The 56445-nt window shown below is 29.8% G+C and overlaps 3 protein-coding genes across 4 annotated transcripts; 2 read left to right on the top strand and 1 right to left on the bottom strand.

Moving 5' to 3' along the window:
* Positions 1–7002: 7002 nt before the first annotated feature.
* LOC111277661 (transcription repressor MYB6-like) lies at positions 7003–8341 on the top strand. Its single transcript, XM_022864056.2, has 3 exons — positions 7003–7250; positions 7341–7470; positions 7571–8341. Exons 1-3 carry the CDS (start codon positions 7118–7120, stop codon positions 8199–8201), a joined length of 894 nt encoding a protein of 297 aa, XP_022719791.2. The 5' UTR covers positions 7003–7117; the 3' UTR covers positions 8202–8341.
* Positions 8342–29683: 21342 nt separating this feature from the next.
* DNK (P-loop containing nucleoside triphosphate hydrolases superfamily protein) lies at positions 29684–34101 on the top strand. Its single transcript, XM_022862524.2, has 5 exons — positions 29684–30377; positions 31336–31797; positions 32149–32526; positions 32605–32672; positions 33591–34101. The coding sequence occupies exons 1-5, from the start codon at positions 29829–29831 to the stop codon at positions 33808–33810; spliced, it is 1677 nt and encodes a 558-aa protein (XP_022718259.2). The 5' UTR covers positions 29684–29828; the 3' UTR covers positions 33811–34101.
* Positions 34102–35643: 1542 nt separating this feature from the next.
* FANCM (DEAD/DEAH box RNA helicase family protein) lies at positions 35644–48339 on the bottom strand. Of its 2 annotated transcripts, XM_089763494.1 has the most exons (24): positions 48112–48339; positions 47735–48014; positions 46900–47043; positions 45660–45742; positions 45422–45536; positions 45169–45260; positions 45003–45057; positions 44802–44923; positions 44608–44721; positions 43801–43994; positions 43134–43264; positions 41512–41572; positions 41365–41435; positions 40817–40866; positions 40574–40739; positions 40243–40370; positions 39817–40152; positions 39667–39733; positions 38337–38918; positions 37775–38248; positions 37510–37561; positions 37098–37241; positions 35971–36585; positions 35644–35866 (listed from the first exon to the last, which is right to left on the bottom strand). In XM_089763494.1, exons 1-23 carry the CDS (start codon positions 48163–48165, stop codon positions 35979–35981), a joined length of 4122 nt encoding a protein of 1373 aa, XP_089619620.1. In that variant the 5' UTR covers positions 48166–48339; the 3' UTR covers positions 35644–35866; positions 35971–35978. The 2 variants fall into 2 exon arrangements, with proteins under 2 accessions (XP_089619620.1, XP_022718258.2); XM_022862523.2 differs by having other exon boundaries at positions 35644–36585.
* Positions 48340–56445: the final 8106 nt, after the last annotated feature.

The raw sequence follows: 56445 nt of genomic DNA, 5'->3' as shown, positions 1-56445 counted from the left end.
TTTTGTTGAGGTAAGCTCTCTTAGTTTAATTTTGACTTTTTTTTTATATATATATTACAATATACAAAATTACAAAAAGACATATATTCTTATATTTTTACTGGTGTTGTTTGCAAACCTTTTATTTTTTCGTGAATTTTTCACTCAATCAGGTAGTATATATTTTTTTAAATGCTTATTTATTCAACATTCTCCATTCTTATAAAATAAAAATAATACTATGATTAATTGATATAATAGAGTTGTATACCAATTTGATTTATTTCATTTTTTTTGATAAAAAAAGTCGTAAAACTCTTTCTTTCTCTGTAAATGTTTTATTTTTCAAAATTTTGTTATTAAATAAAATTTCCTTTGTTATTTTTTTTTTTGTAGAAGTATTATTCTTTCTGAAATTTTAAAGTTCTATCAAGTTAAATTTCTTCTTTTGTTTTAATTTTTATAGTTGACGACATATTCAGTAGAGGTGCAAAAAGTCCTATTATCATCAAAAAATAGCAAAAAGTCCTGCTATCATCGAATTCTAGAGTATATAGCTGAACAATTGTTTCAAATGAAAAATGAGGTTATATCATATTCAAATAATATTCTAAATTTGTATGAATATCAATGTTATTTAATTAAATTTATATAAAACTCATTCACAGAAAGATGGAGATGCCAAAGTGGAAAAAATATTAAAAGAGTTGATAGGCCGTTCATAAATTTTTGAAGTAAAAATCAATGATTACAACTTTTTTTTTTTTTATAAAAGTTCAATATTGACTGTTACAAATGTTCATGAGATACTTTATGCAAAGGAGAGTCGATATGTGCTTGAAAAAAATACAAAAGGTAAGTAGTTTAATACATTTCATTAAAACTTTTTGTCAATAATTTTCTTAAATAGTTGTTTATAATTTAATACTATTATTTAAAATTGAAAACTATTTCATTTTAGTTTTTATAAGAACATAATTCTGTATTAAACGTTAACTTCAAAACAATTGAAATGGACAAAGATTTGGAAAGCCATATAGATACTGAAAATTATGATATTATCAAAACTCCTAAAAAAAATGTTCACGTGAGTAAGTTATTACGTATGTTACTTAAACATTTAAAATCATTATTTCTCTTAGATAAATTAAACTTATATTAAAATTACATAAATTTACAGGTGTACAAAAATGATAAAAGAATCCAAAAATTATGCAAATTGAATAAAATTCATTTGAAGTGATAAGACTTTTAGTTTCTATTTTATTATTTTGTTGGCATAATTAGTAATATTTTTTACAATATCTTTCGAATGTTTTTTCTTCCTCCAATATTATTTATCATATATTTTAAAGCTTATTAATTTGTTAATTAAATTTTTTATTTATATTATGATTTGATATTTTAATTATATTATTTATATTATATATATTTTAAACATGTTAATAATTTAATAATAGTAATTTATATTTTTATTTAAATTTAAATAAAATAAAAATAATTTGTGCATCACATGGATAACAAGCTAGTATATATTATATTACAAAATATATGGATACCTGATAAGATATGTCACGTGGATATTTATGTGGATAACCTATATTTTTGACATGTAAGGTAATAGTTTAATTTAAAATTTTAACCAAATAATCACATTCAATAATTATTTCATTTTTAAAAATATTTGAAAGTTTAAAAATTAAATTTATTTTAATATTTCAAGAGTTTTATTTTAATTTAAATCAAATAAAATTTACCCCAAGCTCACTTTTTTCAAGTACATTTAGAATAATAATTTTGTTATTTCTTTTTTAAAATGAACTATTAAACCATCTATACATTTCTTTTTAATTTAAAAAAAAAATTTAGATTTATCTCTAACAATCTAGATATATGATATCTTTTTAAATATATATAATTTAAATATATCTGTTTTAAATTTAAAAAATTTAAATATAAATTTATTTTTATAAATTTCTCAATAAATTTTAAAAGACCAAATATCATTTATTTCACTATTTGATGAATGCCATCTTTCACCTTGATGAAATATTTTTGTGTTTGTAGACACTCAATTTGGTTTAGGCCCCGATCAATTGGGCCTGGTCCAAATGAGTAGGCCCATTTTTATTTTTTATTTTTTATTTTGTATTTTATTATTTTTGTTTTTATTTTATATTTTATATTTTTTTTCCTTTGTATCTTATGTATTTATTGTTTATTTATTTATTTATTTTGTTATGTTAATATATATATTTATTACTTAGCTATTTATATATTATTATATATATGTATTTATTATTATTTATCTATCTATATATATTATAATTTATCTATTATTTATTTTTATTTATTTGTTAATATTTTTATTTATTTGATTATTTTCTTTTTAATTATTTATTAATATTTTATTTTATTTTATTTTTCGTTTCGGTTGAGATTGGAATGAATTTGAAGAATCCTACCGTGAATTTGAGATTCAATCAGAGTCCATATTGGATTTAATGATTGAATCCCAATCCAACGAGGAGTTGGGATTGATCAGAAACTCTTCTGATCAATTCTTATAAATAGATCCACGAATCAAAGGATCAACATACAGAAAAAGATAGACACTGGTTGAGAGAGAGTGAACAGAGAAGAAATATAAGCTAAAAAAGGGTTTTGGTGCGTTAGAATAGCTCTAGGAATCAATAGGGATTTTTTAAAATTTTTGACGAATTTTTTTCTGGAAATTTTTAGAAATTTTCAGATTTCGGTTGAATTTTTTGACGAGATTTGAATTTTTCGTTGACTTTTTCGGCTAAGTTTGAATTTTTTGATCAACTTTCCAGTTTTCGACGACTATTTTTAGAAACCGATCAGTTTTCTGACGAACTTTCGACGAAAAACTCAGATTCCGACGAAAATTTTTAAATTTCGACGAGAATTCAACCAGAGTTCTTCATCCGTTTAGAGAGAAAAAAAAGGAAAGAAAGGGAAGAGAGAGAGAGAGGGAATGCTCGATCTGCTGAAAAACAAAGAAATTAACCTTTTATACCTGCTGAAAATGACGTCGTTTTAGCTTTACTGTGCCCAGAGGATTCACGTGTTTTAAAATCGGGTGACCCGACCCGAGCATCAACCCGCGTTCAACCCGAGTGCGAACCTTTTCCCGAGCCGAGCCGAGCTGTTCCTAGGTTTTTTTTTTATTATTTTATTATTATTATTGTTATTATTATTATTATTTATTGATTAGATTAGAATTGTTTAATACTTTTTATTTTATTTTTTTCTATTTTTATTTTATTTATTTATTTGTTTTCTTTAAATAAAATTCCAAAAAAAAAATTTTTTGAGGAAAAGTTGAAAGTATCAATTTTTCTCAAAATTAAAATTTTTAAAAAATATTTTGAGAAAAAGTTAAAAGTATCAATTTTTCCTAGACAAAAGCAATCATTTTTTTTATTTTCTTGAATTTTCTTTAATGTTGAATAATCCGACAATTGAGCTTCTGAAAGTGAAACAGTAGTTTTCTTGCATACTCTTGAGCTGAGAGAATTTTTTTAATTTTTTGTTAAAAGTATTAGAGTCAATTGAGAATAATTTTTAATAATTAATTACTTGATAAATTTTTAAAGCTTATTGGATAACACAAAATTAAGCTGGTACCATCTTTTGATGGGCATTGTGAGGGTATTATAACCTTCCTCACACGTAACCGAACTCTCAAACCCTGTTCTGGTTAGTAGACCCGGAGCTATTCTTTTAGGGACCTTTAAACTTAGGTGTTCCCTGAAAGGATAGATTTCTTAGGTGACCAATCGCACCTAGATAAAAAAGATCGGTAGCGACTCTTTAAGTCAATGTCTAGCGATAGATCCCTGAATCTAGACGTTATAACAGTGTTGAATTTCTCTTATTACTAATTTAGTCCATCAATTGCATATACCAATGATATTAGTCGTATTTGTATCAAATAAAACATCATCTTCATCTCATTCATTCATTATCAATTGCATATATTCTTTTTTAATTTTGGAAAACTATTACTTTGATTCTTAGCAGCTGGTTAATGGTTGAAAGGGATGTTAATTACAAAACACCCAATCCAGAGCTTTGAGGGTTTTTGTCAACAATTGATATTCTCTCTAAAAAATACCAATGTGACAAAAGTTCTTTTACCAGTTTCGTTTTACTTGATCAGTAATTATAGTTTTGTCTTTAATTTGTGAGATTTTTGTTCTACAATGGCTTCTTCTAGAACTTGCTTTCAAGAATAATATGTCTTTTATTAAGTTAAGCAAATTAGAACTTTAAAATTGAGCATCCCATCAAATAGAACAACATTTTTATCAAGTAAAAATCAATAAAAATTATAATGACAATATTTAAATACTGCATTTTGTTTAACTAGATTATTTTATGAAGTATGAATTGATATATGTTCGCTTTGATGTTAAAACTTAAGGCACCTTTGATATTTATAATGTAACAACAAAATAATCCTACATGAGGTTTCTTTATTTGTTTTATATTGTTAATTATTGTATCCATAGAATGCAGAAATGAAAAAAATTAAGTTGGGGTACTTCATTGTGGTACAAGTAAAAAATTAAACTATGGAAATGATATAATACCACTTGCTTTTATTTATTGAAAATATTAATCTTTATAAGATGATAAGTATATTTACTTTGCTACTAAACTTTATCATTTTATATTAATAACATAACATTGAGATGGAGATGAAAAATTTTTATCCCTATAAGACTTTTGAGGATAGTTATCTACAGTATCTACAACTTTTTTACTTTTTGAATCACATTGTTCAAATAATAAAAAAATTTATTTTCTTTAGTTTTGTAATATAAGAATTTTTTTCATTAAATACGGATATTTAAATATAAATGATATAATAATTAAAATGAAAATGAAATTATATATTTTTAATTATGAATGATAATTTAATTCATTTGTATTTCATTATATTTTTAAGTATTATCCAATTTATATCCTTAAGCCTAGGAATGTGTTTATTTTTCAAGACTTTCTATCATTTTGTAAATTTAAATACATTATTTTCAAGCCTAAATTTGATAATTACACAAAATTTGAAAATAGTTTATGAAGAGATTGATCATCCATTTTCAGTTAAAAAATTTTAAAAATAAAAATTTTAATATTTTTGAATAATACTTTTATATTTTGTTCATGTTTTTATTTAAAAAATAATATCATTTTATAATTATAAATAAATAAATAAATAAATCCATACATCGCATGGATCACAAACTAATTTAATAATAATTCTTATTACTTCAAAGTATTTAGGTTTTAAAAAAATTAAATCGAATTCCTCATTAAGGTTTTTTATTTTTAATATTAATTTTGAGTCTATCTCTTTAAAATTTAAAATATAATTTTATAAAAGATATAATTCAAATTGTTTGTGTTGTTTTAATATTTTATTTTAATAATAAAATCGATCCTAATAAGAAAAACAACCGAACATTATAATTAAAAATCAATTTTCAAATTTTTCATAGCCTACTTAGCAAATACTAGAAATTAAATTTTAGAGCAATAATAAAATAATCAAGCTAGGACACCTCAAAATTAGGTAGTACCTACTTTTTTTTTTTTCTCTTTACAATCATATTTGGTATAAATATTTTTAGGGTTTGCTGTCATATAAATAATATGTTCCGTAACTGATACAAAAGTAGATTCTTTGCGTAAACAAAATTATGAAATTATTAAGCAAATCATTAATTCACAAAAAAATTTTATTCTAACAAGATTTACTAAAAAAAATTATTGTAACAAAAGATATAATTCTATAAAAATCAAGCAATTTACTCGATCTTTATACAAAAAAAAATACTTGATTTAAAAACATCGATTAAAATATCTTGATTTATGTCTTAACTACAAATTATTTGTATTTGATAATTTCTTTTGAAGTGATTTATCACTTAATTAAAATATTTTTTTTTGGAGAAACAAGGATTTTACTTCTAGAAGTATAATAAGCTATCTCTTATGATAACTACGTTAGTAGGTAAAAGTCTAAAGAATTCAAAGCTTTAAACGTAATACTACTAAAAGGAAGAGCTTTATTTCATATATGTCGAAGTCAAAATTGGATTTTTTTATAATCCAATAATTTTCTCTTACATACAAAATCTAGAGTTTATTATAAAATGAAAATCAGTTCCAACTATTGAATGCTGTGCTGACTGCCTCACGTTTGAATTGAATTCAATGCTAAAATTTTCCCTATTGATATCCTTCTTATGGTTTATTCTATTATTCAAAATTGTAATTTCGAGAACTAAGAAATAAGTATATTAGATAAATTTATATATTAAAATTATTAATTATTTTATTTTATAAAATTTCATATAATAATTATAATTAAATAAACGAACCATATGAACATATTGCAGGTAAAAATAGCCAACAGAAGAGTTTGGGACGGGGGAAAACGTTGAGAGCCCACGGAAAGCAGCGTGTGGGAAAATGTAAAACATGACCAGCTTTTGGTGTGTAGAAAGAAACAGCTTGGAATTGGAAGCATTTGGATTTTGAAATCAGTCGTCCACATAAAAGAAAAAACTGCCTTATTAAAACATATGAATCTGATGTAAAAGTACGGCTACCTACCAAAGCTAGCCCTATTTCCAACCACTTGTCTCTCTAACTAACGTGGTCAAATCCCTAACCTTAACTTGACTGTTTGTGTTTGGGATTAAATTTAAATATTAAATATATTATATTCGAATTTAGAAGTTAAAAATTAAATTATAGATTTTTTAAATTTTTATAAAATAATAATAATTATTATTTTATATTTAAATTTATTTAAATATATTAAAAATTATTTTAAAATAATATCAAAAAATAAATTTTTAAAATTTGATAAATCCAACCAAACTATATTAAAAAAATTTGACTCAAATCCAATTAATTCCAAAATAAATTTTAAAAATTTATAATAATACTATATATTAACTAAAATAATCAAACCGAACCGTCCACCCCACCTCCTCATATACAGAGTCTACCGGCTCCTCCCCCCATTCTCTCCCCATATAAATCCTCTCCTTCCACTCCTTTCAACAACAACATCATCTTCCCATCAGTTTTCAAATCCATGGGCCGATCACCCTGCTGTGAAAAAGCACACACCAACAAAGGTGCCTGGACCAAAGAGGAAGACAAGCGCCTCATTGATTACATCCGTGTTCATGGTGAAGGTTGCTGGCGTTCCCTCCCCAAAGCTGCTGGTAAAACAACTTCACTTTCTAATTCTAACTGCTAATTCAATTATTTCCTTCTTCTTAACAGGTATTTGGTTTCTTGGTTTATTTATACAGGGCTGCTTAGATGTGGCAAGAGTTGCAGATTGAGATGGATAAACTACTTGAGGCCTGATCTTAAGAGAGGAAATTTCACTGAAGAGGAGGATGAACTTATCATCAAGCTTCACAGTTTACTTGGAAACAAGTGGGTTTAAAAGATTTTTCCAGGGAAATAAACTTTTGCATCTTTATTCCAATTTCATCATGTCTGACAGGTTTCATGTTCTTGAATTATCTATTGGCAGATGGTCTTTAATTGCTGGAAAATTACCAGGAAGAACAGATAATGAGATCAAGAACTACTGGAACACACACATAAAAAAAAAGCTTATAAGTAGAGGAATCGATCCACAAACTCATCGTCCTTTGAATGAAACTGCCAATACAAACAACACCGCTAAAGCCGCAGACCCTACTGAATTGGATATCAGAAACGCACCCAGAGTTTCAAAATCCAATTTTATGACAACCCCATCTCTGAATTTCAAACACGATGAATTTCAAGATAAGGCCAGGACTGAGTCTCTTGAAGAAGGAAACTGTGCCAGCAGTGGCATGACTACAGAAGAAGAACAACAACAGTTACACCAACACAAGGAGAAGCATCCGAGTAATGGGCAAGAGTTAAATTTGGAGCTTTCAATTGGGATTAGTTCAGCTGGCAAGAACTCGAACTCAACTCGGGTTTCCAGCTGTGCCAACTCCGCCGAGTCCAAACCAAAGCTAGATAACAACAATTTCCAGTTTCTTGGACAAGCTATGATGGCCAATGCAGTCTGTTTGTGTTGGCAATTAGGTTTTCAAAGAAGCGAAATTTGCAGGAATTGTCAAAATACAAATGGGTTCTATAGATATTGTAGACCTTTGGATTCATAGGGGCCAATTTTATTCTTTTTTTTTTTCTTCTGTAATCAAAGCTAATTACAAAACAATATGTTTGCAATCATCACATGTACATGGAAAAAAACACCATTAATTACTGCTCTCTGCAAAAATTATTCAATGCTTTTGGATTCTTTTGATTTGTTTTATTGGTTCAGCGAACATAACCACACCTCCATGTCTGTTGAAAGAAATCATTTTAATGAACCCTTGGCTCATAATTTTATCTGTTGGATCAATGAACAGACAATGAACTAGATTTTAGATTACATTTTAACCCTTTCCTAATATTCCAAAAAGCCAAAGTTTTACAATTACACTTTTGTGGTTAATTGGCATTGATAAATAAACAAAAAGGAGACAAGTTGATTCATCAATGGAAATATATATATATATATATATTTGTTTTTGAAATTGTTTGGATTAAATTTTCATCATTAAAATTAATTAAAGTCCGACACTATATTAATAGATCTCAGGATCATTAACTTTTTGTATTCCTAAACTTAAGTGGTTTTGCACTTGAATTTTATCCATATTTTTTTACTTCATCATAGATAATTCCTAATACCTATACAGCTTATACTTGGGATTAAAGCAGCTTCTCTTATGAAGACTTTGTTAATAAATAAGGCTGTATGGAAAGATAAAAGAAATCAATTATGTGTTGTGTACCGCAATCAATTGGTCAATTATATGTTATACCATATATTAAGTTATTGTTATTTTTTTTTACGTAAGTGATAGTAGTTTAAAAATATGAAAAAAATTACAAATATTAGAATTAAAAATTTAAATTTATTAGATATTATTTTTTTACATATAATTATATAAATCAATTGAATAAAATTTTGAATTTTAAATATTTATTTATTTGAACAAACGTGGCTTACCGAATTTTGAAACATTTACTATCTTTCTTCCATTGATATAACAGTAGCCAAAGACTTGTTTATTAAAAAAAAAATTTAGAATGCAGTGAATTAGACATGTAGGGTATTAATCATTATATAATAAAAAGGTAATGATGTCATGTCAACATGCAAGCTTTGGTATGAAATGTGAGGCTTAAGGGATATCCATGTGATGGTCAAATTGTTTAAGTTAGTATTATATAATAATAATGGAGTAATTGGTTTCTTTAGGCTGTCTAGTTTAAAAGCCGAGTTTGATGACAATGTTGTCATCAAAGACAGTGACCACTCAATGAAACAAAGTCCATGATTTTAAGGTTGGCTGGACATTGACATTGCACTCTGCACAAAATGCATGCGTTGGGAACAACAATTTCTTTGAAAAGATCACTGTTTCAACCTTTAAGCTGCTGCCTGGATGGCTAATTTCTTTATTCGGCGGAAACCTTCGCAGTTTTTTTTTTTTTTAAATGTAAACATTTTGAGTTACATAATAATTAATATATTTTTAATTTTATAAATTTCTTTCCATCTATAGTTGGATTTGAGCTTGAAAACTTCAACGTGAAATTACTTGGAATTGGTTGTGTGGTTAAGATGATGTACTAATCTAAAAGATAGACTTACACGTTAGGATTTCATTGAAATAAGGGGTTATCGCCTCCAACTACCTCATGGGGTATATTTGAGTAGCATCGCAATAAGGACAGATTCAAAATTTATGTTTTGTGAGAGTAAATTTATTATATTAATGATTAATGTATTGGTATAATAATTATAATTTATATTGTAAATTATTATTTTATTCATTTTTTATTTTTAATAAATTTATATATTTTTTAATATTATAAAAATTTTAAGTTTTTTTTTTTTTTTATAATTAATGGGTTTAAAACAAAAAATAAAAAATTTGAATCTATTTCTAATAATTTTACTTTATTTTTTTTAATATTTTAATGAAATAAAATAAAAAAATTATTAAGATTTTGAATAATTTTATAATGATTAAAATTAATTTTCGGGATTCCTCTAGTGATAGTTGCTCTCGATACTCCCACCCTGGATCCGTCCCTTATTCGAACGATACAATTGATGGCCAAAAACCCTCACCGCTCATCTAGTCTACAATTAAAGGAGAAGTGTTCGGTGAAGGATAGAATCTCATAACAGTCGACTGTTTGCTTAGGACAATTAAGAAGATTTTTAGGTATGGCAGTCAAATGATTTTGATAGGAAAATCTGATTTTTATATTCTCATTATAATTATTGTACTTATATTAAAAAAAATATATTTTTATCGTTAATTTTAATTTTGTTGTTATGTATAATATTTAATTTCATAATTATCGTTATTATATTAGATTCAATCTCGTCCCCTATTTTAATTGACATATTTGAATTCCTTATCTTTAAAATTCTTCAAATCTAAAAAAAAAAAAAAAATTGGCTTTTTCTTTTTTATAGAAATGAAAGTTCTTCACCTAAAAGAATTGTTTCCTAACATGCTGCTAGAAAGTGAAGATGATATTAGGAGATAGAAAAAAGGCGGTCAACCTAATGAGCAGATTGATGCAACCAAAATTTCGGTGGGTTAGATTGGATACGATTGGTATGTATCACACGTTAAATGAGCATTTTTTTTAATTCAATCCCAATTATAAAAGGTAGGCATCTCCGTGTGTACATTAAAGGGGATGGTGTCCAATGGATATTGAAGAACATATTCAGCTGAATCAGCTTTCATCAAAACCATCAACTTTAGGTTAAAGTTGGTAAATTATTCCAATTCAAAAAAGTTGAATTTAAATCCATCTCAACTTAATTTGATAAAACTTATTAATAATTTAATTTCAAAACAATTTAAATTTAACAGAAATCAAATTCCGGAAACACTAATATGATATAATAGAAACTAAAAATTGATTTAATTATAAATTTGAATTATTTAAAATTGAAATGACTTAAAATTAAAATAATCCTAACTCAAACTCACTTAAAATTTTTTTATTCAAAATAACTCTATTTAAATCCGATTCGATCAATCACTAAATTCATCATATTTCTCTGTTGCTGCCCTTAGACCATGGCCATACTTTACCCTTTTTTTTTTTTATAAAAACAAATGTCTTAAATATATATATATATATATATATTCTCATATTATTTTTAACATTCCATGTTTCATTAAGCTCTTTGCAATAAAGTGATTCAGGCTAATTACCCCATTGATACTTGAGCAATACATGTGAATCTTTTTGAAGAAACATGAATTACCAACTCAATGATTATTTTTATTCAATCTTTTTGAAGAAAAAAACACAAAATATTATGTAAGAAAAAGTTAAAAGAGAGAGAAGAAGAAGAATAAGAAAAAGAAGCTGACAGTGAATAAATCATTCGATTTAATCGTATGTTCAACGCCCACAATCTTATACTAAGAATTCAAAAATCAGGGTTCTTTGGTGAACCTGGTTTAATTATAAGTTGTGGGCCAAAGAAATATGTACATATATATATATATTATAGGAAAAAGTAACGTGACAAGAAGAATATATTCAGAAAATTTATTTAAAATTTCTTGTCATACGATTAAACTCAAATAAACATGTGAGACTGAGGCCTATCACCTATTGGGCTGATAGTCAAGATTATTGGGTACTTTATGTGTATTTATAAAGATGAGTTGTATTTGAATAGAATATAAATTAATTAATTAATTTTTTTATATTTATGATTTAATAAAATTTGAAATATTATTTATAATTTTTTATTAAATTTAATAAATAAATAAAAATTAAATTTATTTATAAATTTTTTGTCAAATGTTTTATTTGTTTATATCTTCAAGTATAAATGAATCAAATATAAATAAAATTTATTATATTTATAATTTATTATTTTAATTATAATGAATTTTAAAATATTATTCCTGATATATAAAACTTAATAAATGAATATAAATAAATAAAACTTAAATTTATTAACGAAATGTTCGTTTATAACTCTAAAATTAAGAGAGTTAATAATTTATTTATTTATTTATAGAAAGTCAATGAAGCTGCGATAGCCGTAAGTTTGGCCTTTGATTTGTTTATATATAAGCATCTTTCTTTGATTGGAGGAGAGAGAAAGGAGAGGAAGAGAAAATGGAGGTGGAGAGATGAGAGAGAACATGTGACATGTTTGGGAGGTAGGTAACCGAATCTTCTATATAATAGAAAAAGGAGAGAAGTAGAGAAGAGAACAGTTTGGTTAGTTAAAGGTTGGTGGGGCAAGGGAAAATAAGAAAGTGCAAATACAGTCGGCAGAAGATGGAGTCGTGTGCAAATACAGTCGGCAGAAGATGGAGTCGTGTGCAAATAAAGTGAGGTATGGGAATGGGATTCCAGCTTTAATGGGAATAGGAATAGGAATGGAATTGGGTATCAGGGGATTTTATAAAACCACCCAAACATCATCTCCTTTTCAAGAAAACTATATATTTCCAATCCATTATCACTTTTATAATTGAGTTGAGTCAAGTGTTGAGTTTTATTTAAAATTTATTATTTAAAATTTAATTCAAATTCAATTGAATTTTAAATTTTAATTTAATTTGAAATAAAAATTAAATTATTTAAATTCGTTATAAATTCATTTTTCAAATTAAAAAATAAGTTCAATTTTTATGATCAATTTTGAGTTTAATTATTTGTATTCGAATTTGAGTTCAAATTTAAATTCGACTTTAAATTCATATATATATATATATAAAAGTAAAATAATAATTTTTAATTAAATAATAAATTATATATTAAAATATAAAAATTTAATCAAATTCACTAAAATTATATATTAAAATATTCAAACTCAACTCATTTAATAAATAAAACTAATCAAACTTAACTCAATAATAATCAAATTAAATTTAAATTTTATATAAATTAAATCCAAATAATATACGAACATTGGTATATTATTTACACCCATAACCATCATCTCTTAAATGTTGCTAACCAAGCTTTTGGTTCTGTCGGGATGTAGACTCAAGCTCGTGTTGCTGCTCCTTTCTCACTTTAATTTATTTAACTTTTAAAACAGACCAAATAATTTTTTATGCACGATTATAGCATTAAATAATTTTTTTTAAAAAAACAAGTTTTCACGTTCTCGATCAAGTTCATGCACATCCCGTTACATGTTATTTAGTATTCATTTCGTTTGTTTTTATTTTGTTTTTACATGTTTATAGTTTTTATTATTTTGATATATTAATTATATATTAATTATAATCATTGATAACATTATTTAATTTCGTATTTCAATTTTTTTCTATTTTTGCTTTTGTAAATAAGAAATAAATAATAATACAAGAAGAATTATCTCATTTACCGTCGTCGGAGCTTAAAAATTTCATCAAAAAATTAGATGATTATCCCAAACCCTATTAGAGTATAATTAAAAAATTCAATCAATTTATATAAAAATAATAAAATATGTGATAATATTCTTAAACTATTTGTGGAGTTTTTCCCCAACTATGTATAAAAATGAATTCAAACTAAAATTGGGGTTTATAGTAAAAAACATGATGCCATCACATAAAGAAGTAAATATAAAATTTTACTAGTCCTACAAAATAATTGTAAAATTTTTATATTTAATTTGATAAAATAATTTTTGTTTTTATTGGACAAAATATTTACTCCTAGCTTTTTTTTTTTTTTCAGTTGCTTTCTCTTCCCTTAAGCTGCACCTTCATTCCCTCAAAAAATTTTACTTCTGCAAAATGCTGGGCTCATTTTCTACTCCTCTTACAACAACTTTAACACCTCATTGATTTGCATCTAATTACACATTGATTCTATCCCAAAATCCCTTCTTTGAAGCAAATAAAAGAAACCCAAAACCTCATCTTTGAAGCAAAAGAGCAAGCAGTTGTAAAATTCGATAATCCTATGGTCAATCGAGGAAATTTCTACTAAAAAACAAATCATTATATAAATCAATTTACACTCATTACTAATGGTTGTCTTGATGATAAAAGTTTTTTAAAAATATTTCTTAAATTTAAGAAAATCAAAGAAATTCGATTTAGGCTATTTTTTTTTAAATGATTTCTTAACAATACAAAATAACCTTTTTTAAAACAAATTCAGTCTATAGCATGATATGGCTTGCAATTTGAGTCGGTTGTCATGATTAGAGGTGTAAATGATACATTAGTACTCGTAAGTTATTGAGGTTCGATTCGAAAAAAACTCAAATTTGATTCGATTATTATCGAGTCGAGCTCGAGCTCGAGTAGCTCGACTTATTGATTGAATCGAATTCGAATATTCTTATATCCGACTCAAGTAGCTCGCGAACTTAATCGAACTTTTATATTTAAATATATTTTTATTATTTTAATTCATAAAATATTTCGAGTCCGAGTTCGAATTCGAGCATGAATAATCAAATTTTTGTCGAGTATACGAATCAAGCTTATTTTTACTTATTAATCGAGCTTAATCGAGCGAGCTCGAGTAACTTGAATTCGATTACGAATCGAGCTCGAACTTGAAAAATAAAACTCGATCGATTTCGAACCGAATATCGAGCCTCAAATTATGAGTCGAGCTCGAGTTCGAACTCGAACTTCTCACTATTCAGCTCGACTCGACTCGATTACAGCCCTAGCCATGACAACCGTTCCAGAATTAATGCAACTAATTAAACCAAGTTATTGAAATAGAAATCAAGAGCAATATGATTAATATGAAATGACATGAGGAACAATAATGAAGTAAATCAAAAGATGGATGGCAACAAGTGAGTTTCCAGGTGCTGCTGCAACACTAATTTTGGAGACTAATACAACTATGGCACTATTATCAAAGGAACAACTTTGCAGTATTCTGCCCATATTTCTTTGTACTTTTCAGCACAGTGAGCTTCATCTCTTCTTTCTCTTGATACCAAAAAACCCGCAGAAATGATGGGTAGAAGTATGGAATTGATGAACTGCAAAAAGTATGAATTTTTAATTCCCCTAGGGCCACATGAAATTGTTTATATATATTTGTATTGGAAAAATTACCTTATGCCGTAAGTCCAACTGAAGGAATTCACAATCAATCAACGTTATCCTGCAAAAACTATATCTTATATATTGATAATTGCAATTTTCTTGATGCTTAATCTCATTCCAATTATCTACTTATCTTGGTAAAGGGGGTTTGCAAGGCATTATAATTACCTGGGGGATTATGTTTTTTATTTTTTATTTTTAAATATACCCCAAAGGATTATAATTAAATATATCCTAAAGCAATTTTGAAAAACAAATTTTGATAAATAATTATGTAATCTATCGATAAAATATTAAAATTTTAATTTTAATAGTCGTAATTTAATCTTTAACAGCTTCAAATACCAAAAAGAAAAAGAAAACAAAATCTGCATTTTATAATATGATTCTCTACTCTTCTTAATTCAGTGTGCTATAAAATCGAATGGCGGAGTCTGTTGTCTAGGGGATAGCAACTCTAAGTTGTTGCAGTACTAACAAAAACAGGAAACTGCCAGTGATCTGCTCAGTTATTATTGCTTCCTCTGAAAGCAAAACATCAAATGCTTAATTTCAACAGCTAAATCTAATTAACTGCAGCACTCATGCAATGTAGACCAATAAAAATACCATTTAACTAGCTATATATATATATATTATGGACTGTACAGAAGCTGACTCAACACGTATTATTTGCTTTGATTGTTTTTCCAATTTACTCAGAAAATTAATGCTCTTCGGAGTAAAATAGAAATCATGATATGTACTGATATATAAGAGTGCTTTGAGAGCATGTTTGAGAAATTAAGTAAAGATAAACAAGGGTTTAAACTCAAATTTACCCAATTTAGTTTTTTAAGCAATTTTTATGCTTTTATGATTTCAGATTCAATGGTTGTGACTATAAAAAAAATTAATAGCTGTGCTTAAACCATATTAAGATTCCATGATAGTTCTCACAGAACCAAGTTAATTGATAATATAGTCTTCTTGGTCCATGTTTATTAGCAACTAATTTCAATATATAATAACTAATTAGTTGCAGCAAAACTAATTGTTATCAAATTTAGAGGTTTAATTTAATTAATTTATGTAATTATTTTTAAAAAATAATATTTAATAAATTTAAATTCAAATTTCGATACTTGTAACTCTTTTTCTTAGTTCTTAAATTGTGATCGGGCTCCTTTGTAAAAAATGGCTAGTAGCAAATAAAAAATAGTTCCATACCAACTCAAGAATGGCTATCAATATCATTGAAATCAGTAATAACCATTACATATAATAAATGTGAAAATACAAGAAGTTAAGAAAGGTTCAGCTATAGATCAGGGAATTGGCACTTACAAGGAAGTCAACTGCTCCTCATGATAAAATAAGTCCATAAAATGTATCTGGAACAATTAAGATGATGGAAAAGGGCAGCTTAGCATTGACATAAATACATGTAATTTCAAGATCAATGATCAGATAAGGTAAAAAGATCGAACATATAAATGCATATATAGGTAGTGGGACTCAACCAGAATCACCAACAGAGCAAACCCATTATCATTACCAGACAGAATAATTGGCAAAGGATCATTGATAGAGACTCAAGGTCCCAATTTGGGCACTTTTTGCTAGATTTGATAAGTTGACTAGCTTACATCCCATCATTTCAGCTCTGAGACAGAAGAATCTACAATAATGATCAAATCATGTATTAGAATCTTATATGTTCATCATAGCATAGAAATGCAGATATTGTGTTTTATATATGAAGCAGAAATCATGAACTGGCCAGAAAATTAATTTGGAGAGTACTAAATTACTTACTTGAGATTAATACCCAAAAAATGAGGATTTAGTTGTACTCTCAAATACCTATAACATAACAAAAAGGCACAATTATGAAGATAAATAGAACAATGAAGGAGAAAGAAGAAAAGGAAAAGCATAGCTATTTACTTGGTGAAAGTAGATTTGATAATTCATATATTTATATTTATTTATTTTATATTTAATACATGTAACATATAAAATTTATGGTATCACAATTTGTATCAAACATATTAAATGTAAAATATATTCATTTTTTTGGTCAAATTTATATATAATTTTTACTGAAATTTTAAATCATATTATTTTTGTATCATATCGTCTTGTCTTAACAGATCTAAATGAAAATAATAAACAAGACATAAACTTTGAATCCCCATTTCAAAGGAAGTGCATTTGTGTTTGTCATGAAAATGAAATTCAACTGTCAAACACTCTGTTTGCTTATGTTGGGGGGAAAAATGCATTTACATGAACGGGACAAGAGCACTAGTCAAGTATTAACTTTCCTGTGACACGAGGCTTTAGCGAGGAAGCTTGACTGCGAGACTTGCTCCCCAACATAGAGTGCTGAAGCTACCTGAAATAGAGGAAACAACAACACTAGTTTCAGGAGAAGAAATCATAGTAATTCTACTATACCATTACCAAGAAAAAATAAAAAATCATAGTCACACTCATGCTGCAGCAAATCAAGATCTCACTGTCATAGCCACGCTCTTGCCAAGTAAATTGCAAAAAGAAGTTCAAAAATAAGGATGGGGAGCAATTGTGCTTCTGACTCTTTATATATTTATCTTTTCTTTTTCTTTTTTTTTTTTATATAGTAGGCTGCAGTTTAGAAATAAAAAAAAATATTATAAGTATTAAAATTCAAACTCCAACTTATTGAATATAATTTTTTAAAAGTGATTATATGAATTAAGTGAATTAAATTTCGAGTTCATATTTATCTTTTTTTTTTTAATTTTTACAATGTCTTAACACATTCCAATATGATATTATTATTCAATCCAAATATATATTCATATTTAACACTCAATCATGAGTTCAAATCATATATATATATATATATTATATTACAACATACATAGTTATCAGATAATATTTACTGAGGTAAACTCTTATGTAAACAACTTCTTTTTTTGACACGTAAGATTAATTTTTAAAACTTCTCATTATGATAACACATAAGATATTTATTAATTTAAAATTATTTATAAAACATATATTTCAAAATTTATTAAATTATATGAATTTTTTAAAATTGTACATAATCTCATCCTAATTTAAAATTAATTTTAAAATAATTTATTTTTAAAACAATGATAAAATAATAAAAGCAAACCATATCCATATCCACAGTGAAAACTCGAGGAATAGCCCACCAGCCACTGCTCAAATCCTTTATATACATTTAATCCTCAATGTAAAATTGCTTGCGAACATCCCTGCCTTAATAATGTGTTATTTTATAATTCAACTGTTACATTAAATTTTTTTTTCTACTTACCTAGCCAAAATGAGTAGGTAGAAAAAATGGAGAAAAACAGTGAATATTAGCAAATGGTTACTTCATTATACTGCTCAGCATTTCTCTTTAAATTCATTTAATCATTGGAAAAGCCAGTTGAGTAACCAACTATTTTCTAATGCTCAATATTATAGCTCAAAAGTAGAGCTCTTTACAACTAAGATAGGATTAGATAAACATTTACAAATAGGAAAAAATGATTTAGTGCGCTAATGAGAAGGGGATCAAATGAATGATGCCTCTGACCATAAAACAACTCTAGCTTCATCCAAGTTAATCTATGCATTAGTTTCATCCACACCTGGTGAAGGGACTTTTGTTTATGTGGAGTCTATTTCCATATTGGAAACATCAGTACTTTCAGCCTTAGGCTACTGAGAAGCTTCAGCATCATCAGCTTCTAGTTGCGGTGAAGGAGTTTTTCTTTCCAATTTGACATATCCGACCTGCAAACTCATATTGCAAACAAGTGTGGTTAAACGGTTAATTGGTGTAGCAAAATGAGATTGAATTTTTTTAGTTCTTAATCTACTTTTGTTGAACATCTATTCTCTTAATCGATTCACTCAATCATGTAAAATGTTTTATCTTTCAACTCTTTATTTATTCAGTATTTAGAGTATAAATTCAGTACAAAAATCTCAAATATTTTTATTTACTTATTTTATTACATAATCAGATATAGTCATGTACAGGCCAGTACAAGAATCATTAAAGAATAGCTATAAATTTTGGCTCATTGGTTTTCAAATAAGTTGATACCTTTATTCCGAATTTCCAAGGTACTTTTGTCTTTTAACTTCTAGGTTTTTCTTAAACTTTTTAAATTTTTAGCTTCTGGGCAAGAAATGGTTGTGGAGACTTTCTTTTAAGTACCCATCTCTTGGACGTTTTGCTATCAAGAACATGTGCCAAACTGCGGCTATTGGTGTCATCAAGATTGTTGAAAAGAAAAACCAATCTAGTGCCAAGGTCACCAAGTCTGCTGCTAAGAAAGATGGAAAGAAAATGAGATAGCATTTGGGAGAGATTTATAACAGCTAGGATAGTTGTATTGATTTTGGTAATATTTTTATTTAGTATTTATATGACAACTTGGTGACTCTAGAGATTTAAGTTTATATGATTATTTAAGTTTATTATCTTTGACTTATTAATTTGATGAGACTAAAATATGAATTAGCACCCCGAATAGTTAATATTCATCAAAACAAATATATCCAGTAATTAACTTGAATTGAAAAATATATGGATAAAAGAACTTCAATAAGCAAGTCCATATATGATAGTCTCACATTACCTTTCTATGAATTACAATTTTCCTATGTGTAGGGGTGTGCAGTCGGTCAATTTGGTTAATTCGGTCTGAAAAATCAATAACCGAATTAATCGATTTTTATTTTATCAGTAACCGAACTGACCAACTAAATTTTAACTAATCGATTTAACCGAACTGATTAAACATCAGTTCGGTTCGATTAGTTCGATTAAATAACCGAATTTTTCATCATTTTTTCTCTTATTTTGAATAATTATTTAGTTACAAATTCAATATAATAAAACTCAAATTGACATACCATTCAAACTAAATCACTAAAGAATTTAATAATTTCTATAATATTTTACAAGAAAAAAGACAAATAAATACTCATTTAAACTTATTTAATCAAAATAAATTAAACAATAAGTTTTAAAAAGTATTACTCTAACATATATCAAATAACCAACAAAGCCATCAATACATAATAATTGTCATTTCAACACATAAACAAGTTTTCAAGGATCAATAAGCCAACTTAAAAAAGCAAATCAAGCAAATATGCATCTCATAACTTTGGTGTAAAACATAAAAGACATTTTAAGTTGGCAAATTGAGCTAACAACTCATACAAAACATAAAACAAGCTAAGAACACTCCGAGTTGACAAATTGATATAAAAGTTCATAAAAAAACATAAAACAAGCTAATTAAAGGACATTCCAAATTCTAACAGCATTCTTCATACATGAACCCCATAACTTTGGTGCACATCTTTCATTTTTTCCTAAAATGTTAAAGAGATTAAAACCTTAATTAGTTGTCAATGAATACAATAAATATTTTTTAAATGTAAATATTCATAGAAATTAATAATGAAATTACCTCAAAAGGTGTCCATGCACCTTTTTTTTAATCAATTACTGGATCTAAGGTAATTTTTGACAAATCTAAAAATATATAAACAAAAAATAACAAAAGTAAGCTTTAAACAAATAAAAAAATAAAAAATAATAATCCTTAAAAAATAAATGATAGTATAAATAAATATTACCTAAATCCATTTTGTCAAGCTGTATCAAATCATCTTCAGGTTGAAATGAATCAAGATTAGAAGATCTACGTAACAAATCTTGAGCACAAATAAGGGCTTGCACAATTTTAGGAGTTAAAGAGCTCCTATATGCATCAAGCACAAGACCACCAGTGCTAAAAGTAGATTCGGAAGCAACTGTGGATATAGAAATTGCTAACACATCACGAGCTAGATGGGAAAGGATAGGAAACCTATGACTATTAAGTTTCCACCAAATTAAAACATCAAAGTCATCACTATCATCATCATCAGGCTCCTCACTCAAATATTTAGCCAATTCTGATTTATGTTCATCTTTGCCATGTTCAATCCTATACCTCTTGTACTTGGACTTAAAGCTTTCCTTTTTTTTTTGTCGTTCCATTTTCACTTTCATCATCGGTGGGCTGTGACATTTGGCTCACTTGACTACTTTCACCAACTTGCTCAGACTGAGGTTCTAACATTTTTTTGTATTCATTAAATAAGTCTTCTATTGCTTGTTGTATTTTTTTAATTATCAATGAAGCTTCATAAGAAGAATACATTTTTATGAAGCAATATTCAACAAAAGGAAACTTTTTTGAAGGATCAAGAAGAGAAACAATATAAACCAACATATTCGTCTTCTCTATATTTCCCTAATACTTATCATATTTATCCTTCATTCTCTTTGCCATTGCATTCAACTCAACATCAGGATTTAATTGCCATTCTCGCAAAGTGGAATAAACATCACATATATCATCAAGAAAAGTATTAGATGTGACGTAAGAAGTACCTGAAACTTTCACAGTGAGATCATAAAATTGTTGCAAGAAAAGGTAAAACTTCCTAACAATTGCCTAATCATTTTGATCGGGTACCCCATCTCCCATCAAAAGCTCACTTCTATAATAAGGATCAACATCATCAAATGCATCAAATGCCCTTTCAAACTTTTGAGCTGCATCCAACATCAAATAAGTAGAATTCCATCTAGTGCTAACATCTAAACATAATAAACTTTTACTTTGAATATGTTCATTCACAATACACTCTTTAAACTTAGTTAGCCTGAAAGGTGATTGTCTTACATATCTTATTGCCCCTCTAATACGAGCAATTGTTTCATTCATTTCCTTCAATCCATCACAAACAATAAGATTAATAATATGTGCAATGCATCTCAAATAAAGATATTTACATCATAAAATACTAGTTCTAGCATTGTTAAATTTTTTCCTCAAATATGCAATTGCAACATCATTAGAACTAGCATTATCAACTGTAACAGTAAAAATCTTATCAATCCCCCAATCACGCAAATATTTTTCAACAGTCTTACCAATAGCTTCACTTTTGTGAGTAAAAATGGGACAAAAATTTAATATCTTTTTGTTTAGTTTCCAATATTTGTCTATAAAGTGAACCGTAAGACACATATAATTGACCATTTGTAATGAGGTCCATGTATCAGTGGTAAGAGATACTCTTGTAAAAGATGATTTCATGAATTGCTTCAAATGAGTCTTTTCATCAATATAAAGCTGATAGCAATCCTTAGCAACTGTCCATCGTGATGGTACACGAAATCTAAGACATGCAACTGACATGCAATGTCTAAATCCTTTCGACTCCACAAATCTAAATGATAACTCATTTAGAATGATCATTTTAGCTACAGTTTTTCTAACAGCATCTTGATTAAATTTTCAAGTGCCTAAAGATTCCACTTCTCTTGACGGTAACACCAATTCTGTTTGAGTACCATCATCCCCACTAACACGAGGAAGCTTTTTACAAGAATTCATGTGATTCTTTAAAGCGGTGGTTCCATTCTTTCTAGGATCAGCAAAAAATTCTCTGTCACAATAATTACACCTAGCTTTACGATTACCTTCCTCATTAACAAATTTAGTAAAGTGGTCCCATAACCCTGACCATGACTTAGATGCTCGTCTCATCACTTTGGAATTTACAGTTTCACTTTTTGTTACCTTATCATATGCAGGAAGTTGAGAGGCCAATTGTGTTTGATTAGTTGTAGAATCCAAAATCATATTATTCACTTCATTTGACATCTTCAAAGAAAAAAAAAAGCAAGTGATCAAATTATATCCAAACAATAAAAAATAAATAATTAAATTATATTAAAATAATAAATAAAAATAAAATTATATTCAAATAATGAAAAAATAATAAAGTAATATTCACATAATTATTGAACACATTGGATATTCAAATAATGAAATAGTTTGTTAATCAAACTATATATTAGTTGCTTATTTTATCAACAAACAATGTAAGTGTCTAGCATAGTTTAGGCTAATTTATTTTAACTTTTAATTTAAGTATCTAGCATAATTTAGATTAATTAGTTGCTAGATCTAGTAAGAAAGTTAAAACTTAAAAGTGCTAGATCTCTGACAATAGATTTCTTTAAAATCTTTATTCCCGAATAGTTGTGTTTTAAGCTTATTTCTCTATGTATACATCTAGTATTTACACACTCTACTTCAAGGTGTAAATCACTTAAACTATTTCTATCTTTCACTTGTGAGTTGTGGGACCATCATCGAATCGTCTTAGTCCATATCATTACCATGTTGCCATACCATCAGTCATCCCTAAATTACCAAAAGAAATAACAAAATCTGCATTTATTAAAGCTGCATCTCATTTCATAACCAAATGATCTCATCAATCCTTTGATTTCATTTCTTCTCATTCATTCCAAGTGTGTTCTTCACACTTTCCACAGCACCCTGAGCCATGCCCTTCATTTGTTTTCCAATCTGTAACAGTACGAATTCCTATTTCATTAGTTTCCTAACCAAAGCTCAAAATAATGTAAATTTTATCAATTGTCTGTTTAATGTACCCTAAAATGAGGTATTATTATTATTGAAAAGTAAAAGAATTGATGAAAGGGAATGACAGGTAAAGAAGAAACCTGCTGAAGGAAACCAGCAGTCTACTACTGTCCTTGCTGAGTAGACTCTTGAGCTGATTGAGTAGCATTTGTTGCCTGGTCTCTAGCTGTATTTACAGTATCCTTATAACTACAAAGCTTGAATTCTGCTTGAGGAATAGACTTAACTGAATCAGCAGATAAAATTCATCAATCTGAGAAAAGTGCGCTTCACCACACATTAATTGGTTTCCCCAGCCAACCTCCATGCTAGAAAATAACATTTCCTTTTACTTTTTCTTGTGTCCACATCGTCTTAGTCCGAATAGTTGTTGCTTTCTTTTGGTAATTTAGTGAAGCAAGTCGAAATTGGCAAAAACTGTTATTGAAAATCTTGCTCCCTTCATTTTTATAAGTTAAAGTGCTTTTCTCGACTAAAATGAGTATTTTCACAGCTTGCTACAGATACTGTAAATCCAGTGTGGGGCGTGGAAGGTTTTGACTTTTGATCCTTTTGTTCTAGAACCTAGTCAATCAACTGGAGGAGTAAACAAGCCATTGAAAGTCTTAGACCTATTCCTTCCACGCTAGAGATAGGGTCCATGTCCATTTATCGAATCACTCTAAACAACAAAAGGAACTAAAAAATACCAACAAAAAAAACATTATCGTGGGTACACCCTAGGTTTAAGGTTTAGCCGTTTGGGTTATGCTTTAGCTTAAAGCATATAGGAAGAATACAGCTTTAAACATCACGCTAAAAGGAAAAATAAAGGTTATTAAGATTAAGAACTTATGATGGCGTCTTGGGCAGATTGATCTCTACAACTGTCTGATCTTGTGTAGCAAATTAGAGGGAGAAAGAGATTATGAGGCAAGTAGCCAAGCAAGAGAGTAAGAGGGAGGTAAAGATGCAAGAGATTGAAGGAGAGCAAACTGCAAAGGGTAGAGACACGGTAAGCTACAACAGAGGAGGAGCAAAGAGCAGAAAGGGAAAAACGGCGTGGGTGGATGAGTTAAAAAGGTAAGTTAAATTTAGGTTTTTTTAAGAGAATTTACATATTTACCCTTAGTTATTATAAGATCGGTTAATTCGATTATCAATTTTAAAAATCGATAACCGATCGATTTAACTAATTTAATCGATCTTAAAATCGATTATAATCGAAAATCGATTAAACCGAACCGAAATGACCGTATTTCATAATTTCAGTCGGTTAAATCGGTTAGAATCGATATATGCTCACCCCTACCTATGTGTAAGCAAAAGATCAATAAGATGACTTTTTTTTATCAAACTCAAAAACAAATTCAACCATTTGAATGATCAAATATGTACTTGAACCAATCCTCCCAACAACCAAGAATAAGCAACTTGAAATAAAATCATATGCAAGTCTCTGTACAGCCACCAATTTATAAAAGAATTATGTGATGTAATTCGAATAGGTTTTCTTTTTAGTATCGAAAATCTACTATCATCTTAATTGCATTTGAAACTTATTTTAAAGCAAAATTAAGGCAATTCAACATTTCTACTTCTTTTGAGTTTGTAAATTTTGAAAGTGAAATAACCAACCTTATAGAATTATCTAGTGTTTGAGCTAATGCTAAGGCCAAAGCCAATTTTACTCTTATTAATTAACAATTTTCATTTTCTATAAAACATATAGAGGTAGTAGGAAGAATTCAAACTAGCACCAATCTAATATATATATATATATATATATATATATATATATATATGTTATAACATATAAAGTTAACACAGTAAAAATTAATGTGGATGTTTTGGTAGATGATTTCTTTTTTTGACACATAAGCAAAATTTTAAATTTCTCTATAATGATACCTAAGATATTTCTTAATTTTAGACCATTTATAAAAAATATATATTTAAATTTTATTTAATTATCTAAAATTTTCAAAATTTAAATGAATGACCACTTTTTATATATTATTTAATCATCCAAATATATATAAATCTATATGGATAATTTTTAAATTAGTAACAAAATCTAATTTAGATATATTATTTTTTTAGGATTTTCTAATAATCTAAATATATATATATCTTTTTAAATTTACAAATTTCATAGATATATTATCTCTAAAATTGATTTACAAAATAATTACATTTAATAAATTATTTAAATCCAAAATGAAAATCTATGAAAAATTGAAAATTTGTACAAAATTTGAATTCAAAAATATCAAATTTAGAATTTATCTTTCTTTTTAAATTTAGCAAAATTTTAAGAATATATTTATTTATTTATATGCATCATAAATTTTAAATACATATCTCCACTAAAATTGATTAGATTTATCTTTTATTATTTTGAATTTAAAAGACAAGTTTTATTTTTTAATTTCCTTACCATTAAATTATTTTAAAAATTCAATCACAGTCACAATTATCCATTATTTTATTGTTACTATTTCCAACTCTACATATGAAATAACAATGAAAGCCGTCAATAAAAATTTTTTATTGTTTCACACAGTAATAGTCACCCATCATTTTTTTTTATAGAAAAATAGTAATTTGTAACTATATTGTTTATATGTCTATGAAATACTTAGTTGATTTGTGTTTTGTTTTGGATGATTCACAGGAAGAAATAGAGATTCAATTGTCTAAGATAAGAGTGAAGGACTAAGGACTTCTTTTTTATATTTAGTTACTTTTATATCAATGTCATTTGTTCTACAAATTGAGTAGTAATTTGATAATTAATAGTAACCAAACAATAAAGTATCAAATTATATATAACATAAATGACCCATTAATTATTACTTTGTATAAAAATTTGTAATTTTCTATACTTCCTCCTCGTCAAAGTCATAACACTAATTTTACTTATAAAAAAATTGAGATAAATTGAAATTCAATTTAATTTTTATCTTTTTTTTTTCTCGATATTATTTATCGTATTTTAAATTTTATCAAATTTTTAAATAAAAATTATTTTTATTATGATTTAATATCTTAATTATATTTATATTATATATATTTTCAACATGTAAATAATTAAATAATATTAATTTATATTTTTATTAATATTTAAATAAAATAAAAATAATCTGTGTATCGCACGAGTTACAAATTAGTTTAATTAATATCGCTAGAAAATAATCAAGCTTCACATGGAGAGAAAACCAAGTACACCACTTGGATTTTTTTTTTTTCAGAAGTTCATGTAAATAACAGAAAATAGATAGTAACTTGCAAGAAAACTGAATATAAAAGTTGCTGATAGCAGCTCAAGTCCTCCCTCTGATATCAGCTGCAAACATTTTCATCAAAATTTCCAATTGAAATTTCCTATTTGATTCCTAACTTTTTAGTTGCTCTACATAGTTATCCAATATTTTCATATCATTACACTTTAATCCTTATTAAAAAGTTAAATGGTAAATGAAAGAAATATATTTTCACCAATGAATCTTTTGACAATTGGACAATTTTGTATATTTTAGCCAAGTTAATTAATATTAAGTCCATCATTAACAATTTAAAGAGATCTTAGACACAAAACGAAACATTATTGAAAAACTTAATTAGTACATATTATTTAAGACCATTGGTTTAATTGATATTTTTGTTATTTGTTTTTTTTTTTATTATATTTTTGCAAAAGGAAAAAAAATACTAAAAATATTAACCAAAGGAACTTACTTTGGGAACTAAAAATAAATGTTTATTAAAAAGTATGAGACATTAAAGCATAGTTTATTTTATAATTTATTTAAATACGTGATGAAAGAACTTTTATAATACCATACATACGTTTTTGTTCACTAAACCTTTATAGTTTTATTTATAAACAGTAATTAGACACGGTGAAAATTATTTTTACCACGCAATAAAATAAAAGTAACACTTATAACAGAAATACAAACCATGGGTGATATTTAGATCCAACTTAGAGCGAAGCCCAAGAAGCCCAATTATTGAAACAAGTGTTAACAATTCGAACATTAAATAGAAATAAAGAAAAAAAATTATATAAACGAATTATAGTATCAAAAAGTTGTACACCTTATATTTAGATTTTTATATTATATCTATTCTCTATTTATATTCAATAAATATTTTAAATATATTTATATTTTTACGGTATTTAATAGTTATAAGTAATCCCATACCCATAATTTTTTAAAATAAATAAAAATAAAACAAAACTTTAGCTTTTTTTATTTTTATCTTTTATATTTATATACATTTTTTATGAATAAATATTAATATATTTCAAATAAAAATATATTAATTTTAATTAATTTAAAATTTATTTACTAAATATATAATTATATATACACGTAAAATAAAAGTGCAAGTATAAGATGAATATTATATTACCTATATTTATTTTTCGTATCAAATAAAAAATTTAAAGTTATACTCATACGTATCTTCACAATATAATATTCATAATTTATTTTTATTTGGGTAAAAAGTGAATTTCTCATTAAATAAGAGTAAAATTTTATTTTTAAGGTTAGATATCTAATTGATTTATTTTCATGAAATTAAATTGAATTAAAATTTTATTTATAAATGAAAAAGTTAAGTATTTAATTTAATAAAGACTGTTTGATATTTATTGAAAATTGAATGTTAAAATATAAATATATATTCTTATAATAGGAAAATATTGAATTTTGCTAATTTATCATTTTAAATTTATACCTTTAATTTTATTGCAGATAATGAAATAGTATTTTTAAAGGATAATAATTCGAAATATTTTAAAAGAAGATTTATTGAATGTTTTTTGCATTAAGTGATAAGTAATTTTTATTTATTTATCTTATTCAATATTTTTATTAAAAAAGTTAATTTTAAAATATATTATCAAATGCATTAAAAAATTTTATTTTCAACGCATTAAATTTTTTGGATGCGTTATCAAATAAGACCTAACTGAGATTCAAATTTAGATGAATCTTTCATATTTAAGATCATTTGCCAACTCTATTAACTGCATAAAAAGTAAAAAATAGCGGAGACATGCATCATTTTAAAAAATTATAAAAATAAAATAACATGAAATAGGTGATAGACAAGGCCAAATCAAAATATTACAATTATGAAGAGAGAAAAAAAATATGAAAAATAATTAAGGGCATATGACGTGTCACAATCAAAGTCAAGAAAATTTAAGTGATGATGACGTGTCCAGCTGGAAACAATTCTCTTAAAATCTGTCTTTTCGTCAAACAATGCTACATACTCTCCTCTGCCCAACCGCTTTTTAGCGGCACATTCTCCCAAACCCAAAAGAACAAAAACGCCCTTAAATCCTTTAATTTAAAAATAATTTTTTCTGTAAAATAAATAAATCTTATCTGTCAATGGAGGTTAACGCAAGTAATTAAAATTTAAAATTTGGATATAAAGTATTTTAGATTTAAACTTTTATAATCTTTTACTAATAAATGATTTGTTAGTCAAAAATTTTTTTAAAAAATTTTTAAATTTTTTTGAGTTAAAGATTTATCTTAATTTTAAAAATAAAATAATTTTCTCTATTCTTAAACTTTCTTTGACAAAAAAGAAATCTCATCTACTAATATTAGTAAAAATGAAATTAAAAGATTATTATCATATAAATATGATAATTTTAAGTTTTATATAAAATTTTAAAATTTATAAAAGTTATATATAAATTTAAAAAATAAAAATAATTTTTATTTAATATTTTAGGTGAATTATAATATAATAATATTTATATTTTATACATATTTAATATAAAATAAATAAAATGCAAATACTTTTATATTATCATATATATTTAAAAATTTGTTTATAAAATTTAAAATTTTCATTAAAATATATGAAAGACAAAGTCTAAAAAATCCAAAAATTAAAAATTAAAAAAAGAAAACCCTAACAATAATGAAGCGAAAAACCCTGCTTAAAAATGTGTTTACAGCTTGCAGAAGCAACAACTGCCAAAGCAAAACCCTTTTTTTTCTTCTTCTTCTTCCCGCCTCTTCTCCTCTTCAGCGCCCCTTTCTCTTCGTTTTGCTCTTCAATTCGACGAAACCCAAACACCAAACAAAGAAAAACTGTGAAATGCGTTTGAAGGATGCAGAAACTGATAAGAAGAAGAAGAAGCCCTTCTGGCTGTCCCCTTAATCCCTCTCTTCGTTTTCTTTCTCTTTCTCTCTCTCTTCCTTTCTCCTTTCCTACAAGTACCCCTTTTACTATGCCCACTGCCACTGTCACTGGCTCAGCTTGCGGCTCAGCCGTCGTCGCTCTCACCACCAAAAACCCTTCCTTTTCCCGCCGCTTTTACACCACTGCTACTTGCTCTCTTTACCGACCCAGTTTAAATCCAAGCACCTGTCTGCGGGCTTGGCCTGGGAGGGTTGGGGTTCGGCCGGCTTGGTGCCATTCGGCTGGGCCGGAGGAGCAGTTCGGTCCGATTCAAGAGTCCAAGAGTTTGGGTGAAAATGAAGGCAATGAAGAGGAAGAGAAGCCGATAAGGTTGAATAGAAGGCAAAAGGGGTCAGGGGTTTTAGTTGGGAGTCCGGATTTGTTGACGATTCCAGGTGTGGGACCTAGAAATTTGAGGAAGCTTGTCGAGAATGGGATTCAAGGTGTTGCTGAACTCAAGCAATTGTACAAGGATAAGGTTTTCTTTTCTTATACAAATTTTGTGTTTTGTTTCTCAAGCTGGTATGTCGAAGATTGAGATAAATATAGGCTTTTATTGCGTTAAAAAGTCCTTTTGGTTAAAGTATTTAGCTTTTTAGAGGCATGAAAATAAGAGTTTGTTGGTTATATTCCACCATCTCTGAAATGGGATTTGCTTTTTTTTGTTATTATTATTATTTTTAATTTCATTTGCTGGTTTACAGTATTGCAGGTAATGGGTGGTCTTTTTATTCCTCCTTAAAGTATTTCAGAAAATGGATGTATTTTTACAGCTCTTATGTATTGAATATCTTATCATCTACTTTACTGTGTGGATTCATGTCTCCGTTACACATATCTGACTCTTTATAGCTTCCAAGATTTTTCTTCCCAGAATGTGTAGTTATTGGATAAAACTTGAAGATGCCGCTGATGGAATTTGTTGTTTGTTAATGTGCTTGCAATAGGAAGAGCAATTATAAATTGGTTTTTGATATGACTATTTTCTTTTCTGAAAGTAATTTCCAAGCATGCCTCTCTACTAAGAAATGAAGTTTGCATTCTCATTTTCCAGGACCAAAATGTGCCTAAGGTTAAACAACCGTGTTTAAAGGGTTCAACTCCCTTCCTTTACTTTCCAATACACTTTTAATTACAATTCACCGGTATAACATCCACAATTAATGAGTGGGATCTGCTTGTGTGAATGGTGATGATGGGTGTATTAGAAAGTCATGGACAAAAAGAAAAGTAAAGGAGGGAAGCCCAATCTGTATCCAAAATGGTCCAAATGGTTGTTATGGTTGAGTCCCTGAACGTGAAGACTAGAGTTTTGAGTAGATTGGTTGAAAAAGTCATGTGCAAACTTATGTTTTCATATGCATTGAGGAAACTGCAGTTTTATCTGTGATGCTTCGATGAGATTGTTTGCTGAATTGGCTTTACTTCTTTTGCAGTTTTTTGGAAAGGCTAGTCAGAAGATGGTTGAGTATTTGCAAAGTTCTGTTGGGATTATCCACAGAAATCATGCTGAGAGTATAACAACTTTTATTAAGGAGAGCGTGGATGAAGAACTGAAGGATTCAAACTCTGATGTAAAACCAGCTGTAAAGAAACGGTTAACATTCTGTGTTGAAGGGAATATCAGTGTTGGAAAGACAACATTCCTTCAGAGAATAGCTAATGAAACACTGGAGCTACAAGATCTTGTTGAAATTGTTCCAGAACCCATTGATAAGTGGCAGGATATTGGACCTGACCATTTCAATATCTTAGATGCATTTTATGCTGAACCACAGAGGTATGCCTATACCTTTCAAAATTATGTCTTTGTTACAAGGGTTATGCAGGAGAGAGAGTCATCTGGTGGAATTAAGCCGCTTAGGTTGATGGAAAGGAGCGTTTTCAGTGACAGGATGGTAAGCACTGAATAGCTGTTTCTTGTTATTACTTTTATTTTTTTTTCTGTAGGTTATGATGATAATAGAGTTTCACTTTGTGGTTGTCATGTTCTGCATATCCAGAAGTTTTCATTAATATAGGTTTTTATCCTTTCAGGATTTTAAAATAGGTTTGACCCAAAATGAAAAAAAAAAAAAAAAAGGATTTTAGAAGTTCCTATGGATTTTTCAGTTTGACAATGACTAAAGTCATTGGATTTTAATCCTTGCAGTTCTTTTCTTCTTTTGGTTCATTCCAATCAAGATGAAGAAAGCTCTGACCTAAGAGTTTCAAGGCTGATAACTTTATCTCATTTTTACTTAATTAAGGTGTTTGTACGAGCTGTTCATGAAGCAAATTGGATGAATGAGATGGAGATCAGCATTTATGACTCATGGTTTGATCCAGTTGTATCATGTTTGCCGGGGCTTATTCCTGATGGTTTTATCTATCTAAGGGCAAGTCCTGATACATGCCATAAGAGGATGATGCTGCGAAAGAGAGCTGAAGAGGGTGGGGTGAGCCTAGATTATCTCCGTGACTTGCATGAAAAGCATGAGAGTTGGCTTTTCCCTTTCGATAGTGGAAATCATGGAGTACTGTCTGTTAGTAAGTTACCCCTCCAAATGGATAGCTCTCTGCATCCTGATATCAGAGATCGAGTGTTCTATTTAGAGGGTAATCATATGCATTCTAGTATTCAAAAGGTATGATGTTTTCGTTTGTGTGGAATTAGATTGCTTCCCTCCTTCCCACTGTATCTTAGGTTCTTTTCTTATGAACAGGTTCCTGCTTTGGTACTTGACTGTGAACCCAACATTGATTTCAGCAGAGATATTGAAGCAAAGAGACAGTAAGATAACAATACTTTCAGTTTTCATCATATTGTTTAACAGATAACAGTTAACTGAATATTTACATGCAATTTGAAATGCTGTGTTGATAGGTGTATAAATTCTTTTACTGGTTTGGGGGGTGGGGGTATTTTTGAGGAAGAATAATGGGGGAGAAGGGATTTGTACCTTAGCCTCGACCCTCTTAAAGAGAGGTAACAATCACTAGGACCTAGCCTGGGTCAAATGTCGAATCAGCTTTGCTCATCCAAAAAATGAATTAAAAAAAAAAAGACCTTCAATGGCGAATGGCTGGTTTCTATTTTGTTTCATCTCCTGACCCTGAAGCTATTAGTTTAAATCAAGAATGATCCTTAATTTGCATTTTATTCATTTTTTTAATGGAAAGGTGGGAATCTGATAAACTAGTGAGACCAATTTTCAGTTTATGCTAGACAATATAAACCTCTTTTGCTTATATCTTATTGAGAGCACCTACGCCTCCTATTGTCTATCAAATCAATACAAGGACAATGGACTTGAAAATGTGTCCTAAAATATCAAACTAGAAGCACTCAAGCGGTAACAATGTGTAAAGGATTGGCTTCATGATTTGTAGAGTTTCTTCTTACACTTTCATCATGCAAAGAGAGAAATTTTCATGTGCATCATTGTCTTCACTTCTGATACCTCTCTAGTTAATGCTACCATGATTTTATTTGTAAATGCTCCATGCCCTTCTTGGTTTGAGCCTGCTTGTCTTTTCAAAAATAAATAGATACTTATCATTTCTTCATTTATATTTTGTTGTTGGATTTTGTAGTATTTGTTATGTATCTGTTCATATAATGTCTCTATGTCCATGTCTTTAGCTTGAAAAGCTATTATATCCCATGCTCCTTTAGATTTAACTTGGTCCTGAACTGGCTTTGATGAAGGTATGCACACCAAGTTGCAGAGTTCTTTGAATTTGTGAAGAAAAAGAAAGAATTTTCATCCACTAAAGCTGGTGAAGAAGGCCAAGTGGGCAGTCAACCTCAGATTTTACTGCCCCATACCGGTGGATTATGGGTAGCAGATGGAAAACATTTCCCAGATTCCGCTCTCAAATCACTAGAATTCCGGCGAGCCATGTCATACATGTCAGGCTTAGGCTAGTCAGTTGTTGCTGGCCCCTTTTTCTTCATCCTAATCACGGTTTCGCGTCTAGATTTAACTGTTATTGTTGGTTGTGAGTCTTGTGGTTCTGGGTGCCATGCCTCGTGTAAAAATGTCTTTTAACCATTAACCTTTAGGAATTTAGAGATTGTTGTTATGCTTGTTGGATGGCTTTGGTTGGGTAAATCTTACTTTCTATTGCTCTTTCTAGGAAGTAGCTTTGTTTAAATGCGTTCGGTGTAATGGTTTTCAATGGAATGATGCTTTAAGAATTCAGATCCTTGATGATAACCGAGTAAACCGATTTGCTGAAATACAAAGAAAAGCTAAATCTAATAAGTAATGCTTTGTTTATAGGATAATTATTTAAAAACATTTCCAATTTCCTTTTTTATAGTTTCAAACAATCCCAACTTTTGAAATAAGAGTAAATATTACTCTTCCAACAAAATTTATCTTGACCTGTTATTGTTTCAAACGAGCTTGATTTATAATTTTTAAGCGAAGTTTGAAAATTTTTTTACTAAAAGTAATTAAAGCAAAAGCAAAATAAAAAAATTCAAAATAATAGATTAAAAGATTTTGTTATTTGAATATTGAGTTTAACTTAATTGGTTTACATATTAATTTTTAAATAAAGATATTAATTTTACTTATATTAAGTAGAAAATTTGATTTTTCACTCAATTGGATATGAGGATGGTTATTAAATGTTAGAATATGAATTAATATGATTTTAAATTTTTTATTTAAATATAAAGAATGAAACAAGAATAGGGACAGGTAATATAGCATTTGTCCCATGCTCATACTTTATATATATATATATATATAATAAATTTTTTATTAAATAATATAATTTTTTATTTTATATTAATTAGAATTAATATATTTTATTTTTAAAAAATATATTAATATATATTTATAAAAAAAACTTTTATAAATGTAAGATAAAAAAAGCTAAAAAAATATAATTTTTTTATTATTTTTTTAAACTATAGGTATTGAAATTACTCGTATTTATTAAATACTCATAAAGATAAAATGAAGATAAATTTAAAATACCAATTGAAATACAAGATGAATATAATATAAAAATTCAAAGATAGGATGGAAAATATTTTATCCATCTTATACCCTACCTATTGACATCCTACCTTTAAAAAATGACATTTAATAAAATATCATATTTAACTCTTAGCATTGTAACTTATTTCTCTATCTATTTTCCGGTTGCACCCTTTTTTGTATATAAAAAAATGGTTGTCACTTACATTTAGTATGTAAATTTTTGAAAACTTTTGATAAATTTTTAAATAGGTATTTTTATTAAAAAATTTAACTAAATTTTTAACATTGAATAAGTACTAAATAAATTTAAATTATAAATAAAACTTTTAATATTTATACATATTGATCTTCTCATTAAATTATATCAATTTATTAATTTAATTTATCATTATTATTTTTAATAAATCATTTTTAATAAAAAATTTAAGACTTTCAACCAAGTAACCTCATTTAAATCTTATCAATTATATCAATTTATCAATTTAATTTATCATTATTATTTTTAATAAAAAATTTAAGACTTTCAACCAAGTAACTTCATTTAAATCTTATCACGATGGATAATAATTTGTGTTTTTTTTTAATTTGAAAAAAAAAAATTCAAACATTGTCTTTGAGCAAAGAGATATGCATGAATTATTAAAGCAAATGCTCGTAATGTTAGTAGGATATTGAGTAGAGTTGTAAAGGGTATGTTATGGGCATAACAGGCATGGTTGAAAACAAGTGAAACAATGGAGACTGAGTTTGGAAAGTGTCAAATACTGGCAAAGAAGAAATGCTCAGCCATGAAATTTACATTATAAAATCGTTACTCTTGGTTAGACATTCTTATACATAAATACATCCCTTTCTCCTTTGAACACAAAAACTATACAAACTGTGCAATAGATTACATTAGAGATATCAATTTTATCCGTACCCAATAGAAAACCCCTATATTTTATCCGAATGGGATAGGGATTACACCACACCTTCCAATATCCTGATCCAAAAATAATAAAATAATAATAATAATCATGCAAAATAAATCATTTCCATGTACTAATATTTCCAGGAGCAATTTCACGGAGTAGTTAATTATTTTACCTCAATTACTATATCCCTAGATCAAACGATGGAGAATCCTTAGGGCCACCATTTTGCGGGTTTGATTGAGCAATTGTCTCTTGCTTCTCCAATGATGTTTCCGATGACTTGTTTTTGAGAAGCAAGGTAGCTTGTGCCTCCACAGCATCAAGATCAAGACTTGCATAAAATTGATCATCATCATCATCATCATCATCATCATCATCATCATCATCATCACCACTGACTTGAGGCTGCTGAGAAACCTTTCTTAGTTCTTTGCCTCCAACCTCATATTGCGATGAGAATTCTTGGTCTAAGTTAATTGCAGGAATAGACTCCAACTGGAACAAACTCAACTTTCGCTTTCTGCTTTGCATACTCTCATTTTCTATTGCAGAATCATTAGTTCTGCAAGGCATGGATACCGAGGAGATCCTCTCCTCTATTTGATACGATTCCATATGCTTCCTTTCAGGCTGATTTATGGACTCGGGTTGAGGTACCTGGAGACAATACAATGTCTTACCCGAGGAACACCCACTTCCATTATCTTTGCTCGTGGAAGCGACAGGGTCGGGACTAAAAGCAGAAGTTGGCTGCCTTACCATTGGTGATTGGCTAAGCAAGGAACGCCTGCAATAAAATAGCAATTAGTTCATTAAGGCTTCAACTTGGCAAAATGTGAATCAAAGAATCCAAGAGAAATGATAATAGAAGTATGACCTTTCATAATTTTCTTACAAGTGAAGATACATGATGGATTCATGGTTGGGAAATTGGATAACCGTGTAGACTAGGAAAGAAAATAACAATACTATTTGTTAAAAAAAAAAACAATCACGTTGAACCTGGTGTCATCATCACGTTGAAGCTCATGTCATCTTTAAAGAGGCTCAGTGGCTTACTTTATACATCTCTTTATATCTAATGCCAGTTTTATCGTACCATTTCAGTTTAAATAAATAAAAATTTTCTCAAAAAGATGTATAAAATTTGCAGATTTTAAGCCTAATCTGACTGTTCCGTTATGAAGTACTTGCTACACTAAAATAATTATATTTAATAATTTTTAAGGGTGAATGCTGGCAACCCCATGGGGAGTTTAAGATAATGGCAGAAACAATGAAAAGAAAACTGCCAGCTACCTGTAAATTGCCATCATGTCAACTCTACCAGATTCGGTCTGGGTACTGCCCGCAGTAGGATTTATCCTGTCATCTATGAAACTATCATCATACCATTCATTCTCATCATCTTCTTCACTAGAGATTTCGGCTTCCGTAGACACCCTGAACAAAAGATTAATAAATATATGAAATACTAATTAACCGGCCATAATGGAAGACATTTAATAAAAAAAAATGCATACTCAAATAGCTTTTGATATGGAAATCTAATATCCATTTTTCATCTAGTGGAATTTCGTGGTATAATTATGTGAAAGAACAAACTTAAGTATGAAAGCCTTTCCTCTGGTGTGCCACTGTCAAAAGTTAGCAACTGTTCCTTTTCTTTTTTTTTCTGAAAAATGAAAAAACAGTGGAGCATTGGACTTACTCTGCTTCCTCATCGATGAACGTTCTGACATCATTCACTGGCTTCTTTTTACCTGAAAACAACAATAGGTAACAGGCCTTATCAACAAGCTGTATATAAATTTTTTTTCTTGACATTCTATAACTTGATAAAGCTCTAAAAGTAATTAGGCTTCAAATCCAGCAAAGCATAAGATAAAACTACTCAATCAGGGGAAAAGCAGAAGTCAAACTGAAAAATCCCTGCACTGGAAATAACAAAAAATTTCACGTGTGACATATATTACCTCTACCAGGCTTTGTTTGAATACGACTAGCACCAGAAAAAGATTCGGCACGCTTTGCTACAGAGACAAAATAATTTTCCTTCATGCCTTTTGAGCTCTTATCTTTTCCACAATCCCCAACTTTGCGCAACCTTTTTAATCTCCGTGCATGCTCAACTGTCTCTACTCTTTTTTCAGAACTTAAGTGCCAACTTTTACTACCACTACTGTTTGTAAGGGGTGCCGAGGGAGTTTTGGCTACCACCACAAGTGGAGAAACAGGGCTACATCTTGTGCTAGAAACAGGGTTCATCTTAAGTGAAGGCATCATTTCATATTTCATGACTGAGACTTTTCTTTCACTGGGGCTATTGTCCATAACGCCCCCTTCATTTTCCACTGGACTCGAAGATCTTGAAAGCAGTTCAGTGCACAATTTGGGAGGTGATGCATCTAGAATTAAGGACTCATTTCTTATTTTCGGCTTTAAAATCCCTGCAAAATCCATGTTTATCGGGTTAGAATTAGTTACTCCGGCTCAGCAAACTTAAGAACATACAAAACTGTAAGGACAACCACTGACCACTATCAGTTATAGGAGACTCTGGAACAACGCCTATTTTCATCAAATTAGTTAGACGGGGACTAAGTTCAGTATCTCTGAGATCAATGCAACCTTCGTCAGCCATTTCACAAGTGCCACCTGGAGTCTTGGGGATTTTTTCTACTCCATCTAGCATTGTCTCTTTCTCGGAATCAGTTTCACAAAACCCAGGTGTCGATAAAGCATCAACTTTTATGCTTTTTGTCTGATCTGTTATGTTTAGAACAGCTTCAGTTCGCATAATTCCATCTGAAGTCTTCACATGGTTAGTATCTTGCTTCAAAGAACTTTGCAACTCTTTTATGCTCGGACTTACATGCTTAGAGTGCATTACATCTTCAAAATAAAGCGAAGGAACATATAAAATTAGGACCTTTCCAAGAGCATCAACAGAGACAAAATCAGAATCAAATAGGTAGGAATGTGCTTGGGGACTTCTGCATCCAGAATCTGGCCTACTATGTTTCTCCTTAGTTCTTAAAGTCCTCATAGATGATTCTGCAGAATCTGTTACTCCTAATTGAGCATTGGCAGTTGGAGAATTATCCAAAACTAGCAAATCTGGAATAATGGTTAACCATGAGAATTCAGCTGTGAAATTATTGATATCTAGTGTAACTTTCATAAAAGTAGATAGGAACAGGCACGCAACCACCATGTAAAGGAAAAAGAAAAGGTTTCTTAACATTAAGACCAAAAAGTTATCTAGATGTAGCTTTAATTGGTTGGAAACATAGTTCATAACATCCGGATTTTTTAACCATAGAATCAAATACGAAGAAGAAAGAGGAATAAAAAAGATGAAGACTGTTTATATCGAAAAGTTCTCAACAGCACATCAGTATGCTACCTGGTTTAAGACTCAAAAATAACTTCAATCCTATGGCCTATAAGAGTTAAGAAATATATGATGGGGATAAGGAAATGCAAAAAGATTCCACGATAAGTAAGAAAGCCTATTTATTTAAAAAGGTATCTCAAATTTTACATTACTATTTATTGACATATTTGTATCCATAACTTTTGCTAAATGTTTTTTGTCACAAACTAAGAGAAAAAAGAAAGCAAGGGAACAAAATATTGAATTTATGCCCTAGTTTCATCACTGAATTGGAGCAAGTTTCTCCTTCTCAAAGAAGGAGAAAAAGAAAAAAGAGCAACTAAAGAATGCTTCCTATCTCAAAACTAGGTTTCCAGCAAAACATATAAACATTTTAGTCTAAAATTACTCAAACTTAGCTTACCACATAAGCATTCTAAAAGACAAATTTGTCAAGAAAACCTTTCAGGCTGCTAAAGACAATATTACCTTTGCTATGACTGTCTTGTTGCTCAATAATGCCAGCTCCAAAGCAATCACCTAAAGAAACTTCATCCTGAATCCATCAGATAAATAAATAAGCAAGATTGAAGTTATATTGAAAGGAAAACAGTTCCAGAACAAAGTTCAAGTGTGAACCTCAACAAATAAATTCCCATTGCCTCCCGGAAACGTTAAGCCTTGCAAATATTGCATGGAATCTATCAGCATCTCTGTTCTACAAGAATGCATTACTTTACATACTTTGGAGGGAAATGCTTGGAAGCTAGGAAAGGCAATCAGTGAAGGTCGCCAAGTGCTCTCACTGGTAGGATGGAAATACTTGGCAATTAAATCAGTCTCTGCAACAGTAAATTTTTCCCTGAAAGAAGGTGTCTCAATAACATGATCATCTTTCACTTTTTTTCCACGAGGAACAAATTGTTCAATCGAGAGCTCAACAAATTGGACTACTGGTTTGAAGATGTGAGGAATCTACAGATAGAAGGTAAATAATATAAGGGTCATAAGATAGCAGTTGGAGCAACAAGAAAACATAACCATCTGTCTTTAGATAGTTCTCACCATTCTTGGACTGGAATGGAAATTGAAGCTAGTCATTCCCCCATTTTGCATGTGTTTATTTATAGACCGGCTGTTGGCTTGCTTTCGCATATAGCCCTTTAACTCTGACCCTTGACAGGCTAGAACTAGTATGACTTGTAAGAAAGCACTTGAATTATAAGCATTCATATTTTTTTTCTTTTTTTTTGGGGGGGGAGGGTGGGGAGGGGAGAGATTTTTAGAGCCATCAAATCGAAAAGTAGAAAGAGACAAATTTTTGCTGTATCATGCGAATACTAAACTCTAAAACCACTCAGTTTTTAACATGCATCATGAAACAACAAAAGGATATCAACTCGTCCATCATGCTTCCTTCCGGTTCTCCCCATCCGCTGAATCATCCTCAAAGGTGAAACATTTGCATCAAAACATATTACAAGATCAACTTCCATGATATCCAGGCCTTCTTCACCAATTGATGTGGCAACAATAGCATTGTAGCCACCAGCTCGAAATTTCTGTTGTTAAACATAATAAGCCAAGTACTGGAAATGAGAAAATCAGCCAAAAGAATTACTAAAATTAACATAATTACCTCCAAAACTGCCTGTTGAACTTTTTGAGACTGGCCTTTCAATGCTTTCCCTGTAAGAGACTATGGTTAACTTCAAGTTTGATTTTTAGGCATTCAACGAAAAACCAATTAACAATAGGTGGAGAGGTCACCCAAACATAAGGACCCAAGAAACCTTATAATTAACCAATCTAAGATAAAACCACTTTATACTCCCTTTCACTTGTAGGCCCAATACAAATAACTAGACAAACAGAAGGCTAATTCTGTAGACAATGAATACGACACAACAAACAACAAATAACCTTAGCCGTAATAACCATAATAAAACATCCAACTTAAAATAATCTGCAGCAAGTGGAGGGATATGACCAGAATATTAGGATCCAGCAAACCTCAAACTTAACCAATGCCATTTAACATTGATTCAACCATTACATAAAAAAATTTGCATCTTGAGCTAGATGCTTCAAATGATTCTAGAATTGTAGAATTTATACTTAAACAATAATGTTTATTATGGATGAAGCATACTCAATTGGAAAAGGTAGAAAAACAAAACAGCAAACCTGAGCTTTGACCGATAAACTCTGTTGCTTTGACTAAATCTCCAATATTTGCTAATGCATTCATTATGTCCCTAAAATCAAGTTTAATTATACCAAGGGATGGTAAGATAGTATACACAGAAAGTGTCACAAACAAGAAGAATATACCTGACACTTCCTCTAAAATTTGAGAAGATAATCACCCTGGAGTCTTGTGGATCTTTTGTTTCTGCAACATATATAGAAATAAATATAAAATTATTAAAAAAAAAAAAGAACTTAAATTGTGTACTAGATTTGTGATTAAAGCTTCACTCTGATCATAAAGTCTTTTTAAGAAACTTCTTATGCATCAAATATTGGTGCTAAATATCATCCACATTATAGAAATGAAATTCTCTACCATCAATAATAAAAATCTTCAAAAACCCTAACCATGATGATAAAAGGGATTTAAATGGATGAATTTTTTAGTATACATTTCTCCATTGTGGAATTCCTAATAGGGGTCAGGATCAAATGGCAAAGCTATTTAGAGCAACTTGAAAGAGAATCCAACCAAAAAGAGCTAGATTTCCCATGCTTCATCATGACAAGTTGATACAGTAACTGGTAGCAAGACTGAGAACCAAGGACTTTTTAAACTAAAAGCTTAATAATTTTATTTTCTTAAAGCTTGAAGATGTTCTCTGCAAAAAAATACAAGATCTGACCATCAAAATCACAAGGTTAATGATAAATAACACAGTATGGCCTATAGTTTCTCACTGTGTTCATAGCAAGACCAAACTTTGTTTCTTTCATATTTCTAATTTCTGTATTAGCAATTCAGAATCATAGTTTCTGCACATCTACATCATAGGGTTAAGTTTAGATTATTCTAGGAATTAGGTTTGTTTTTGGAGTCCAAGTTGGTTATTCACTTGTCTGCCAGTTAGCTTCCAATCAAGAATCCTCATCTTTGTAGGTTTAGTAGTATAGGACCTATCTTTATTTATTTTAATGTTTTTTATCAACAAAATTATGAGTATTTAGGTTTATGGAATCATGGATGACAGGCAGTATTTGTGCTTCTATCCATTGAATTGTCTCTTGCTATAGTGTTCCTGAATAACTCTTTGTAGCAGGAGGACAGCACCCAAAAACTTTCTTTCTTCTAGTTTTGCTGCTGGACAAAAATTCCGGCAAACTTCCCCATAGATCCCAGCACTCTCTTTTAGCTGCAATCTCAATTGAATCAAACTCTAATTTCCATCTACCATATCCTACCTGAGCCATATGCCTAAAATCCCAAATTCCAACCCTAGCCCACTATAAACTAAAAGTAGGCAGAATTCTAATGACTGACCTACCTCAACTTTTTACTATCCTTTTCTAATGCTCATTTCCTATTTTACAGAGTTGAGATAACAAAACTTAAAAGATTTATGTGAACCATCATGAAAGTATCAAAGTGAGTCAAAACTTGAGTACCTATCACCAATTTGACAAGAATAAGTAATCTTTCAAGTCTTAAATGAAGAGAATTATTTTTTTTTCCTTAAATTAAAATTCAAAAGCAAAATGTTAAAAGTCAAAACAAACTACAGTTTGTATTGCAAAGCCTCATTCGCTCACAAGCAGTAGCACAACTCTATACATAAAATGACTCCAATTTATCAGTTATTTGAAATTCAAGTTTCTAGCATCCCTAAGAAATAGGCTAATCAAAATAGCAGCAAGATTCAGGAAAGAGAGGCAAATCAAAACCACCACATGCGGGATTATAATTTAAATAGCAGATGACGTACGGAAATGGTTAATCAGTACTTCTAACATTTTCGACAATTTTGGACTTGGTGCACCATGAGACAAACTCCGTTGCATTAAAAGCTTTGCTTTCATTATATCTTCATTTTTACTCATCAATCTTGAAAAATGCCTGCAACAATCAATTCTGAATGCCTTAATACAGTGTTGGAAGACGTCTGGTTGACATAATAGTGGACATAAAAGTAGATTCAATCATATATAACATGCATTGTGTATGTCTGTCTGCATCTACACATCAGTGGTTCAACTCCAATAACAATTAGCAGAATTCTGTAATAAATCAACGCTACATTTCTGCTATCTACCATTGGCTAATGGTGCTTCCGGCCTTTTGATTTAAAAGAATAAATAAAAGAAATGTTAAAAAGTTAAATCTTAAAACACTGTTAATATTATCTGCCAGCAAATCCTACTTATCTGTAGTTATCAGAAAACAGTTACCAACATAAACTCTGATCAGAAAGCAATTTTTGGTTCTCAAAGAAACAGATAACACTCATTTGGTATTGAATACTATTTTTTTCTGTCTTCAGAAGCAATTTACTAAAGAGAGTATAGTCTAAAGAGTTCAAGGTTGGTTATCTAGTGAGTAAAATATGCATCTAATTCTTCATATTGCTGAAAGGAAAGTGATCAAACACATACCCTTGTCGCAACTTTTCCTCCAGCATCTCATATGCAGGTCTTATTCCATGGCTTGAAAGCAGCTTCCGTATGTGGTAAAGTGTAATAAGAACTGCAAAATATGCTTCAACTTCTCCATGCTTAACATGTGGAAGATCCGGGGGAGGTGCTTGACGAAATTTATCCCTTGAATTAAGTAAATCAACCGGGCTTAACTATCAAATGGAAATGTAAATTGGAAATAAGAATGATAGGACAACCCCCACTACAATAGTAGGAAATCAGAGTGATAGCTATATAACTTTCAAGCTTATAAATCAACAACTAAGAAGGTTCAAAAAATCAACCTCAATGTTATACCATTCCTTCAGAGAGTTAAGTAATAGATATAGACAATGGGATGTTTTATATTCAGACAAAAATAGAAATTGCAGAAAATTCACAGAAATTATATCCAAGCAATGCAATAAAAAAAAAAAAAACCAAGCATGTTCTTGCGATACTCAAGTCCTAGAAAGATAGTTCCAGTTCTAAGAACCTCATGTGTCGTTAGCATTCAGCATCAACTATTTTCCCTTGCTTCTTGTCCCAAATTGTTTTAAGAAATGTTGCCTCCAAAAGTGAATAATGAACTTTTTATATTGGATTAAATTTTCATAGCATGGCAATTAGTAGCCTCTTTTCATTTGGCAGCAAGCTGAAAGTTTCTAAAGTTCTAACAAGTACACCCATGTAAGGGCTTAGACTGAAAAGCTGAATAAGCTAAAAGATGCAGTGAAGATGAATTTTTAAAAAGAACCAAGAATTATAGCATATGTGGAACCATACAGTCTGATAGTCCCTGTTCTGAATAAGTCCAACTGCATGAAGCCTGGCCACATAAGGACGAATTACTTCTAACAACTGATTATTTACCTCAGCCGCATCTCGACCCAGTGGAACCTAGAAATATTGCAAGGAATATGTTAATTTTATTAGGAATAATAAACAACAAAATTTAAGAGAGACAAATTTTCAGATACCTCAATCAGTTCTAGCTTTCTGTTGTGAACATATGGACTAACATCATGGTCACTTTCATTGCGATATTCAAGTGTAGATATATATAAGTTGTCAATTATTTGCTGGATAGCGGGCTGCTTTGCTGAATAACAGCAATCAATGTAAGCATTTAAGGTTATGTGAAATTTTTGAAACACAAGAAGAAGACAATTGTAACTTACATCCTGGTGTTGCAGTCAAAGCTAATATTCTCAGCTGCACTTGCATGGACATTAACTACAAATTTAGAGTATCACTAGCATCTTTAATACCTAGCTCCATAAATGTTGCAACCAACAGCATACTCAAATCAAAGGGAGGGATTACAGAACGAAATGAGGAAACAACCTCACGAACTGCCACGCAATAGGAATAATTTCCCAATGATCGATGAGCCTCATCAATCACCAAACACACGAGGTACTTTGCCAAACATGTGCCTACAACAAGTTACTCGATGAGCAAAATCCAGCAAAAGAAGTTACCAGAAGGACAGTAAGTAGAATGGCAGAAGTTAAAAAAAAAAAAAAAACTCAGTCACAAGGTCACAATTGTTTGCTACCCATCCATAACATGCTATGAAATTACTTTAGAGAGTCACCAGATTGAATATCCTTCTCCAAAACTTGAGGAGTAACAAAGAAAACTCGTTTAGTCTTCCAAAAGATTGCTCTTTTTCTCGGACATATCTGACCTGTCATATCAATTGTCCATTCCTGCAATCAGTTTGATCTAAATATCTCAAAATATGTCAATAATTGTAAAACTGCACAATAAAAAAACCAACAGATGATAAATTCCTTGCATTGATAACAGGGGAAAAAGAAACACTGTCTTACTTGTGCAATTCCAACAATATTATGACATGCTTCTATTTGCTGCATGACAAGTGGTCGAGAAGGAGCAGCAAACACTATCTTCCCTGTCAAAGAAGAAAAATAGCCATCATAGTTTTATGGTTAATGATATCATTTGGAACTAAATTTAAACATCTGCAGTTTAAGGACATATCCTGTTTCATTTTGCAAAACTAATTGAAAAAGCTATACATCATTCTAAAGGTAAATAAACATTAAGGCAATAAATACTAAAATAGTAAGAAAACATTATACATCAGACTCTATATAAGAATTAGGAACCTAGATTTCTCATTTAACTAATTATCAATTCTTAACTATTATGAACAAGGATGTCAACCATGTTGTAATATGAAGCAAAATATTAAAAAAAAAAATGAATTTACTTCCATGCAAAGAGGAATCAGGGAAAACTAATAATTCACAAATTAAGTTCCATACTGAACTGGAGAAATTTACAAAGAAAGGAATTTTTCCATTAGAAATGCATCTACATTATCATAAATCAGTTGCACGCAAAATCACCAACCAGTTGTGCATGAAACATGAGAAAGCAGTGCCAACCCAACGTTTGGAAACTCTGCTGTTCTTAGTCTGAGAATTGATAAGAATATAGAAACTTAAAGTCCAAAAATCACATAATCTAAGAACATATTTTGATAAATGACATACCTAAGGGAGAAGCAAAAGCAAGAGAGGAGGAGATACAGCCATATTTTCCCTTTCTAATCAACATTAAAACAGGTAACAAAACCATTGGAGAAGCTCAGAAAGAACCTCCATATGATGCTAGATGAGAGAATCTAGCATCAAAATAAATGGAAAATCACTGGCCAAAGTTTCACGATGGCTAAATCCCTCTTTTAATCAGCAAAGCTTTGTCATTCAAATGATTATGAATGTGCAGGTTATGAAGATCATATAAAAGTCAATAGATTACGTGTTGACTCAGGCTGGATATTATGCAGCATAACAACAGCAAGGTAAGAAGTAAAGATACCATATATCATCGTTAGCATATTGCTTCTCAGATTCCTACACATCTAGCAATGCTTATTTACCATGTCCAATAACACTTTTTGCAACAGACAGGGAGCCTGTTGAGCTATTCACCTAAAACATAGATATCAGCCTAAAAAATTATTCAACCACTAAAGCATTTATAAATTTTGATGAGATTTTAGTAGTAAAGTTATATAATGCCCATGACATAAATTCTTACCATCTGGAAACCATCTGAAATAGTTATAAATTACAACTGCAGCAATAAGCGTTTTACCGAGGCCTGTTGGCAATGCCACTAATGTATTTGAAAATAATGCTGTCTTGGTTATTGCAAGTTGATAGTCACGAAGAGGGACATTAACTGCACTAACACAAAGGAAAGAATGTAACTTAAAAATACTTAATGGATACTTAAAAACAAATTCTTGATCCTTTATCCTCATTGTAACATACATATACTCAGTTATTTCAACACTACTATTTAATGCAACAATTGAGATACAAGCCACTACAAAAATAATGAAATAATAATAGTCAGATCGGCCTTTGAAGAAAGCTAATCCATTGCCTCAGCAATCAGTACAAAAGAATATGAATTTCTTTTGTGCAAAACATTTGACAAATCACCAAATATCCTCCTATGCAATTGCAGGGTGCACCAACATCAAACCAACATATAAATATATATATATATATATATGTATGTATAAAGAATTGCTACTAAGACTGTTAAATTTAACCCAAAACAATTGGAAACACGGAAAAAGGTATGCTAACAAAATTACTTCATCGAAATGCAATAAAATCATTCACGGTTTAATAGATTCCCAACTACCAATATTTGCTAAATCACCAAAGAAATATATACATACACATATATACAATGTGTGTGTATGTATGTATGTATTGACAAAACCTGCATAATCTGTTACCTAAGTTACCAATTGGTTCCCCAATAACGACACAAAAGAATCAAAATTTGGTTGCCAAAATACTCATTGGCCCAACACGAAAATTAAAATAAAAAACAAATTTAAGAAATAAATAATAACCCGGGTAAATCCAAGTTTTAGCTGCATCAGCATCAATGTGAACGGGTGACACCCTCTCCTCAGCCTCAACACCAACATCAACCTCAACCTCAATCGTCCGGTGATTATCATAAGAAAGCCTGGGTCCCACCTTCCCAATAAATCGGTCGAGCGTGGATTGCCTTGAAGTGTTTTTCTTAGAAAATTGTGGTAAAGGAGGAGAAGGGGCAAAATGGGAAGAAGAGTTTGCGTTTTCACATGCCTTGTCGATTTCTCTAACCGCAGCTTCCCAATCAAACTCCTACGTTGAAATTAAAACAAAGCAATACCCACCGAAGTCAATTAAACAAGAATCACTAATACAAAACAAAAGGGAAAGAGAGTGACAGTAGGGTTACGTCTTGGTCGCCGTCGTCTTCGTCGATGACATGGAGAGGAATGTTCGAAGCCATTGAACCTGCAATGAGTCTGTGCTGAAACCCTCTGAGAAATCGGAAAAGAGAGGGAAGACTGAAGAAGAGTTAAGCTTTAGTTTGGCGGCAAAACTTTGAAGGGTATTTTGGGTTTCGGCCGAAGAGAAGTCCTGAATACGCTGTAGTCTTGGGCCTACCCATTTGCTCAAGTATGTATCTTGACTGCTTGAGTTTGAGAATATTATTAGCATTAACAATATATATTATTTTAATATATTTTATTTTTTAAAATATTAATATTTTTAAACATAGTTTTAAAAAATAATTTTAAAATTTTTATTAAGAAAATATTATATAATTGACATGGTGGGTTGGGCTCAAGTTTAAGTTTTTACACATTATTTTTATGTATGTTTTTTATTTTTATCTTTTTTTTATTAAAAAAACCATTATAATTTTTACAGATGAAGACTAAACCTAGTAATCTAAAACACAACATGAATATGATGCAAAAATAAAACACGAAGGTGACATAGCTTAAATTTATAGTAATAACTATATATGGATTTAACAAAATAAAAACAATTATATTTTATATTTTCATATCGACATGAATTATGACACATAATTTTCATATAAAAATGGTACGAATACATAAATTTTAATATTTTACATAATAAAAATATATGAATCGTCAGATGAAGACTCTTATATTTAATGATATTATTGGTTTTTGTTTTCTAAATTAGTTAATTAGTAAATGAATTTATTGTTTTATGCTAAAAATATAAAAGAAGATTATGCAAATCATAACTCTCTTTTTTCATAAAAAAATCTATCAATAAATAAAGATTTTTAATGACAAAAATGTATTTGGAATTTCAAAAGCAAGACAATATTTAGAAAAAATTTCATGTGAAATCCATATAGTTTAGCAAAGGGAAATTGACTTTCATTAAACAACATATATCTCGAGCTAAAAATTTTATCGATTTGAGTACTTCAAATACTCAAAAAAGACAAAAAGTTTAGACTTTGATTCTAATTTGCAAGGGGTATAAGGTTTTAAATAGAGTAGTCTAAACAACCAAATGCTTACAAATTTTCATAATTTGGTGACTAGTTAAGCAAAAACTCAAAAGGAGATTTGTCTTCTTTTAAAATAATAAGTAGCAGTAGAAAATGTAAATAGTCAATATGCAATTGGCATAAAATGTTGATGCAAAAGCATAAATCTAGTTTCAACAATGCTTCTATGCATTCTTTCAACTATTACAATATATTAAAGGGTATAAGGAGGAGTTTGTAAATATAGCATGCCACACAAGTTAAAGAATATATTAAGTTTGTTGTACTCACCACCACAATCAAAATAAATTAAAACAATTGATGTTTTGAAATAGGTTTCAACAATGGATTTGAACTTAGGAAACAAATTATAAGAGTCGACTATCCCTTAAATCAGTCGGTATGTTATTTAAGTTGGCATTTGGAGATTACAAATTTAAGAGAACTTATGTGTATAATGTCATCTTCAGCGAGGTAAGTAATAGAGCATGAAATTTATGGGTAGAATGGGAATTTAAAAAAAAAAGGAAATAAATCATAGATATTGTCATAATGTCTAGATCCGGGGATCTATCGCTAGACATTGACTTTTAGGGAGTCGCCACCAATCTTTTTTTATCTAGGTGCGATTGGCCACCTAAAGAATCTGTCCTTTCAGGAGACACCTAAGTTTAAGGGTCCCTAAAAGAATAGGTTCGGATCTGCTAACCAGAACAGGGTTCGGGAGTTTGGTTACGTGTGAGGAAGGTTATAGCACCCTCACAACGCCCATCAAAAGATGGTACCAGCTTAAATTTGTGTTATCCAAAAGCCTTAAAATTTTACCAAGTAATTAATTATTAAAAATTTTTCTCAATTGACTCTAATACTTTTAGCAGAAAATTGAGAAAATTCTCTCACCTCGGGAGTATGCAAGAAAAACTACTGTTTCACTTGCAGAGGCTCCATCGTCGGATTGGTTAAAGAAAAATCAAAATCAAAATCAAAATAGAAAGGAAGGAGAGAATGATTGTTCTTGTGTGGGAAAAATTGATACTTTTAACTTTTCTCCAAAAATATTTTTTGGAAATTTATTTTTAAGGAAAATTGATACTTTCAACTTTTCCCTAAAAATATTTTTTAGAAATTTTGATTTTCAAGGAAAATTGATACTTTCAACTTTTCCTCAAAAACCCTTTTTTGAAATTTATTTTTAAGGAAAATTGATACTTTCAACTTTTCCCTAAAAATATTTTTTTGGAAAATTTGATTTTTATTTAAAGAAAATAGAATAATAAAAAAAAATAAATAAAGAAAAATAAAGAAAAGTAAAACAAAAATAAAAATAAAATTAAGATAAAAAGAATATTAAATAAACCTAATCTAATAAATAAAAAAGATAAAACAAAACAAATAAACAAATAAATGAAAATAAAAAAAATTCAAAAAAAAACTGGAGCGGCTCGGATCGCGGCTCAGCTCGGCTCGATTCACGAAAGAGAAACGGCTCGGAGGACGGCTTGGAAAGCTCGGCTCGGAGAGGGGCTGGCACGTGCGGGTCAGGAAGCGGGTCGACGCTCGGGTCGGGTCGGGTCACGATAAAACGCGCAGATCCTCTGGGTCACTTAAGGCCAAAACGACGTCGTTTTGGGAGGGTATAAAAGGCAGTTCTCTTCGTTTTTCGACAGAAACCTTCTTCCCTCTCTCTCTCTTCTTCCTTTTTCCTCTCCCTTCTCTTTAAAAGTTGAAGAACTCCGGTGAAATGTTCGTTGGATTCTAGAAAATGTTGTCAGAATCTGGAAAATTTCACCGGAAGTTCATCGGAAGTTGGCCGGAAGGTCACCGGTTCCTGGGATTTTTCGTCGAAAACTGGGCAGGTCGTCGAAAATTTCAAGTTTGGCCAGAATTTTCGTCGAAAAATTCAAACTTCGTCGAAAAATTCAACCGAAATCTGAAATTTCCAGAAATTCCCAAAAAAAAAATCGCCAAAAAGCTTCAAAAAATTTCTTCTCACTCCCAGAACACTCCTAAACCTTTTCTTAGCTCTCTATCCGTCCCTATTCTCAATCAGTAGCTTTTGCTTACTGTTTTCTATGTGTTCAGCATCTGTTCCAGGAGGTCCCTTTTATAGGGATTGATCAGGAGTTCTTGATCAATCTCAATTCCTTCTTGGACGGGGATTCAATCTTTGAATCCAATCTGGACTCTCTTGATTGAATTCCCCTTCACAGTGGGATTCTTCAACTTTCAATTCCAGCCCTCCAAAATCAAATAAAAAAAATAATAGATAATTAGAAAAGATAGGATAAATAATAAGAAAAAATAATAATAATATCAGATTTACAAAAAACCAGATAAACGGAATAAAAGAAAAAAAAATTATTAATAGATAATACAATAAGATAAATAAAAAAAATATTAAAAAATAAAAAAATAAGAGAAATAATAAATAAATTATAATATATAATAAATATAGAACTATATAAATAAAATACATATAAATCTATTCTAAATAAAAAATAAATAAATACAGATATACATATATTAATACATAATAATAATAAATAATAAAATACATAAAATACAAAAGAAAAAAATAATAATAATACAGGATAAAAATTGAATTGGGCCTTACCTATTTGGGTCAGGCCCAATTGATCTGGGCCTGGACCCAATTGGGTGTCTACAGCTGCCCCTCTTTGCACATTTTTTGTGAAACAGAAATTGCGCAAAGACGTAGACACCCACTCAAGACTCAGCTCAACATTGTCATTTTTTTATTTTTTGTGTTTTTTTGTTTTTTTGTTTTGTTTTTTGTTTTTTTTGTTTTTTTTGTTTTTTTTATTTTTTTGTTTTTTTTTTTTTTTACCAAAGCTCCTCTAAACAGAGGCTCAACGACTTTGCAAAACATAAATTGCTCCTCTAAATAGAGGCACCACGACTTTGAAAAATAAATTGCTCTTCTAAACAGAGGCACCACGACTTTGAAAAGTAAATTGCTCCTCTAAACAGAGGCACCACGACTTTGAAAAAGTAAATTGCTCCTCTAAACAGAGGTAACAAAACTTTGAAAAGTAAATTGCTCCTTGACAATCATGTCCAAAGGAGTTGAAAATTGTGTTTGAAGGAATTTCAGGAGATTATGCCCAAAGGTCTTATCAATCCTGATACCAAAAGACATCATATTTCAAGGATTAGGAACTTACCTGACAAATTACAAAATATCTTCATATCTGTCTCATCTATGTGGGATGTTGGAACACCCCTGCTTCTTGAATTTATACACTATACTTTCCTGAAAGTAATGTATGCTATGCAATGTGCATGAATTTCAATGCATGCTATGCAAATGTTGGCCAATTAATTCCTGTTCAATGTATGGTACTCAAGTTTCTCAAGCTTTTTTCTTAAGCATCAAGCCTTTTGATTCTTCAGAGATCCAATCGAACCAGTGTAGCTCTCAATTGTCCTTTTCACTCACATTCTTCCTTGTTCAGTTTCTCAATACTTTGAAATAAGTTTCATCAATCGATCATCACTTGACCATCATTCAATGAATTTCTCAGTACTAGCAAATTTTAAAACAAGTTTCATCCACCATCATTGGGTCATTGTCTCAGCATTAACCATTCCAAAACAAATTTTGTCCACTGATTGTTCTCACCATTGAATCATAACTTACAAGTCATATCGACCAATTCATCATTGTACTCATTTCTTGGTTATACCACTTTTCAAAATTTGTCCCATCATATTCTCTATTTAGTCACATCATATGTCCTTCCAAATAATCTCTTTTAGGTTTCTGCCATTTCTTCATTTTGTCACCACCATCATCTTAGATTTCTTAAGCACATATTCATTCATTCATTATCATTTCAAATCTTGACAAATACAATGCAATCAAGCATTTTCTCAATTCATTCTAAGGGTGTAACAATAAGAGAACAAAAGGTGAACTATGGTAAAGATAATCAATAAAGATCCATTTTGGTATAAAACAAATGGACATATGTCATTGGGATGGATGGTATGTCCAAATGATGAATATTAAGACAATTCTCAACATTAATCTAGGATTCTTTTTCAAAAACTCATTCCATTTACTGTTGAAGTCAACTTGAGCTTGGCGAACTTTGCCCCAGTCTTTGAAGGATCTTCAGATGTCTTCGATCTTCCATTCATGTAAGCCATTTGACCTAGATCTTTTTCTATCAACCTTTCAGGTTTTCAATTTGAATCTCCTTTTTTCATTTTCTCATTTCTTTCTCTTTCTTTTTTTTTTTCTTTTTTCATCATCTTTTTTTTCTTTTCTCATTTTTCATCCATTGTTAATATCTTTCATACATCAAACTTTAGAGCCTGATTCCATTACTTTCTCATGAGCATACCCTCGCTCAACATATGATCATTCAGGTTGAGTATTCACACTTGATCCAAATGAACTTTTCAAGGTTGTAATGTAGGCCAAGGTGAAGGGTCATAAAAAAATGGATATAATAGGCTCAAAACATGTATTAAAAAGGTTCAAAACCAAAGGATCACTTGATACAACTTGGCATTTTACCCCACATCGTTTCACTACTTTTTTTTCCTCACACAAAGGATTCTCATTACTTTACCCCAAGTCATGTGTGGTATTTTTTCTATTTTATTTATTTTATTTATTTTTTTATTTTTGAGACCTTTTGTGAAATTTTTTTTTTTCAAAAATTATCCCCCAGTGTAGAGGGTGATCCTTGGTTAGGGTTCTTCAGAAAAAGAAATCATAACAGGCTCAAAGGGATTGCAATAAATGGTTTTTCAAATGGTAAAAGAAATATGGCCTTTTTTCATCTAAATTGTGAATACCTTTCTTGAACATTATCAAAGCTCATGAATCTGTATAAAAGATTACACATTTTCAAGACATATCTATTTCACCTCCGGTAACAGCCTATTTTTGCTCAAATCATCTTCTCATATTAATATGGATGAGTTCTCAAAATTAAATCTCAGAATTATTGTTATCATTGTCTAAATATTCATCATCTGAAATTTAAGAATGGGAATGAAAGGTAACGGAGCATGGAGTAATGGTCAAGTAAAAGAAAAAAATGTAATGAAATGCATTGACTTGCCTTTATTAAAATGATAACAAGTGAAGTCATATTACAAAAAGAAATTCAACATTATTTGAAAAAAAATCCTAAAATGACAGAAGAAACCTTCAACCAGCCTTATCTCCATTTTTTAAAATTGTCTCCCTATGCGATCAGGTGAAGAATCTCTATTAACATCTTGCCCCTCAATTCATTGTGACTCTCCAACCCCTTTCTGTTCTTGACTTTCACTCAGAGCGCTAACATTAGGTGTTGTTACTTTTTCTTGATCAAAACTTACCATTCCATCATTGATCAATCGTTGCACCTTATACTTTAAAACAGTGTAATTTTCAGTAGAATGGCCAGTAATTCCATAGTGATAGTCGTAGTGGGCTGTAGGATCATACCACTTTGGGTAGGGTGGTTTAAGCGGCTCCACATGGCTGGAGGTAATCAAATGGCTATTATAGAGTTCTCGATATAACTCTGTATAAGTCATAAGGATTGGATCAAATACAGATTTTTCTCGAGTAGTTCGTTGTTCTCATGAACCACTTGTTGGGTTAATAGGGCGAATTTAGGTTTTTACAAGAGCTTGAATGTTAAGGTTGTATGTAAGATCTTGGGGGCTAAAAATTGATTGATGTGTGGATGAATAAGGTGGTTGTAGAGCTAGCTGGTATGGGTAGGATGAGGCATTATTCACAGCAGGATAGTATGGAGAGTAACCTTGGGATGGATAGGGTTGATAACCCCTAAATTGTTGTCTATAAAAACTCACAGCTTGAGCTTCAGCTTCAGCTTCTTTCTTTTCTAATGCCTTCTTGGTTTTTCCTCCTTTCAACTTACCATTTTTTATGGCACTTTCAATAATTTCTCCAGAGATCACCATGTCGACAAAATTTTTTGTTGCATTCCCTATCATCTTTTCATAATAGGAAGGTTTTAAAGTGCTAACAAATAGCACTGTGGTCTTTTTTTCTGTTAGTGGAAGTTGTACCTGTGAAGCTATATCTCTCCATCTCTGGGCATACTCTTTAAAAAACTCGTTTGCCTTTTTCTCTAGATTCTGTGAAGACAAACGATCAGGGGCCAAATCGATAATATGTCGATACTGATCGATGAAGTCATGTGTCATATCACTCCAAGAGCGAATGCGGGTTCTGTCCAGCTGAACATACCACCTGGTCGCTGAACCTGTAAGGCTATCCTGAAAGACATGCATCAAGAGCTTTTCATCATGAGCATGAGCTACCATTTTTCGATAATCAATTGTGATGTGAGTTTTGGGGTACTTTATACCGTCATATTTTTCAAATTTTGGTACTTTAAACTTATAGAGAATAATCACATCAGGGACTAGGTAGAGCCCAGCAGCATCAACTGACCCATAAAAACTAAATCCTTTCACAGCCCATAACCTTTGCTCTAGCATACTAATCTTGGAACTTTCCTCAGCTTTCACTCTTATCTTTTCTTTCTCTTTCTCTTTTAAATCATCTAGATCAAGAAATTGGTTCTACAGTTTTTTCAGTGAAGATAGGATTTACATAGCTGTTATACTGCCCTGGGTTAAAAGCTGATGGCATTCCAGGATAAGTTGGATATGCGAAGTGTTGTGGTGGGACTTCTTGGGCAGACTGAGCCTGAGGTGGGCCAAAACTTGGAGGATACAAAGGGTCAGCCACTTTTTGTAATGGGGGAACTTGCTGACTTGTATTTTCTGTAACTCTTTTTTCTTTATTCATATTTTTAAGAGCATCTAGAATCTTGCTTAGCTCACTTTCAATCTTTTCTTGTGCTTTTTCTAGCTTTTCAAATCTATGAGAACTTTCTTCCTCCATTTGCCTTGCTCTGGATCTTGTATTGTATGGATGAGCAGGGTTTTCACTAGATAAAGCTATCCTGAGACCTTGAGTACCATACTTATGATTAGAAATGTTATGCTGTGCCTTATGTATGATGCTTTGATACACAAATGAAATGTACATTTTTCTGAATGAAATCTAGTATGAAATGAATGCAAATAATTGTGTTAAAACATGATCATGAAAATAATGCAGATGCATACAATCAGACAAACAATATAGTTAGTTCTATGGATGAAATGAAAGTGATACTGATGTATAATGTTACATATGATAAAAATAATACACAAAGTTAAGCAATCAAAATGATTAGATAAACA

This window comes from Durio zibethinus, chromosome 7 (assembly GCF_047325235.1).
Source record: "Durio zibethinus cultivar Kanyao isolate XHJ-2024 chromosome 7, ASM4732523v1, whole genome shotgun sequence".
In the NCBI taxonomy this organism is placed as follows: domain Eukaryota; kingdom Viridiplantae; phylum Streptophyta; class Magnoliopsida; order Malvales; family Malvaceae; genus Durio; species Durio zibethinus.
This window is presented reverse-complemented; position numbering and strand designations above follow the sequence as displayed.

What these genes read in the sequence shown, in the direction of transcription:
- LOC111277661 (XM_022864056.2), top strand. Translation starts at nt 7,118, where the DNA reads ATGGGCCGATCACCCTGCTGTGAAAAAGCACACACCAACAAAGGTGCC. An exon ending in TTCCCTCCCCAAAGCTGCTG is followed by an intron (nt 7,251 to 7,340) that starts GTAAAACAACTT and finishes TTATTTATACAG; the next exon opens with GGCTGCTTAGATGTGGCAAG. An exon ending in CACAGTTTACTTGGAAACAA is followed by an intron (nt 7,471 to 7,570) that starts GTGGGTTTAAAA and finishes ATCTATTGGCAG; the next exon opens with ATGGTCTTTAATTGCTGGAA.
- DNK (XM_022862524.2), top strand. Translation starts at nt 29,829, where the DNA reads ATGCAGAAACTGATAAGAAGAAGAAGAAGCCCTTCTGGCTGTCCCCTT. An exon ending in GCGTTTTCAGTGACAGGATG is followed by an intron (nt 31,798 to 32,148) that starts GTAAGCACTGAA and finishes TACTTAATTAAG; the next exon opens with GTGTTTGTACGAGCTGTTCA. An exon ending in TGCATTCTAGTATTCAAAAG is followed by an intron (nt 32,527 to 32,604) that starts GTATGATGTTTT and finishes TCTTATGAACAG; the next exon opens with GTTCCTGCTTTGGTACTTGA.
- FANCM (XM_022862523.2), bottom strand. Translation starts at nt 48,165, where the DNA reads ATGGCTTCGAACATTCCTCTCCATGTCATCGACGAAGACGACGGCGAC. An exon ending in TAAAACTTGGATTTACCCGG is followed by an intron (nt 47,044 to 47,734) that starts GTTATTATTTAT and finishes GTGTTAGTGCAG; the next exon opens with TTAATGTCCCTCTTCGTGAC. An exon ending in ATATTGTTGGAATTGCACAA is followed by an intron (nt 45,537 to 45,659) that starts GTAAGACAGTGT and finishes AACTGATTGCAG; the next exon opens with GAATGGACAATTGATATGAC.